General features: G+C 36.3%; 1 protein-coding gene across 1 annotated transcript; it reads right to left on the reverse strand.

The window, feature by feature from the left end:
• Positions 1 to 22,379: 22,379 nt before the first annotated feature.
• LOC150099815 (repulsive guidance molecule A-like) lies at positions 22,380 to 57,668 on the reverse strand. Its single transcript, XM_090403738.1, has 3 exons — positions 57,355 to 57,668; positions 53,087 to 53,574; positions 22,380 to 24,139 (listed from the first exon to the last, which is right to left on the reverse strand). The coding sequence occupies exons 1-3, from the start codon at positions 57,440 to 57,442 to the stop codon at positions 23,441 to 23,443; spliced, it is 1,275 nt and encodes a 424-aa protein (XP_090259864.1). The 5' UTR covers positions 57,443 to 57,668; the 3' UTR covers positions 22,380 to 23,440.
• Positions 57,669 to 72,089: the final 14,421 nt, after the last annotated feature.

Consider the following 72,089-nt stretch of genomic DNA (forward strand, 5'->3'; position numbering starts at 1 on the left):
ATCCTTCCAGGAATCTTTTATAAATGAAAGAATTACTTTTGCAACATGGGTTAGTCAGTGTCATCTTAAGGACACCAAGAACGCGAATCACACAAAATACATTCTCAAATTCAAAAACAAATAAAGCTGGCGTAGAATGATTTTCAGACTGTAATGATTCGGTGATTTTTATCTGTAGGGCGAGTTATGAGGTCAGAAATTATTACTAATGAAGACCTCTGGAAAAGAACAAATTAGCAAAAAGTCAACCTTGAAATCAGAAAACGAAAATTTAGATGGAATGAACATACACTTAGGAAAGATCATGAAGAAATTTGTCACGCAGCCCTGGAATGGAATCCATAAGGAAAGAGAAAGCGTGGCCGTCCTAAAACTACATGGAGGAGATCGACTTTAACTAAGACCAATAGCTAGAATAAGGTTCTTGGTACCCTTGATGTCCTTCCCGGTATTCCTGGTGGAATCTGAGGAAAAAGAAGAAGAAATATTTATATACAACTATATGCGTGGCGTATATTCAGGGAGTTGGTGTGAGGTGCACATCCACGGAATAAAAGTTTCATCGCTAATATATTTGTGCATTTATTCCTGTTAAAGACATCCCTAATTGTTTCCTGATTTCGCGTGATTCCTAAAATTTAACAAATATACTAATGCTTCATGAAGAGGACATTTTTCGATTCGTAAACATTGCATCACTTCGCGTTAATAGCCCGAGTGATGGGTCACAAATACGGACACCTTTGAGCCCTTTGAACAGACGGGCAGTTGGTCAAACTCTTATCATTCTAGTGGTTTTAAACCACCAAGAAGGCGAGGCAAGGTGTGCATTGAGACAAGAGCACCCAGAAATCAGTGGCTGTGATTGGTTATTGTGTGAACCAATCCAATTGAATGTTGTCATGCGTTACTGTTTTTGTTTTCGGAATTTCATCTGTTTTGCGTGCTTGAAGTGTGGACTGACGTGTTTAGAACACCCATATAGACAAGTTTTGAATATATAATTTTCTATAAATAGTTTATTTTATTTTATTTTTTTTGTTGCCCATTTTTACAATGGGAAACAGTGCTGACGATCTACTAAATGTCCCGCTAGAGCTTTTGCAGATTGTACGATGGTGAGCGGAGGAGGTACACCTCGTCTTCCTCTTCCAGATTTACTATTATATTTACATCTTTAAGTAATTCAAATATACCAACCAAATATAGCATTCTCCTTCATTATTTTTTCTAATATATCTTAAAACAAGCACATTGCCCTCCATTCTAAGCAAATTTGGTTACAATCAATCGATAAATTAAAGTATTCAAAGTCATCATATAATTAACTGCATTGGACCAATTAAGATGAGCTCAGATGCGCTACGCACTCTTAAAAACTCATATATCGATAAAAATGCAATCGTATAGTCAATTGACGTGAATTTTGTAGCGCGGGTTGCATAAACCACACGACAGCACACCCAACCGAAATGGGCACGCGATGCCACTGATATATATATAGTTGACAAGGAAAAAGAGAATATATGATCTTTTATTTTCTTGGAAGGTAAAGTTTGAAGTCAAATCTCATAAATAATCAGAACGCGCAATTTGCTGACAATAATACTAGGGGTTGTGGGCGTTGGTGTAGATGATGATGGTAGTGGTGGTTCGGTTTAGTTGGCGGATTAAGTGATGAGTTGTTGACGGAGAGTTGTTGAGTAGGTGCCCTTCCTCGATGAGTCTTTGGACTCCTTGGAGGTGTCACGATATAATAATAATAATAATATAATATGCTAGTTTATCACAAAGTCCGTTAAACGATTTACTTCTCTTTCAAGTTTCTGAGACAACCGTGAGAATATAGTACATTCTCGAAATTCCAAAATTTTTTTCGAATGTCATATCCGTAATTTGCTTTTGGATGCTACTGCAGAATATTTCGCGGGTTAAATAGCAGCCGATATTATGAAAACATAAGAATAAATACTGGGTGAGATAACAGCTAAAGATTCGGTAAGTCAGTAAAGTTTCATCAGGGATATTGTTATTATTTTGTGACACCTCCAAGTAGTCCAAAGACTCATCCACATGCCCAGGGCGGGATTCGAACCTTCAGCCTTTGGGCTGGAGAGCGGATACGCTAACCACTCGGCCAACCAGGCCTGCTTTGAAGAGAATAGTTTTATACTATCATACCAAATGTGTGCCTCTATAAGTCGTCAATTCGCGTTGAAGAATTACGCGGGTTTTGGTTTTCACGGTACATTGCAACTAACTTTGGTATAATACCAAAGAAATTAAAATTGTTTGCATTCATGCTTTGGTTTCCCTCCCCTCACTTTTTTTTTGACCCGTTGGTTATAGTATCGAAAATCTTCATGTACATTGAAAATTAAAACGTATGTTTAAGTATTAGTCGATCCATTTAAAACACGTTTGCAGTATAAATTTTGCAGAGCTGTTGTTAAAAGTGTTCCATTTTAGTAGATAGAGGAAATACACTCCCGTTAATCTTTTTTTTTTCTTTTCTTGTTATAATAATTAATGCTCATTTACTGAATAAACTGAAAGCATTTCGTCTCAAATAGCGAATTCCGAAAAATTATAAACGATGTACAATTAAAATACGAACGACTCTTCCGAAATCCGTGAATCTTCGTTTGTCGTATGGCAACACATGCATACTGACGTCACACCAATTCGCATCACGTGATTTAGCGATAACCGTGAGGAAATTATTAATACAAACTCATCGCTATTATTACTGTTTGTAAAAAAGCACTTTCGCCATCACGAAGAAACTCCAAGTTAGTGGAAGCAATAATTACTTTTCAAAGCCTTCTTTTCATTCAACCTGTGTGGGTGTTTATAGACGGGAATTAGCTTCCCAGAAACAAGGGAAGAGAAAATAAAAATTAAAAGTCACCTCGTATGACTGCACTGTTCTCGACTCGTACCTCTGACTGTAATAGCAGCAATTTGGTGGTAATGACAGTGTTTCCGTTACGGAAGCGGTCATTTCTGACTTTCTTCAGCAACTAGAGAGAGTAGTACCCGTTTGGGGCCATTGACGGTTAACAAAAGCAAGTGGCAATTGAAAGGTGAAAAAAAAAAAAAAAAAGCCCTCTGGTGCACAGTAAGTGCTAAGGGTGGAACCCCAGCGGGCTTAGATCGTTCCTCTTATTTACTAAGAATTGGTCTTCTCTTTGGATGTAAAAGTTAATTTGTGTATACTTGTAACTACACTTTGACTTCTTAAACTGATTTACACTTTTTTTTGTCTATTCGTAAGTTCAATAAATATAAATAAATGAATAAACTTTAATTTAGACTCTTTTAGAATTTTTTCGATCGCTTATAACTTATTTAGTATGTTTTTTACCAACAATGGAATGTATTCTTTATAACAGTAGTTGACTGCTGCATTTATAAATTAGTTTTTACACTCAGTAATTATTATTTTACATTCTTCCAAATCCAATAGTGTTTTCAACCATTTAAAGTTCTTGTGGTCAGCCACCTTTTCTTTACAGGAATTTTTTTTTGTTGTTGTTGTTGTTGTGTGTGTGTGTGTGTGTGTGTGTGTGTGTGTGTGTGTGTATTTCAAATTTGGTTTTGAGGTGGGACGGTGGGAGAGGGAGGGAGGGAGAGTGCACGGAGTATAAAACTACAATTAAAACTGCTAACCATTTAAGAAAATCCACGCTACGTACTGTACATCACCCAGATCCAACTATAAATGATACAATTCCTGTTTTGTTTTGTTCTTTTACATGGCAATTGCGTTAAATAATTTGTTTACTAATTTTCATATTAATAGTTGTCAAGGATTAAAATATATCAGGGGCGAATGCTGATCTTGAAATTCACGCTTGCTCTTGTTATCATTAGGGAGTGAGAGGTGTGATTGAAGTCTAATTAGCAGAATATTTAGAAATTTATGTACATTTAATCATACAAATACAACATTTATTTTACAAATGATATTCTTTCTTTTTCAATTTAGCTACTTGAATACAAATTCTACCCTACGGTTCTTCTTTATGAACTGGTCAATAACATCGTCATAAAAAAGTTGGTTGTAACTTAATTTTCCCAAGCAACACGCACACTCGTAAAGGCTGGCTGAAGCTCACTATCTAGAGCTACGTTGACTGCGTATGTTTAAGACGACGTGAAGGGAGCGGAAATGATGCGCGCGCGCGCATGAAATCAGAGTGCTGCAGCGAGGACCTGGAAGCTCCTACAACCGAGCAAGCCAAGGTAGCTTTGACTAGACGAGCAAGCATCGGCCTTCGATACACAATGCAAAGCTCAATTATTGCCGCGCAAGCTTAAGACGTCTGTCTACAAAAATAAAACCTAAATGGAATACATTTATTAACAAATAAATATTACTTCTTTCTCAATTAATGAGCTTGCGCAGCAAGCATAGAGAATTCGCCTCTGAAATATATTTATTGCCATTCACATAAACTCCGCTGTTGTGAGGTGAAATTAATCTGAAATGCCAAAGAGCTTCTTAAAACGGGACTTAAATGTAAGCACAATCTATTTGCCGAGTCAAAAATCAAACGGCTAATGCCAATCTTAAAATTTCCATATTTTATTTGAGAAATTTTCACACTCAACATAAGGTGTCATTGCCTTATAATTTCTGGTCAAAGAAAGCTGATAAAAAATTACTGTGGCGACAGAAGCATGTTCATATAAACTGGTCATTTTCTTTTGGCATTTATAATCCTTCTCATACTTTCGAAACAGTATAACCTGCTTGTGTTATTAATTTATTCATTATTTCTGAATTCGGCACACCAAAATCGCCGTATGTGTGTATTTAGTGCATCACACATACACACACGATAGTTTCAGTGAACCCAGTTAAAAAAAAGTTTGTGATTATTATCAAACTTATTCCGGAAAAAAAAAAAAATTTGTTTCGTCAGTATAGCTTATTTTTATGATATCTTTGTATCGTATCACTTTGATAATATTGCTAATAGTTGAGAAAGAAATAAACGAGGACTAGCTTCTTTTTTTTTTTTTTTCTTCCCCATTCACTCTTTCTATCACCCCTATTTCAAATACCCGATGCAATGCATCATCCACTACGGAACATTTAGTAAGTTTCATTTTGCTTCTGAAGTTTGTTTCGTGCAGTTGCAGTAAAATTAGCGTAGGTATTTACTAGCATCTTTAATTTGCTGTATATTATATTATTGAAAATTCAATGAGAATACATTTAAGTAGTATTTATGATTTGAGTGATTTAGTGTAGAGCTCAGGGAAAATTTTAGCCACGCAAAATAAAGCTTAGCGTTCTCAAATATTTGATGTCGTTTGGATTTTGATACCAACTATCATGTTATGTTCTCGATAACAAGCTACTTATTAGCAAGATCATTCCTGATTGTACTGTGAGTATTATTGCTTTCCATGTTTTAACTTAATTTTTGGTTTTTCTGAATTATAAATAATCTGTATTTATATTATATTTATAAAAATCAGAGAATAACTGCTTACCAGAAACATGTTTGCAAGGTTTCGCGATCCTGTTGTTAGATATAAAAATAATATTAATAAATATTTCAGATATGACCCACACTCATTTAAAATTGTTGCTGGACTCAGTATTCTTAAAATGCCGATGACGCCGTAAACTCGTACAATTTGAATTTTTTACTATTGCTTCGCACAGTTCTAACTTTTACTAACACAGATCCCAAATCCATAATGATTACCTGTATTTTTGTTCCGCTCAAAATCCGTAGGTCACCACTCATTTGATGAACTTCTATGAGGAAGAGAGGGGGGGGATGAAAAGTTCTGATAAACACCTAGAACAAAAATTATATTGAAGCAACTGATATAAACAGAAGTAAGAACATACCTTAAACCCCCACGTTTCATCCAATTGTAATTTTTTTTTTTTAAGAATATATAAGAAGATATTGTCAGAGGTTTTGAAGAAATCCGAAGACAGAGGTGTGAGCCATCAAGTTTTTCATGCTACAAGAAACGTCCACAACTGAGATTCACTAAACTTTGTGTGAGTGACTTTAGGGGACTTTGCGCCAGCATATCGAACAGTTGTAAGATGGGTAGTCAAAATTAAAACTGGGCATCCTGTTTTAATTTTGACTACTGGGCATCATCAATATTGAAATATCCCTGAGACAACAGATGCTCCCAGATCAGGAAGACCTTCCACAGCGATCACACCTAAAAACATCGATGCAGTGCATGCCATGATGATAGACGAATAGCAGCCAAAAACATTGCATAGACTCTGAGGATATCCAGGGAACGAGTTGGGATCATTATCACCAACATCTGGACATGCAGAAGCTCTCAGCGAAGTGGGTCTCCCAAATATTTGAATGCTGACTAAAAGAGAGAACGTGTGCTGTCATCTCTAGGGATTTTGGGTCATTTTGAGAAATCAGGTGCACATGCAAATATTTTAGCTCATATTGTGACTGTTGATGAAACATGGCTTCATCACTATGACCCAGAAACCAAACAACAGTCAATGGAGTGGAGATACAAAGGTTCTTCACGGCCAAAGAAGTTCCGAACCCCAAAAGTCAGCAGGGAAGTTCTTGTCATGGTCTTTTGGGACATGGATGGTGTAATCCTTAACGAGGACCTCAGAAAAGTTGCAACTGTTACAGCAGAAGTTTATTCAACAGCTCTGAAGGAGGTACTAAAGGAAAAATGACGCAGCAAACTGAGCAGAGGTGTTTTTATTTTATTTTTTTTTTTGCAGGACAACGCACCTGCTTGCACTGCTCATGAAACCCAGACAATACGTAACTTCGGCTTTCAATGTCTGTCTTACCCACGCTGTTCCCCAGACCTGGCCCTATCTGACTGTTTCCTATTTCCATATTTAAAGAAAAACTTGAAAGGAACAAAATTACCACAGATGATGAAGTCATATCTGCAGCTAAGGACTGGTTTGTGGAACATGGGAAAGGCTTTTTTTCTCAGAGGATTGTAAATGATGCAGCAACGTTGTAACAAGTGTATAACACTTCGTGGGGAATATGTAGAATAATGTACAAATTACGTGGTTCTACCTCAATTCTTTCACGGTGATTCTCAGCACACTCTCGTAACGGAGAATCATTCTTCCAAACATAAAGGGACTTGTATTAAAGTGTGGGAGATGAAAATAAGCTCTCCGCATTTCTGCAAGCAGGTCACGCAGCATTTTAGTTTACTGCAGGCGTTTCTTCTTTATGGCAACCATCAATAATAGCATCTTTTTTTTTTTTTGTTTTCTTGCCTCAAATCTCCCTTGCTTAGTTTGCATTCTCAGTGCAGTTTTTTAGCCTGAACACCTGTTGATGTCTGCCACTTATCATTAACTATTGAAATATCCCCTTTCCATAGGCGAAGACGATGTTATTTGTATGTTTATAATTTACGTTTGTTGGATGTAACCGAAATTTACAACTTTAGACTGAAGCACGCATTTTGCAATACTAATTCTACTCCTAATATAGGGTAGCAGGTTGATCAAGTGCTTTCTATCCTTCCCCTCCCTTCAATAACCGGATGTTCATTTTTAATATAAATCCATTTCCCTTACCCACGGTTTCTTTTATGGAGTGGAGACTGCAAATGAATAGCATAAGCGGGAACCTGCCCACCTGCGCAACTTAATTCGTTCCCTATTTGTCTCCTCCCCCCTTCTACCACGCTATATATAAGTTAAAGAAAGGAAAATATGTTTGAGAATTTTAATAAGCTACTCAGTTCACTTCATTCGGGTCAATATCACAGGCGTAATCAACACTTTCCAGCAAGTAAATAGATTCTATCTAAACATCCCACGAGTTTTTATAGCTAAATTCCCGGGGGCTATGCAGGTGTGACATTCAACAACAAACACACACACATCGTTGTTCCTTACCAAACTGCAGCAGTTAAAACACCTTGACCCTCTTCACTGCTGTCATTACGATACCATCTTTGATTTCAGGTTATTTATTGACTTTCGTTGCACCTGTTCAATTTACCACCCATAAGACCGGTCCACAGTTTTAAAAATAACTGCATTATGCACGTATACGATTAGAGTTGCGAATTAACGATTTTCAACACGAGATGGCAGTAGTAGTAGCAATAGGATGTGAACAATTTCAGTGTTGCAATTGCAGTCAGAGAAATCAGGTACATATTATTTAGCAGTTTTACTCTCGTGGAGGATTAAAACTGTTAACTAAATTCTGTTTAGTTATCAAGTTTTTCAGTTATCACTTACAATCCTTGGTTCTAATATTGAGCTACTATATTAAATATTCAAAACCAGTTAAATATATAAAAACCGGGGCTTCACTAACTCATCCTCGTCTGCAAAGGCATAGAATAACTGCCCTTCCGAATTGGATTAGGATAAATAAATAATTATTCTAAACTCTTTTTTGCTGTTGTTATTAAGTTGATCATTTATTTATAACTGTTCACCGAGATGTAGGAGTATATTTTATGTATGTATTTATTTTTCATAATGAATGAGAAGTGTATTGCATTCGCAGATTGTACCTGAGCTTGATTCTCCTTGTTCGCTATCTGCTTGATTAACAGACAAGAACTGGTGCAGGCAGATGAATTAGCAATAATGATATTATTGAGATCATTGGCATTTCAGGTCACGTAATTGTTCATTATTGATTTTGTTTATTATAAAGTGAACATACTCTTCACACTGGCGTTTAAAGACTGTTCAATATCAAACATATGACGGTATTTTATCCTGGAAAAGATATTTTTGGTATGCAGGGATGTTGATTGGTTGCAGAATGCAAGACTGGTGGTTTGATAAGTGCGAATATTTGCTCCAGCAGAAAATAAATAAGAAATTTGAACCTTTTAATGAGTTATGTTTTTTTTTTTTTTTTTTTTTGCTTATCATAATAGCGATATTTAGCTATTTTGTCTTTTTCTGAACTCGGGAAAAACACGTCATTCTGTTTACACACAGACTAATGCAATATCGCTTGTTATGCAAGTAGTAAATATTTGTGTTCAGAAACAATATAAATCGAATTAAACGTGTGTAATTTACGCCAATAAAGGTCTAATTCTTTATACTTGTTCTTAGCTTAAGCATCAGACATTATATTGCTCCTCAAAAGCCTACTGCAAAACCAATTTTGACCAATGAGAATCTTTCCGACTTGTGATGTATGCTTATGTTAACAACTGGCTGTTTAAAATTATTTCGCTATTTTTTCTTAATTCTTAGTCATACCCATTTTTTAAACCGACTTGGATTATTTATTTTTTCTCTGGAGTTTTTTTCCCCCTTGTTTCCGTGCTTTTGATTGTTAGTTAAGAAATAGTGAAAGGGGGTAATGCAGGTGATAGTCGATTCTGGATTTATAAAAGAAATTTTAGAAGCTCTTAGTTTCGCTGCATTGTTTTCTCCTATTTTATTTCGTTTCCCTTATTCATTCCCACATCGTTTTAAAAGTCGCGCCAAACAGTACCATATACACGAGTGCTCGCGTCATCCCACGTCTGTTCCATTCCTTTCTCAGGCGTGGCACTTACAATTCCATTTTTTTTCAATGCCGTGGAAAAAAAGACCACTAATTGCGGCCAACGTCTCTGATCGTGTCTTGCATTCGAAATCAGACGCCATTCAGTTCTACATTATTGCTAGTTGCGTGCGTATACTACTTTTTTGGGGCTGGCTCATTTTTTTTTCTGTTGTCATAGCAACCGTTGCCATATTAACAGGCACCTTTAATCCAAACATTCGCTGAGAAATACGGCGTGGCAGCTGGTACACAAGTGCAGAGTTCGTTTATTTACACATCCTACGTTTAGAAGTGCCACAATACGCCGGTCTGGCCGCGCTTCCTCATGATGCTTTCCAAATTCTCTCCTTCCTTCACCCTTACCCCCCCCCCCCTTCGTTTGTACCTCTCATCGCACCTGGGAACACTTACTGGCAAGGTCGGCGGTGGCTGACGAAACTGGTGTTGACATTATCTGACCTTGGTTTTTGACGTTGCTACTTCTCACGTCCGCATTTTGTACAGACAGTTTCCGATCGACAAAATTTAAAGCGAGCCTCGTAATACTCTTTCTTCTTTAGTCCCCCCCCCCTTACCGCTTGCTCACTAGCTCGATGCGCACGTAATCTCATGAAAGGTTAGAGGGCGCGATGACTGTTAACGCATCCCACGTTCAAAGAAAAATATTGCTTTCAGAATATCAGGAAAAGCAGTGACATACAGTTTCTTTTTTTTCATGGGAACGTTTGAAAAGAATATTTTGATTTATATTTCTAGACTGTTTACTTAGCATTGCAATGACAGAGCGCGTTTTTAGCGAACTACCTTTTCAGTTCTGCTAAAAATGAAAACTGCTTTAAATAATTCGCATGAAAATCACTCTTGAGAAGGCAGACGAAGAACTGTTTGCGCATATAGCTTAGAAATATATATATTAGAATTTCTTGGAAAATACCCATTATATGTTAATTTTTATATACATTAATGCGATATGATTTTTGATACCGACAGACCTACAAAGTAGACTACCTTCAAATAATTCAAGTAAAAAAGATAAAAAGAGAAATAACACGACCGGAATGCAATAATGCTTGTGATACTAATTATTTTATATGGTTAGCAATATGCAAATATGGCTTAACCATATTAAAGAGTGTTGGGAGAAAGAGATGAAATCAAAATATAAATTGAAAGGTCGAAAGATCGTACAAGATTACATAAAATAAGTAAATAATGCGTGCGCATTAGAAATGGATTATGAATAAGTAAAATAAACGACAAAATTAAGCCAGAAAGAAAGAGCATGTGGTATTTACAATAGATGAAAGACTCTAAAATAAATATAAACCGAAAACAAGTATAGGAGGGCATAGATAAAATGCTTTAAAACCTCAACTGTTGAAATAGTTTCGTCCAATACTTTTCAAGATTTACTTATCATTATTTCTGTATGGGATCGTGCAATGGGAGAAAATAATCAAGTGAACGCATTGAACGTAACGAACCTCCGTAGCTCAGTTGTTGGTTGGAAAAACTTCTCGTCTAGGACGCGAAGAATCTTTGTAAGGGCTTTCAATCTAAAGGTGAATTAGTCCGTCTCATACGGCGGTTGAAAGGGTTTTCATCCTTCAAATCAGCCAGAGAATACGTGCAATTTACAGGAAAATTAAACGGCATTATATTGGTTTCATAAGATGGTGCCGTATGGGTTCTTATGACCAGTAAGACCATACACTAAATAGATTATTTATTTAGCGTATGATTATACAAGTTAAAAGAAACATTTTATTTAACATATTAAAAGAAAGACAAATACCAAATAATATCCTAAAAGCTATCACAAGTATATATGAAAATAATCAAATACAAATAAGATTGAACCACGAGCTATCGTATACGAAAGAGATAAACCAAGGGATGTCCCCTCTCAGCAACTCTTTTTAATACTTACCTAAATGAAATAATAATAAAATTGAATAAAAATTTCCATCAAGGTATTCAACTTTCTCCTACTGTGAACACTCTCCTTTTTGCCGACGACCAAATAATAATTACAAATTCTGACGATAACTTACAGAAGGCTATTTTAGAACTAAATGAGATATCTAAAGATTGTGGTATGATAATGTCAACAGAAAAATCAAAAACTATGGCCTTTAAAGGACAAGATCCAGTAAGAACTAAAATAGTAATAGATAACAAGATCTTAGAACAGGTGAATTCGTTTAACTACCTAGGATGTATGATCACATATGAAAAAGATATAAACGTAAAAATTGCAAAATATTTAAAAATAACAGGTGTAATTAACTCTATATTTAAACCAAACCTAGTTCATAAACAAACCAGACTAAAAGTATACAATACATTAGCCCTACCAGTCTTAATGTGTGGAAGCAAAATCTGGACAATAAAACAAAAAGACAAAGATTAATAAGAGCAGAAATGAAGTTTATGAGAAAAACTGCAAGGTATACTCAATTTGATCACAAAAGAAACGAAGAAATTATGAAATAATTAAACCAAGAATCAGTAATAGAAAAAATTAAAAAATATAAACATAAATGGATGGAAGACGTTCAAAGAATGAAAATAGAAAGATTTCCAAAACAAGCCTTAAAGTACAAGACATTAGGAAAAAGAAAACCAGGACGTCCTCTTAAAAGATTCAACGATGACTTCTAAAGCTGGAACAGGCCACCGAGGCCTAAATGCTTGATATGCATGATGATGATGATAATCGTCATCATCATCATATAAAAGGGCATTCCGCACCAGCATACATCTGCCAGGCATTCCGCACCATCTTATGAAACTAATGTATTATTATTATTGGTTGTACGATTAGATGAGTTTTTAAGAACGAATAATACACCTGCTTAGGAACAAAAGACTTTCTTGATGCGTATGTGACTGATTTTAAGTTAGAAAAGTGTATGCATATACAGGTTTCGACCTTTATTGAGGTCTCGTCAGTGGGAGCCAGACCCATAAATGCCAAAGATACATTGTGGCAACTTGTTTAAGTAAAATCTGTAAGCTCTGCATCACTTTAACCTTGGCATTTATGTGTCTGGCTCCCACTGACGAGACCTCAGTAAAGGTCGAAACCGGTCGGGGTAATGGTCCTTGCCTTTAATGCATAGCATCATACATCTTCGCAAGGAGATGTGCTTTGCATTAGGGGGAAATACTAAGGAAAGTGATCGGAACTTACTCCACCTTTACTACGAGTTACCTCAAACTTGACTTATTTGTCTGTTTGCTCCACTTGGGAAAAAGGATTAAAACCTAGCTTATAAAATTGCTTGGAATCTTTAAACTTTCTACATAATTATTGGTATTCAACCAGTGATGAAGTTAGTACAAGTAAAGGACAAAAAAACGTAAATTAACGCAATGACCAATTCTTTTATTTATATATATATATATATATATATATATATATATATACTGTATTTTATTTTAAGTAGCAGAGTGCGGTTTTTGTTGTTAAGTTCCAGTTTTGCAGACCGCATTAACCATTTTGTAGTCGAAATAGAACAAACGTCATGTCCAATTAGTGAGCCTATTTTTAACCTGAATTTGCTGCATAATTCAGGATTCATGTTATACAACAACGAGCTTCACGGAAAGATACTGTAGTCCGCTGAAATAATGCCTATTTCGTTTTTTTTTTTTTTCACCCAAAAGAATTGTAATTTCTGAGGGATTCAGTATGTTTTCACCAATCGTGTTTATAACGAAGCTAGCAGGCTGAGAGCGTAATCCACATGTTTGTGACATAAGCTGGATCTAAACCTACGAAAGTAGTAGCGATGATCTTACTCGAACTATGGGCAGCGCTCGCCATTTTTCTTTGATGACTTAACATGCGCTACCGGCAGTGAACACTAACTACGCCGGTTCGTTCCACCTAACATCACGCAAGCATTACCCTTTCATGAAAATTAGAACAGCAAAACGTTACGTTCATCCATTTTGGCCAGTCAATCGATCAAACAAACGAAACTTATTGTGGGAGGGATAGGTGATTGACAGCTACGGGAATATAACCCGTTGAAAGCGATCATTGTGTTCTCGCCATTTCTCGAATCTTTCATTGAACAATTGCACCGTGTTGAGATATACAAACACATGTTTGTAAGGTGCAACTCGTTCCACGAAATTGATGTCGATACTGACCCTCTACATGCGAATGATTCGTATGCTGTTTATCTTTTCGAAGTTCTGTAGCTCGATTGGTAGTGACGCTTTTATTTGGACACGAAGAACTTTCATAAGGGCATTTTATCAGAAGGTAAGTTAGTGGGGTCATTCGGAAGTCGAAGAGTTCCCCTTCCCGGAAAGTCAGATTTTCATCCCACAGACCAGGCAAATCGGCAATGGCCTCACAGTAATTGATTCGACCCTAATTCAAGAATAATTCAACCAGCAAAATCTTTTACTGTATGCTCCTCTGATATGTTTTTTTGAACATGTGAGTTTAGGCCTCTTTGTTATTACATGTAGATATTTACGTGTATCTTATATAGAAGTACTTGCAATGAAGTTCGTGATTCGATATTAGAATGGCCTTTTGCCGTATGACGTTTTGTGCAGTCGCCTTTGGGAAGTTGACCAAGCGCATGCAGAAATCACTGGCTTTCCTTCTGGAACATAGTACGCAATGAAGAGATATGATATACTTGTTTCATAGCTTGAGCTGCCTTTTTACATATTCCTAAACTACAACCAACCAATCACTTTCTGAAAAGAATCATGGTCCTGGATCCTTGTTAACTTTGCTGGAATAAACTTTTGATAATAGGATTGCAAAACTTAATTTCATATCGACAGAGATGCTATAAATTCCCGGAAAGGATAGTGGGTTTAGTAGTTTTTGATCTACAGTGTCTGTGTAGCGGTTTGTTTGTTCTCTACAGGAATTTAATAAGTTTTTCTTCTTTTAGGTCGAAAATTCTGAAACCGATTTCAGATGCGTTGCTATTCTGGAGGCCAAAATTTTTAAAATGGCTAACTTTTTGAGCACAGCGAAGTGGTATTCAAGTATGAGTTACGCTAAACCGAAACTAGAGGGCTTCAGAATGCCTTTTGACAACAATATTGTTTGGCCGAGTTGCGAGCGTATTCATACTTCAACCAAAAGACTGTGGGTTCGAATCCCACCGTGGACATCACATGTTTTGTGATGCATTTCGATGGATGTGAATTTTATCGACTAGTGTCCTGCTTATTGGAGGCCTCAAATGGCTTGAAAAAGGGTTTACATTTGATCTCTGGAGCAGAGTTTTCGGATAACATAACCGTTATCCCGCCCACAGTACAAGGCTGATATGATATAGAATAATTAGGCATTCGTGGGTGGATTAATATATATACATACACACAAAAATATATATATATATAAAAAGAAAGAGTCCCTCCCTTCTGTCCATTTCTAATGTCTTCTGAAACGTTATAAAATTAGGTCTAAAAACTTCTGCTTATCAAAAACCGCCGAGGACTCTGTTAACCATGAAAGTTGGTTGTATGGAACCCAGTATTTTAGAATAACTGGAATGACTTACATGGTTCGAAAAGGACATAAATATCTGCGACATTTTAAAATTTTGAGATAGCTACTTTAAAAAGTAGCTATCTCAACGTATCCTGTAAAATTATCATTTCATCAGTTGGAAGTAAACACAGTTATTTCATGAATCAAGTTTTAAATCAATTACTCTTGGAAGCTGCTCAACATCTTTTGAAATTTCAATCTCTTTCAATTGCGACCAACAAATCGATTAATTGCAGATAAATTTTGGCGCACTGCCTGTGCTTTTCTTCAGCTCAAAGTTATTAATTAGAGAAGATTCTGTGGAGTGCACGCAATTTTTTTTTCTTCTATTTCTGAATGTGTTCTGTTAAGCTCCAGATAATGCTGCTTTGAAGCTATCACAACGTTGGTCAGTAAATAATTAATAAAATTAAGTTTTACAATCCTAGTGTTATTTAGCGTATTCCAGAAAAGTTTGACACGAATGCTATTATTAATCACGGGTTTTAATATTTTATTTAATGATTTTGTGTGCAGAGTTTCAAGATTTGTGTTGAATTTATTCATCAAGGATCATTGGATCTATCGAACACATCACCGACCTACTGTACATATAAGTGGGAAACTGGCTGCTACTCTCACCAAATCTTTCATTATTACAGTTTCATGTCTAACTCAGTGTGCTTCTGAAATATATGTAATTCGAGACCTGGCAACCAAAATTAAATTATTACCATACTGAAGCTGTACCTGATTATTTTGAATATTGATTTATGGAAAACTTATGCATTATAAGTTATATTAATGTGAGCACTGTCAGTTTGCACGTAGCTTTAACAACTGATGCTGAAGGTTAATTTGAAAACTAGGGAAATGGGAGAAGGAAGGTTCAGTTTAATGGAGGTAGAAGTTAAGACTTCGCAAGTATAAAATAAGAATTAAAGGTGGGGTATAGATTGGGGAAGATGGCTTAGCTGAAGGAATATTATAAAAGTAAGAACTACTCTTTCATTCATGTGACTGCATCGCCAGACGTGAGGGAGAAAGGGAGGTACCACATCGCCCTTCCCACGTCACCGTGCATTTTTATCACCACTTCGTAGAAGTTTTTTGCGATTAACAGTCACGTATATTCCAAAAAATTTGTTTTTTCACGTGCACATTGTCATAGCAAGACTCGCTGAGAAGGTAACTCGTACCATCCTCTGTACGAACTTTCTTATTAGAATTTCGAGTGCGTTATGTAGTTTGTATAAATTGAGACTTGGGAACGAAGTTATATTATTAAAAGCTGGAATACTTTCTTTCAAGCAAGAGTTAATATTTCAATAATTAAAGTATTCCAAAATATAATTTCCATCGACTTCTTGATAATATTAAATCAGTTTTGCATCATATTGTTTCTTACAGTTAACTGAACATAGATCAGCGCTGTGTTTTATCATTGCGAAGAGAGGAAGAGTTCTTTCTGTTACTGGCTTGTCTCCATAATGGGGAAGATTGAAGTCCCCTCTGTCGCTTGTCGGAAGGAATTATACGGTGACAGTGTTAGCTTTCTCCTTTTGGTCTGTAGATCAGCGCTTCCCACAAACTGTGGGCCGTAGGTTTTGTTGAGAGAGGGAGAGCGTAAAATAATGAAAACAAATTGAAAATGTTTTAAGACTAAGTAGATTTTTTTTATCTTAAAAGAAACGTATTTAATTTTTATTATTTCTTTTTTTGTTATTTTTTATATTTTAATGGAAAAAAATTTCGCTTCCTGCGTATTTCTTCCGCCACTTAATGAATAATAGTAAATATATGCTTATTCGTACAAGTTTCATTTCAAAGCAGAAATCTAAGAATTGCAGTTTCAAATATTTCACCTGATATTGACTTTTTGTGTAGCAGTATCGAAACACATCCATCACATTATATTGTTATTAAACTTGTTTTATGTTTTTAATTCTTTCTTTATTACTAATCGTTTTACGTTTCATGTGCTTGTACTGCAAATGTACAATAAATCTATCTATATAAAATATGAGATACTGCGCCATGTCACATGTGTATGTAAGATGCTAAAAATGTAATATTTGCATTTGATTTTTGCAATATTCGCTGTGTATGTTTTGTATTGAATATAAATACAATAAATATTATAATAATATATCTCTATATTAAGATTTTTTTATGAGGGGGGGGGGCGTGAAATATTTTAATTTTTCCAAAGGGAGCCATGATATCCAGAAGTTTGGGGAGCACTGCTGTAGATGACGTGTGTTTTCTGACCAGTTTGCATTCTCCGCGAGATTAAGAATCCCGAGAGCACATCTTCTCATTCCCTCATGAGACTCGCCTTCATTTGAAAAGCTTCAAATGGATGCGAAAGTACATCGTTTCAACCGAAAAGCAAAAATCGCCAGGTCCTCACGACTGAAGCGCTCCCTCTATTGTGAAACTAAGATATACTGGTATCTTCAAACGGGAGATATGCACTTTTAAGTGCAAAATTGCTCAAGAAACAAAATGCAGATACTACAAAGACTGGATTTGTAAGCTGCTAATCATTTTGAAAATTCTCTGCTCCTTGACGAAACGGCGTAGAACTTCGAAATGTCGATGTGTTCGAAAAGTCCTAGAGAATGAAACCAGCTTTTTTTTTTTTTTTGGTTTGCTTGTTTTCTTTAGAAATATAAACTGGAGGGTCTATAGAATAGACCGAAAAAAAGTTTGAGGATCCGTTGCTTGCTATCCGAAAACCAAAGGGACAGGTTTAGTGTTTTCAGCTACTTTGCAAACACCGTTAGTTGTTTAACTTTTACTCAGTTCATTACTAAGGGATTCGGAAGTGTCACTGATTTCACGCACTGTTTTAAGCTGCATTCAGACCGCCTTCGTTGACAAAAGATTATCGCGAAAAAGGGCATAGGTAATGTTCCGTCCTGTTTCTTCCCGCTGAACAGTGCGGGAGTTTTCTTCACCACCCTTCTACTTCCTCTCCTCCTGTCACCGCAATGATCCACTCCTTACCGCAGATGGTGTGCAGACGCTCGCGGCTTGGAGCAGCGGGCTAGTTGTTGGGCGGAAAACACATCGTGCTGCCGCATGAATCATGGTACACGGGGGTCATGCCCCTACAGGAATACTAGCTCATCGTTCAAGTAGTTGATCCGTCCGCATGCTTTCTCGCGCTTCTTTTCTTACTTTGCTCGACCAGACCCGTGTTTATCCACGGGGGGAATGGTGCAGAAGGTTTAGGGAGCATCTACTTGACGAATTTAAGGTCAAAGAGGGGTCAGAGCGTGTGCGTAGGGGTGATGAGGACGATAATGGAGGGAACGGGACTTGAAGAGCTATTTGTAGGACTGATGTGTTTGATGGGGTGGTTGAGAATCATGGAAGTTCGAGTCTTTTAACGCTCGGAGAGTTATGGGAGCGCAGCACTGAATGGAAACAACATTTGTTTCCGAAACATTGGGGCCGAAACGACGGAGTAGAGATTAAGATGGCTTTGCACGAAAATAAAAAAATAATAATAAAAGAACTTGGTTTCTTAGTTGTAAAAGCGTATTACACCAAGTTGCCAGTTTTCGATTTTTAATTTATTCTCGACATTAAATTTGAACATCTTTCTGTGATTACCGAAAAGAAATTGCATAAAAGAGTGGTGGCGACATTTTGAGTTCTCTCAAAAGGAAAATTGGCGATATAATTGAAATTCAAGTTAAAAATCAGGAACAATAATTATTTCCCATTCCACATATACAGACTAAGAAATTATTGCGAAAATCTCATTACCAGAAAGCCGATAAAATTTTCATTGAACATGTATTTTTAAGGCTTTCCACTGAGTAGTGATAACCGTAGTTTGCAAATAATTCTTATTGGAGTGAACAAGAGAGAACTGGAGGAGAATTTGATTTATATTAGCGAAAGACAGCTCGGTATTTGGTGCTGGTGTACTCTATCTGTTAAGTGCATCTTCCAAAGGTTCATTTCTCCATTACTTTTAGAAAGGGAGCCAAACGTTCGTGCACCCTCACCCTCCTGTGCTCCTCCCCTCTCATTTTTTGGTTCGAAAAACCGAATTTTCGAACATTAAAGAAAATGCTTGTGTAGATTAACCTCCTCAACTCTCTCATCAATAGTTTCTTCTACATTTAGTCTCATTTGCTTGCGCTATTCAAGTACCAAGTTTATCCTACTGTAAAACCTTGTGCTTTAGCATACAAACACTTTATTAATGAGCTTCGATTCTGTGCGGTGGTCTTGAAAAAAACTTTTAAAATAAGATCGCATAAATACGTCTATCTCTCACCTTCGGTTTTTTTTTTCCACCAGATAATAAGTGATGATTCCCCGGGGGCACACAAATTGAAGTACGTTACGAGAGGAATGGGGGAGGGGTTGGAAAGCGTGGATAAACAGAAAAATTAATCACTAAGCCCTTCTCATTTCTTCATTACTTGACGCGCCATTATGCACCACTTCCAACTACAAAACGGCGGGCCCTCCGACGAGCAAGACTTAAGGTCAAAGAAGGGAGGGGTTCTGACTTCCCCTCCAGTTTTTTTCCTTATTGCTCCGAGCTGAAAGCTTTGAAGAACGCAGCCGCTCCTTTCTCCCTTTCACGCCTGGTCGCCCCACCCCTGGAAGGGCTCCCCATGGTGACGCTGAGGAACGCTGGACTGTGGTAATATGCACTGTTCTTAGTCCCTATCCACTCCCCCCCCCCTCTCTCTCCGTTGCAGTTGCATCCCGTATCCCCGCTAGCTCTTGTCGGTCCTCCCGATCGGATTTAGTTTTGGCGTCTCTTAGAAAGGGAGGCAAACAAGCGTTCTTACACCTTCCCCCTCCTGTGCTCCCTCCTGACAAAAGTGGCCCACGGGTGTAAGGGGGCCGTCTGCATGGCTCCACATTTGGCAGTTAACAAAGAGCGCTTCTGAGAAATGATTGCTTTTCCACTACACCCCGACAAAAGACGGCTAGGCAGCTGCAGTAAGCACATCCCGCTTGTCAGAGATCTTTTCGGAAGTTCCTATATTATCTTCTATTTGCCGAGAGAAATCGACCCAAGATCTTTTGTCCGCTTACTCTTTTCTTGTTTTCTGAAGTGCACTTCCAAACCACCTTTAAGATTTGGTCTTTAAACCAAAGTAGATGTGAATGGAAACAGTGACAGCACAAAAGCTCTTCGGTGCCTCTACTGCGCATGCCTAGCAGATTTTTCTGAGGTTCTTTTGTACTGAAAGCCCAACTTCTATAATGCTGGACATGAAAAGTCCAGTTTCTGAACGTAGGCTAAACGCTAGACAGAAAACTTGTTTCTAGATGAACAGAACAGCTGTTTCAGGACATAGAAACGATGTTGTTAACCCCAAGAATTAAAATTCATTATTAATTATATTCAAAAGATAAACATTTGCATTTTTTATTAACGTTAATATGTATTTGGTATTTAGCAAATGTTATTTGGACTCTTAAGGTTGTGTTGAGAGGTAAAAATGATATATTAAGTATACCGAAGTTTATTTTGCACTTGGTTGGACTATAATAAATTTAGTTTAATCCTTTATCCAAGTGTGAGCAGACAAAGTTTGCGCCTGAAAATATCTTCAGGACTGAGGCAAGGTGGTGCATCTGTTGGCAACTCGTGGCAAAGGTTGGCAACTAGTGGCCCTCCCCTTAATGCATAGCATTATACATGTCCGCAATAGATGTGCTTTGCATGGTGGGAGATGCTGAGACAAGGAGTGATGAGAACTTGGTCCACCTTTGCTACGAGTTGCCAACAGATGCATCACCTTGCCTCAGTCCTGAAGATATTTTCAGGCGCAAACTTTGTTTGCTCACACTTGGATGAAGGATTAAACTAAATTTATTATCATCAAGTATACCGAAAGTTTATTTTTTCACTTGGTTAGAGTATAATGTTTTTTTTTTTTGCTCACACTTGGATGAAGGATTAAACTAAATTTATTATCATCAAGTATACCGAAAGTTTATTTTTTCACTTGGTTAGAGTATAATGTTTTTCTTTGCTACGAGTTGCCAACAGATGCATCACCTTGCCTCAGTCCTGAAGATATTTTCAGGCGCAAACTTTGTTTGCTCACACTTGGATGAAGGATTAAACTAATTTTATTATACATCAAGTATACCGTTGATTTAAAGTAGTTCAGAAATCACGTTATTTCTACATTTGTATGGTGAAAAAGATTCATTTGTATAGTACTAAAAGTATTTTTAAGTATAATTCTGGCTACTGTTTTTTCGTCCAACAATTGGCATGCTGTATTGTTTTTTTGACCATTGTTAATCCTTGCTGTATCTTATGTTTGTAAATGAGCGTTCTCGGGTCGTGTTTTTCTTTTTTCGAATGGGAAAATCGTGCCATCTTCATCAATACTTCGATTCATTCCGCACAACAGACAGACCAACCAACGGATATAATACACTGGCTTCACCTTAGTCGTTTCGAATGTAATTCCATACTAAGCATCACTTAACTGCTTGCAAAAAGCCTAGGAACTTACTCGTATTCTTCGCAAAACTTCAGCTCTGATATCTTACATCTGAAATCCCTTTCCACCACCTCTCATGGGGATTTCTTGGTGTTTTCGTGTCTTCTTTTTTACTGATTCTTGTTTTTTTCGGAAAGATGTCTTTCGTATTTGCTTATTTAGACTTCTATGCTAATTTTTGGGTTATTAGAAATTAAACTGGATTAATTTATAGTAAGTTCAGATTTATAAAACGTTTGTCGAATTGCATGGAATGACTTTCTTTATCTTTAAATGTATGGTATTGGGTTGGTTGCTTTCGAGATCTGTTTGCTCTTGAGTAAGTTAAGCTGTACAAACTAAGAAAAAATTTCCCCTCAGTTTAATCTGCTTCATTGGTACGGATGCTGGCGCTTGCAGTAATATGTCTAGAAGTTGGTATATTGATTATTCTTAACTGAAATAAACGTGTAGAAATAAGGTATTGCACATGTCATAAGTCATTACCAAGCACCGAAGAAGAAAAAAGTATTTGAAAAAAAAAAAAAAACAGTTTTGATAGCCATTCCGATTTTTATGTGTATTTCGTTTTAATGTGGCTCGCACGTGGTTGCACATACAACACGTTTTAAAAGTGGAGAGATCACAAAATGTTCAATAAACTTTAATCGTAGTTACTGTAATTGATTTTAACGATAATTACTGTTAATTAATGGACTTGTAGAATTCAGAAGTTGTTGTTAAAGCTCGAATGATTAATTGATGACCAATTAATCATTCGACTCCATTTAAATGGAGAAATTACCTATTTTAATAAACAAGAAAGAAAACAGGTAATTTAGATTGATAAATTAAATTTACTACAATTCATTTTCCTCAAACACGTCACTTTTTTTTTTTTATCAACAATGGCTTACACAATCGCACGATAATTTGCAGACAGTCCATTGTTTGACAGATCGTTGCACAGAATTATAATACATTTTGCAGGAAGGCAGATTTAAACGTGCTAAGGTCTTAAATATCAAAGTTTTGTTTGTTACAACTTCCATAATTTACGCTAATTTTCATTATATCTATTTATGTACATTAACGACTTTTTTTTCACTTAACAAAAATCACTATTAGCTTTCGATCTGTAGTGACAAGTCAAAATAATGGATTTGTTATCGTTTTTCTTGCCATTGTGGCAGCTGTACACGTTTTTCACAGGTCACCCAAGCCGTTCACGTTTCTATGTCCGAGTTATCCACATTAATATTTAGTTGTTGAAGTCGGATGTCTTGAATGCTTCTTTGAAACATTTATCCCATTCCCTGATGAACAGCACTGTGATTTTTCTTGCATATATTCAAAATATGGCGTCCTAGAATTATTTTCAACCAGCCGCTAAGGGCGCATAACGATATGCACCCTTTGTATGACCGTTTTAGACTGCTAGAATTTTTAGCGTTGAAAATCCCTGATTGCATTTTATGTACAAGATTCTTTTGGCCTGCATAAAAATGACTTGTCATTCAAGATGATCTGTTTGAATGAACATTGCTTTACATCTGTTGGAGACTATAAAACGCTGCTTACTTACAGCTAGCTATTTATATTCAGCTTCGCCATTTAAATTTCACTGCAGCCATGCACTAATAAATAAGATCTTGCGAAAGAATTGAAACGGAAGCTTTATGTTAAGCCTAAGATTTCATCTTCTGACTTCGCCGATGTCGTAGACGGTAACCTTCATGCGAGGAAGGAATAAATCCCTTTCGACACATAAGCCAGCAGCTGTAATCGGGGTGTTGTCCATTTGAGACTGTACAAAGTTGTACGAGGCATTAGCTGCGTCAGTGTTCAAGACCTCGATATGGTTCCTGAGATGTGACGAGGATGTGCTAATTCTTCGGCTACTGATGAAGATTTGCCGCTGCACATACCACAAGCACCGCTAACACTGCTAATATGACAAAGGGTCTACCGGGGGCGCTGTTTTCGGGTAAAGATACCTTCTCCACGTGAATGTGAGTTGGTGGGAGAGACGTCCTGTTTTCCTGCGTCCCGGCAGCAGCAGGATATAGAGTCAGCACGTCACGCATGGCTTCGCGCGCCGCCATACTAAACGTGCTATCACCCGTCGTTAGTAGATCGAACACGCATGCGTCGAAATAGAAATCGGTGACGTTATACTGCTTGCAAGTTGCTACGGCTTCCTTTACTGGTACAGCAACGTGACCCCTGCTCGTCACCATGGAGATCCATTGGTCCGGATGGGTCAAGATTTGGGTGTAGTCGATTCTCTCGCTCTTTGGACACCCTTTCACACACAGTTCCCAAGTGTCAGACTGAGCGCCTTGGATAGCTAACTCTTGGGGCATTCGTATAGCGAAGGTCAAATATCGACCAACTTGTCGGACGATGATGCGTGTACCGATGTGGCGAACGATAATCTCAATGTGATGGCCCGGATCTTCCTCCCGTATACGGACCGTGCGTTCGGGTCCACTGCTCTTGGAACCGTCAACAAACATCCCTGGCAAATAGTCCGTTTGGGCTTCGTATGTTTTCTCCGCTGTGCAAGGACCGTGGTCTCGGATGATCACTGTCACCTGGAAAAGAGAAAACAAAAAAGTCATTAATTATGGTAAAGAAGGCGATTTCAATACTCAAACTCATTATGACGAATATTGAGTAATAACCAAATTAATTGATACTTTTAACAATGGTTGTTATTCTTCCGCCATTGAATCTATACGGTAATATTTATTTTGTGATTTTAACATAGTCACGATGAGGGGAGTGGTGCAAATCCCAGATGTTAATAGTGTTTCTTAAATGGACAGATATATATAAATGCATTCCTAACTTGTGGGAAATTTTTGCTTTACTTGCTATTTTGATACAGTGCATGTTATCATGAAAGTATTTTAATCGTAAAAATGTGGGAGGGGGGGAGTTAACAGCAACATGAGTAATTTGAAACACAAAAGCTGTACTGAAATTTTTTAAAGTTTGTCTCCTCTAAACATAATGCATTATTAAATCAAACCAATATCAACAATATAATTATGAGCAACAATAAAAGTACTTTTGCTAACCTAAACACAATTTAAGAAGAATATTCTGATTCTTGCAGCCTCATTGAACCAGAAACATAATTATGAAGAGTGAAATCACGTAATGTAACATGACGTCCTTGAGGGAGATTCAACAAAATTTTCAAGGAGCCATCGAATGCTTATTTGCCTAATGGGAGGGGAACAAGAATCGCAGGTTTGCCAGCGCATTAAACAGTGGCAAATGACCATTTCTTCACAGAAATAGTCATTTGCACTTAGCGCTATAAGTTTACCTTTACAATTGCTGTTTGCTAAAGGAGTTGTGAGAAGAACATAAACTACATTGTGATGTGGTTTTAGTTTAATCTGTAATGATTTTAAACAGTTTGGGCTAATCTTTACTGATTTGTATGAGCATTCCACTTATTGCAACAACTGTTCGGATATAGGAACAAGAAGTTTTGGATTAGAGTTTGAAATAAATCCAACCCATTTCATTAACCCTCACGCACAATGAAGTTGTGAGATCCTGGTTTTCACATTAACGTCTTCTTCTTCCTAATACGGAATTTAAGCCAAGCGGCCTGTTACAGTCTCCTGCCATCTTTTCCGATTCTTCTTTTCCCAACTTATTTTGTATCTGTATAACATTTTCGGTAGTCTGCTGTTGTCCATTCGATTTAAATGTTCTATCCATTTTTCTTTATATCTTTTGTAGTACTTAATTGGTTTTATTTTCAGGGATTGTAAGATTTCTTCATTTGTTTTATGGCCCCACTTGGTATATCCAGCTGTTTTTCTGAGGAACTTCATTTCTGCTGTTTGAATTCGTTCTTCATCTTTCCTTTTCATGGTCCATGTTTCGCTTCCGTATAGTAGAGTTGGTTTTGACAAGAAACAGTCTGATTCTAGTGTGTTTTTGTACTAGGGATGGTTTAAATATATTATTTATTATGCCATTTACTTCGACAAAGTTTCATATTTTGGTGTCTGTCTTTTTCTTCTTCCTATGATAGATCACATCCCAAGTATCTGAAAGTATTTACTTGTTCTAATATTTTATTATCTATCACTACATTATGTCTTATTGGGTTTTCTCCTTGGAATGCCATTATTTTTGTTTTTTCTTTAGATATTGTCATATTATATTGTTTTGAGATATCATTTAATAATTTTAATGATGTTTGTAAATCATCTTCTGATATAGCTAATACTATTTGATCATCTGCAAATATTAATTTCATTATATTAACGTATGATTACAATTTTTGTGAAGCAGCAACCCCAAAAATTTTTATCTCATCTGAAGTCTTTGGGAATTGATAAGTACCTCCATTGATTTGATTGCGACATACGGAAACTTGAATAATTCTTTATTCAGATAATTAGAAAGAGTAAAGGGAAGGCCATTAAATTGTGTGCGAGTTTGTGTTAAACAAAACTTATCTTTCCACTTGGGTAATTTTATTTTATTTATTTGTTTTTTTTTGTTTTATATGGGTTATCATTATATGTATATCTTTGAAAAAAAAAAAGGACAATATTTTAGTTGAAGGAAGTTTTAGTTGTTAATTTTTAACAATATGAAATATTGTTAAAAATTAAAACTAAATATCGATGCTAGCGTATTATTCACGAGGTATGCGTTGTATACAGAGTATATATTCATCCGCGCTCCCATCTCTAGTTCACTGCTCATGTAGTGGATACGAGTGGCACAACCACTTGTCACCAAAGTAATCCTGTGTAAAGACCCCCCCCCCCCCACACACACACCACACTAACTAGGCTACCATTTCCTTCACCTTTTCCCGTTTGTGATTACTACATAAAGGATAGACATAAACGAAACTTGTAATTATATTGCTTTAAGAATATCATAATGCTTCAGTTATCCCAACTTTTATGGCGAAAAGTATTCGCAAAGAATATTTTTTTCGTATTCTGTTATGTTACAGGCTTTTCCGAGTCATTTTATACGAGTGGCGTAGGAAAAGTGGCAATTTAGTTCCGGTATTGTTGGTCAAGTAGTATGACAAACAAATAATACGGGACGAAGGGGCACCTCCAACAGTCCACAATACGTAACCGTTGCAATACAATACTCATTTTGCTACGAGCACGCGCAGGTTGCTCGGCAAGTTTTTTTATCACTGACAAATACACGGGTGAATCACGTGGTCAATTCCGTCTCTCGCTCATTACGCACTACAAGTATCCTCCCGCCTATTAGGGCTATAATTCCACCCTATCTACCTCCATTTTTTTTTCCTTCTTTTTTTGAAGCAGAAGACAAAAGAAAAACACCGAGGAATGCGGATAAACAAAAGATACGGTCATCGACAACAATCGGCCAGCAGCCAGCTGTTGCCATAACTACGCATGACGTCAAACTGCTGCATGCAGACAGCCTGGTGACACCAGGTAAAAGTGTGCAAGTTCAGCACAATTTAGCTGAACAGATAAGAGCCCAGGAAACAATATCTTCAGAGCGAAAAAAAAAAAAAAAAAAAAAAAGACAGCCAAGGTCGTTTTCAGGTACGGGTTACAAGGTAATCAAGAAACAGTTGAAATCGTCACATGAATATTATTTACTAAATCTTCCATGGTGGAAATATATATATGGCAACCCGAAGAGCAAAACGTCATGGTTCTGTTCTTTTGTCAGTGCACCGAGGTTAGCCTTTTCCTTGAATTTTCGGAATGGGAGAATAGATTATTCCTACCCCCCCCCCCCCCCCAAAATCAGAAAATGACGCTCTCTCACTAGAATAGTATTTTGAAAATATATGAGAAACAGCTGACACAGTTCCAACGAACAGCCACCTTTTTTTTTTAACAGTTTTAACCATCAACAAAGGCTCAAAAAGGGCCAGCGAATGAAGCAACAATAGACGACTACAAGTCTACTCAGACCTTAGGGACTTTTGCCAGATGTTGGTAAAGAGATTACAGCGTCAAGATGGCACAAAATCGCCATGTGCATGCAGAGAGAAAGAGGAGGGAAGAAAAAAGAATATAGCATTCAGGTGTGTGAACCAGAGCTTATCTCAAAGCTTACCCTTCGAACATGGTTTCATTTTTATCTGCTTTCTAGAGATGATTAATAAAGATGTGAATCGTGGCGTGGGACTTGGAACAGCCTGAAATCCCCTGCCATAAAGTGCAAATGATAACTAAAGAAAAAAATTCTAATCAATTGCGAAGTAGTGCATCAGTATATAACCAACAGATATTTTCTAGCTTCACATGTAAGAACGAAAAACGATGTTCTGTTCTGTGGATGTATTTGTAAAGAAAGATTTGTCAACTCATAACTTCAAATCACAAATTAAAACGTTTTTATATGTTTCTTAGTACTTTTACTAAATTTAATTCAATTTATTTACATTTATTTCGCACGACGTTATAAGAGATTTGCCTGTAGTTAAACAGAGGTATTAAAGATGATATAGTTTTTAATTTATCATGCAATTAAACATACAGTGCTATTATTTTTGACAAGAAGTAAAAAATTAACATTTTATAATCGTTAAGTTACTTTGGGGGCAAAAAGTTAAATTAAATTAAAAATTAAAAAATCAATTATAATTTAGCAACATTTACCAAGTGCTTTACCAAGCACTTAGTAAATATTGCTAAATTTTAATTGATAAAAAAAAATCATCTTAGTTAACACAAATCAGTGTTCATTCTATGTTGACATATACACTCAATATACACTATTAATAGGGTTAGTTTTATGATTGCGAGAGAACTCGGAACACTTGAATCAAAACTCCTATCTACAGTTCAAGACTGGCTGAATCAATACTGGAGAAAGAAAGAAAAATTTCGATTATGCTTGTGCAATATATACATGCTCATAGCTTAACTCATCTCTTTACTGTTTTTACATAATATTTAACACACAAGCGTACACAAAGCGGGGAAAACTATTAGATACCTTAGGTACGCCTTGTTCTGAATGGATTTCACCAGTCATGCATGCTACAAACCAAAGCAGTATTAAGTGTGTATGTGATAAGACAAAGGTTGTGACATCAGTTACATCAAACGGAGAATGATAGTGGGAATTAGACGAGCTGGTAAGACTGTCTCGTAAAGTATTGTTTCACGATCTCAAATATAATATAAATGGCCTAATAAAACAAAAATCATACCAGTATCGCGCTGGTGACATCTGAAACAGCTAATTGATAAAAAAACTAGGACTGGAGAAAGGCTGTATGGGTAATGAACTTCAGTTCGTGTTACTTTAGGGAGTTGAAAGACAAGGAACAATAACAGGGAGCCATGAACTCGTGCAAGGTGGTGATGTGACTGCGACCACCTAGGTTTTGTTTTCTTCGCAATCGTTATGTCACGTGATATCATCTGAGAAAGGGCTGAATAGTTAGTATCTAAATTGCTCCTCAACAAACTGATTGAAGCGACTGAAGGATTTTCTCCTTCAGTCGCTGGGTCTCAGTCCTATTGAGATCTTCGGAATGCTCAGTAGGATTAAATTTTCATAACATAGACGCTGCCAGAATATCTGACTGAATTCAACATATACCCCCAGCGGTAGGATACTTCCACTGTATATCGTGACTGTTCTGAAAGCTCGCTAGTTGTTCAGCATGTACATAAATAATATCAATATATTCAGCAGCGCTAATTACATGTAATCATTTTATGGGGATGACAATTATAGTTTTAATAAAGATAACTAAATTTACTGTTTCTGTAATTCATTACTCAAGATCGGTGGTGGGCGGTAGAGTGTTGATAGAGATGATTGGTAGTAGGTGTCCTCCCGCTATGAGTCTTCGGACTCCTTGGAGGTGTCACGAATAATAATAATATATTGTCGAACTTAGCAGTAAGCACGTTACGTATTTGTTGTCTTTCTGTTGTATTGTATATTACCTTTTATTCTACTAATCTTGTTAATGGTTAAATTCAGTGGTACGGAACTCGAGTCCGGCAAATTGATTCCTTAAGTTGTAAAATTTTATTTTCAAGTACATACAAACAGTGGAATTAATTTAGTTATATAATTCGAAAGTTAGTTTTCTGCGAGATAATCTAGTTCTTACAAACACATTAGAGAGAAACAGAATATTTAATTTTTTCCCCTAAAACTTGACTGATTTTTAAAGCTTTTATTGCACCGCATAGGATCCAAATAAAAATTCACGTATTAACCCAACATAAGGGGAATCTATTCTGATATTTAGGGAGTTGAAAGACAAGTAACAATAACAGGGAGCCCTCGTGCAAGGTGGTGTGACTGCGACCACCTAGGTTTTGTTATCTTTGGAATCGTTATGTCACGTGATATCATCTGAAAAAGAGCTGAATAGTTAGTATCTGAATTGCTCCTCAACAAACTGAAATTATCTGAAAAGAAATTAATTTATCTTGTTTTTAAATTTTATGCGAAACTTTGCAGAATCAATTATTATGGTGTATAAGTAGGAAAAGAGTAAATATAAAGAAGCGGTATAGGTTATGCAGCGAGGAATAGAATTGAAAATGTATTGCACAAATAGTGTTGTTTACTAACAGAGGAGTGTTGCGCCATTTCCATTCTTCAGTCAGCACTTTTTTTTTTCTTACATGCAAAAAACATTCATACAAATACGATATGTTTTTCACGCCACGTATAAATTCCCATTCGCTCAGATACCCGCCTGTCTGAGTCATAATTATCTTATCGAAATTTGGCGTGTTAAAATAACGCACCACTAGTGAACCCTGACCCGGGCGGAGTTGCAGTCGGCTAAAAAGTTTGATAAGGTTCCGAATTCCTGCGACTTCGAAATGCTAGTCTTATCGCTGGACAACGTTATCAGTTGAGGTCACACTTGTTCCATGACGGTCATTATCAGCGCTGAACGGTACAAACAGCTTTGTTTGCAGCGTTCTGACACCTCCTATCAGTCGTCAAATTGAACGACCTCTTGACATTTAAGCTGTACATGACACAGGTGCGAAAGAGAAATTGCACAGGAAGTGATTAGCTGTTTTGTAACGTGTTCAACTTAGGTTGGAAGATAGAGGGATTGCAAAGCTGGAAGAGGACTCATTCTCGTAGAAGAATATGGAAAAGTATACACTAGTTAGAAATATATGTTGAAGGTGGAAGTTTCAGCTTTATTTACTGTAAAAATGAATAAATATTTAACAATAACCTTAAATGAGTACCATTGAACTTAGGAGCCCGCTGACTAACCTTTATATATGTCCCCCCAGCCCACCTTTACTGATAGCTAACCCTTGAATATTGGACATTTTTGTAAACTTTTTGTGCTAAATGAAAATAGTAATCCTCGTTGAACACGAAATTTTTCTTCTACGAGTCTGATAGGTCGGTGAAGTTGCGTTTCGTAATGTTCTCTCTTGACGTAAAATGTCTGATATAATCTGCATAATGTTTTTATAGTTTTTCTTTGCCACAGGCGTAGTCAATGAACCTACATTGCCACCCACCCAGGTAGAGTAACTTGGCAAAGAGCAACGCTATACCTTGAAAGGTGTCAAGTGTTCCAAGAGTTCTGGGCAGTTTCACTTCACCAGACTGCTTGTAGCTTGCTATTGGACGCCCTAATCACACTTTTAAAGCTATGAACAACAGTCCACCCAACCATCTAGAAGCCACGGCAGTAAAGTAGGGAGTATTCGGTGTCGGGGGGGGGGAGAATGGAAGGAAGAAGACGAGACGCTCGTGCTCCAAACATGATCCAACCCTGCACTTGCAGGTGGGCGCGTGACTTACATGTACTCCACGTAGACACCATGATGAAGGTAGACATGTTGGAAGCCGGACAATGTTTATTGTATTAGTACACGCACACCTCACACTGATATGTCCCTCTAACACGCTACTATAAAGTTGTGGTATGTTTGTTTGAAAACCGAACTGAAGTATTATCTTAACATGTATCAATCTACCCTTTCATTATCAAATCGAATCATTAGCTTTTACTTAGAACAGCGAATCTGCATTTCAAGTCAAATACTTCATTACCGTCTGTTTTGTATGCGATTCTAATTAAACAGTGAAGTTTGACAAACCAAAAATGCTTTCACATTATCCAATAGTATTCTAGACATGGAACCCAAGAACGATGTAGGGATGCTAATTGCACACCAATTCTGATCCTAGAAAATAAAAAGTTTGGGAATGGAGATTATATAGGTTATTGGGCTGTTAAACTGGGTTGCCAAATGGCCTCCATTTGGGAGGTCAGTCTTTACATAATATCCTGTCTTAAAATAATAAATTCTCTTAATCACATTTGATTTTCGGAAGTTTGGATTTTTTTTTTTTTTTTTTTAGAAAATTATTGGGGAATTGATACATATTTCAAAAATCGAAGCAGACAAATTATACAACAAATATGTGACAAATATGTTACCAAAATACTTGAGCATAGAATTGTGAAACGAAGTTTACTTTATCCGGTACAGTTTGGCAATGGGATATACGCGATGAAACGCTTTCCCGTTTATTTTTTTTTTTTGTTTACTTTTTTAAAATTATTTTTCACTTTGGATTACATTCTGATTTGTTTATTTTATATAATTACTCATTTTCTGTGTGATAATTATGTTCTTTGATTATTTATACCAATCGCAGAATCAATTGCGTATCGTGTAAAAAAAAAAAGAAAAAAAAAGTACGCATAAATTGGACCTGCCAAAGTTTATTTTGCTTTATAGGTTTAACAAGTATTCATGTTGGTAAAATGTTGCAATATATTATCACATATAAAACAGTATATACATCAAGGTATATACAGTACATATTTCTCCATCACAAGTTCTGGTTTTGTGACTGAAGGGTAGGGATGCACAGACCGCGGGCCGCATGCGGCCCTCCGTTGATTTGCTGGCGCGCCTTACCGTGTATTATTTTAATTTTAACAAGTTACACGATAGGTAATTTTTAAAAATGGTACATGTGCAAAGCAAAGTAGCTGTGACGTCACGATTGCCTGTCTACTTACGATAATCGGTTAGTAATAATGTTAACAAATTTTATAATTCGTCTATTTGTCATATGAGTATTTTAGTTTCGTAGGTGCGGTTGCTACAATTAATTATCAGCCCTAGGAAACGGTAAAAATTAAATTCTACAATGGATAAAGCAGGGCCAAGTAGGAAACGCAAACTATAGGATGAAAACCGGCAGTTTCAGGATAGCTGGACCGAAAAATATGGTTTTGTGCAGTCGTTTAATAATATCGTGTTCTTGATTTGCAAAAGTGATGTAGCCATACCAAAAGAATACAATATAAGGAGACACTATGAAAGTCTGCATTCTACATTTTCAAATTACCCGAAGACCCACGTAAACAAAAGATTTCATTCATCATGAAAAGTGCCCTGAAGATGCCAACAGTTAAAGTGTGGCGAAACTAGTTGGTTCAGTTTAATAAAAATTGATCAACACTTGATCTGGAAACCAAATATTATTATTATAAAAAGATTTCATTTTTGAAACGAGAATTGACAGGTCAGCAAGTGATGTTTACAAAACCTATTGAAGATTCGGAAATCGCAACAGAAATAAGTTTTGAAATATCTCGCCTTATAGCAAAAAGGTGCCGACCATTTACAGACGGAGATTTCGTTAAAGATTGCCTTGAGATAGCTGCTAAAAACATTTGTCCTAAATCAGCCAAAAATGTTGAGGAAAATTCAGTTAAACAGAATGACTGTGCAAAGAAGAATTACTGCAATGTCGAAAAATGTAAAGGACCAATTAACATCTTATTCAAAGAAATTTGCCTATTTTTCATTAGCTATTGATGAATCAACTGACATTACTTCCACAGCCCAGGAGAGCTTGTGCCCTAAGAAACTTGGATTTGAACATGTCATGAAATTTGTGGTTTCAACGATTAATTAATTTTATAAAATCCCGTGGCCTTAATCACCGACAATTTAAAAAGTTTCTTGAAGACATTGAAAGTGAATATGGTGACTTAAAATTTTTTACACAGAATTGAGGTGACTAAGTTGTGGACAAACAATGAAGCGGTTCCTAAATTTAATTGATGAAATTGAAATCTTCGTGACTGAAAAAAACAAAAACGTCACTGACATAAAAAATCCGGATTGGTTATGTGACTTAGCCTTTCTGGTTGACATTACTAATCATTTAAATGCGCGACTTCAGGGCAAAGATCAATTGGTTACTCAACTTTACGGCCACATTTTGTCTTTTCAGCGCAAGTTAAATCTATTTCAAATCCAACTGAAGTCAGGGAATTACATCCATTTTCCTAATTATAAGAAAGTTTCTGAAAAGTTCAATGTCAACTTCAAAACTGTGTATGTTGAAAAGATTGATAACTTGATATCAGCCTTCAAGGATCGATTTTCTGATTTTAAAAACGTGAAACCGTTGCTAGATTTATTTAGCAATCCTTTTGCCATTTTGCCCGAAAATGCACCCGAATCAGCACAGCTTGAACTCATCGACATTCAAAACGATGAGAGCCTGCAAATCGATAAAAACAATTATAAATGGTTGCTAGATAATGCATTAAAATATGCAAGTCTCTTTGGCTCAACATATATTTGTGAACAAACTTTTTCAGTCATGAATATTAACAAATAGAAAAATAGGAACCGCTTGACTGATGAAAATTTAGAATCAATTTTGCGGTTGGCTACTACAAAACTCGAACCAAATATCAAAACAATTGTCAAATCAATGCAATGTCACACATAAAATTAAATTCACTTACTTTTTATTACCTTTTTTGTAACAATTATGATAGGTATAAATAAAATAAACAATATATGGTAGATAACTTTCAAGTTTTTTTTTTGGCGTCCCTCCCATAAGTATCAGTGGAATTAACTATGCGGCCTTAAGAAGTTTATGCATCCCTGCTGTAAGGCCTGTCTCTAAGAATGTTACGTAACTCAGTTTTTTTTCCCCTAGTTTTTCGAAAACTATTTCCCGAATTTTCTTCTCCCAGTATAATTCATCTTAACGCATTAGAGAAACATCAATTTATTCGACGAATGTCTCTTCAGTTTTTTTTTTTTTGGTAATAATAATGAATTTTCCTTTTTATATGAACATTATCCCTTGAAAACATTGATCAGAATTTAAATTAACATCAATTTTTAAGTTGAAGGCTTGCAGATCCTCTCCCGTTTAAGCAGGATTTGTCCTGCTTATAGGTTCACCCACACTTTTTCTAACATGAATCCCTAAAACATGTCCACACGTATCACCACTATATTAGATTTATTGACTAATTACCTAATTCATGCAATGTATAATAAACTAAAGATATTTGAATTATTATAATTCAAATATCTTTAGTTTATTTTAGTTTATTCAAATGTCGTATTATTAATAATAATTTAATCTATAACTAATACTTTTATTATTAAATGTATTAATAACTGGACTTCTGTTATTAAAATTTACTTTTGCAGTTTCCATTTATGTCATATCTATAAAACTGCATAAATACAACCACTTTTAACTCCATTTTTAGCAGTGACATTGCCATTGCTGATCTTCGGTTTTATTCTGAAAGCTAATAGATGATGATGTGTTGCTTAAAATTAGTGATCCTTCCACGCCTATGGTGAAGGCAGTGAAGCACAAAATTTAAAATTGAGGGATATTGTAGCATACATATCTACCTATCGCAAAATTCCACAACGCATTAGAGAGAACTTAAGCTTTCTCAGTGAATGAATGCTCTGAGCAGTGGAAGAAATCCAATGCTCAGAACCTTCATTCACTGAGCAAATGAAGGGTTCTTTGTTTCAAGGGCCGAATTCAAACTTTCTTTTTTATCGACAAGAAAGCAGAACCCCTCACTATGTACAAGCACATACGTCTAACATAAAATGAAAAAAGAGAATAATAATACCGTAATTTGGTATTAAGAACGGACTTAAAGAAACTCATGTATTAAGTGGTAATAACGTGGGAATGTTTTGTTTACCGGCTCATTATTTATGTGCAGCATAATTTTTATACAAATTTTTTATTATGAATATCCACTAATTTAGTACTTATGTGAGAATTAAAAAATGGATAATTATTTTTCTCTGCACACAGTAGAGAGAAAAGATGAGAGATATATGCAGCGTGATTAAATAATGTATAAGGAAGTCACGAGGCCGGAAAATCTTTAGTTGAGAAGAGAGGGAGGAGGCACTGTTTGTAGACCTACCACTTTTCTCAATATAGGGTTCCCCCCCCCCTCTATCTGAAGTAGGATTATTACTAAAGCAAGCTTCACAGGAATGATGGGGAAATTTTGAACGATAGACTGCCAGGTAAACAGTTGAAAATGGCAGTGTTCTGGTGGAGGTCGTGACTCACGACAAATTATGTACTCTGCGCGTGTGCACGACTTACTATGTTAACCAAGTTCGTTTGTGATTAACTGACTCTTCGTGCAAGAATCTTATGTACTTTACCAAAATGCTTCCGACACACTTCATGCAATCACGTGAACAAGCACCCATGGTAACCAGTCGCAGTTCGTTGAGATAGAGGTTAGCATCGATAAATGCCAAACATGAACTCGCATGCAAAATGATTAATACGTGTTCTAACTTCGATATCAAAGTTTCAATATTTTTTGTGGACGAAAGCAAATAATATTGAAATTTTATATTTATAAACGTCATTTGCTTTATAATACATTAAATACACCTTCACGGACAATTTAGTGGGCAAAGAACATAATTTCGGTGTCCGAGTACGGACATTGACGAAGTTAGATGAAATGGTGATGTTGGTGATGAAATAGAAGATATAAGCAATTCACGTATTTTATGCGTCAAAAGTTATTTGTACCTGCCTACGGCTCGATTGCAGGCGCCAGGAAGGAAGGCATAAATTTTCTTTTTCAATCATTAGAAAGGTTTACTTAGATAAAGAGAGCGGGGGGGGGAGTTACTCTTGGAGACAGAATAAAAATTAGGGTACGAGTCTGACTTGTGGAAATGCCATAGGAAAGTTGGAGAAAGGAGCAGAGCATAGCACAGCACCAGTTAAAGCTTCATAGCACATTCCTCCATAAGATTGATAAATTCACTTGCTATAAGAAACACGAAAGTCTTATTATGTTATTGAATAGTGATGACCGCACACACTACTCGAGATTTAGGTTTTGAGCAGCTCAATGAGCACTGTGAAAAGAAAAATATGCAAGAGTTAAAAAAAAATTAAAAAAAACTTTCGAACACAAAGCACAAACTGAAATATACAAGGAACAGTTCTTAAAATATGAACTAAACTTAACAGAAACTGAAACCTGAAGAGGATATTATTCATCAAACGACACGTGGTTAAGTTGTTTGCAAAGATAAGAGGAAAACTGATCCCAGGAGTCTCTCTTTAGCAAAAACTGTTGTATGCCAAACTGGGCGAAATTGTAACTAAACTACAGAAAAGTAGAGATGGAGTTAAAGGCACAGTGACGACGGTGTCCTAAATTAGAACATATACTCTGTGTTTTTTTAATTTTTTTTTTAAAACGAGGTATATTCCTCCATACACTGATATAAACAGTTATTAGTAAAGTAAAGATCGAAGAGCTGAGAAATGAATTGATTGTGCTGATAGGAAGATGAACTGTATGTTGTCGGATTGATTGCTACTATCATTGATAATAAATGGGTAGCATCTTTCGAGTGGCTAGCATCTTTCCAACTGACAAATGGTGAGTTCAGATTCTCCTGTGTTGTTGAAAGTGTTTATCTTTCTATCCGAAAGTCAAATTTTAGTTTAGCTTTCCTGGCAGCATAAAACAATGGACATTATTATAATTATGCGCCACCTTCATTTATCTTCTTTGCGGATTTAATTATTTTATTTATTTTTTCGACAAATCTATTCCTTTTAAGTTTGTTTACATAAGAGTCCTAGAAATGCAGTATCCATCACTGGAATCGGATGCTACTGGACCAAATCATCTTTCTCTACTTAGTTTTTACGTGAAGAAATCCCGTATTGAAAACCAGCGCGTAGTACTCTGCTAAATAATTCTCACAGCTATAGGCGTTTACTAACCGCTAAATTCTAAGTGACATGTGCTAACGAAACTACAAGTTTCTGTGTGTGTGTGGAACCGACGTGATGTGACCAAACGACAAGGTTAGAGGCGGAGTAACGTGTCCTTGACATTCACTGACCTTGTGTTGTCGTTTTCCTGCAAGCGAAGGAATGAATCGACAGTAAAAGCAGCTGTTGAATGTCAGGATTAAGATTGTCAATTTTATGTAAGACATATATATGGTCACTGGGAAGTGCCGAAGGATGCTATCTGGCCAGAGGTGGATCTCCAGTTATTCTAATGAACGCACTCTGCTCATAATGTCAGATTATCCATTAAATTTGAGTAAGCAAAGATTGGCTGTATTGAGGGATGGACGGACCAGGATAAGCACATTTCTTCTGAGAAATACTATGACTGGTTAACCAAGGCATTTTAATTTATATTTGCAGTGATTCATTGGATGAGCAAAATTAATCCTTAACCATTGTTATTGAGACCTTTGTGGCTAATTCGAAAATGCCTGTTACTTGAGAAAATTTAGTTCGGATCCCATTAGAGATAGGAGTGATACACTTTCTAGGCTTTTCCCAACATCCATTTTTAAAAGGAGGATTTTCTTGAGAAACTGGAAATATCTGGTAGACGAACATATGCAATTGTTGAGACAATACTCACTACATGGCCTTATTTTAATGCATATACTAAAATAAATATAATTTTAAACTAGCATTAGATTCAACTACTTTCTTTATTTGGTCAAACAAGGCTTGAAATGTTTTCTGTCCTAAGAAGCAAATATTTTTAAAATCAAATTTTACACTAAAGAGCTTTCCTTTTTAAATTGGTCGTTAGCTTCACATTGTGAGATGAATTATACTGTTCACAAAATTTTATTCGTCCTTATTAGGTGAGTACTTTGAAATTTATAAATTTCAAAGTACAGTTAAACCAGTTGAAAGAATTTCTGAAGACATTTCTGTGGTAATTACCTCGCCTTTTATTGTGAAATGCACTCTTCACTAAGTGAAGTGATGAGAGAGGGTGATAAGCTGATGTGAAGGATGAGGTTTTTGACAGACCACGGTCATGACTGTCACTGCTAGTTAATGTTAGCTGGCTGTGATATGGCATTACTGCGTTGAACCTCATCTGAATGACTTCACGAACGTTTAATTCGTAGGATGTGATCGCGATTTTTTTTTTTTTTTTATTTTAACATAAGAATGAATTCAGGCTACGAATGAAAAATTCTATGGAAACATTACATATTCCTGCTTTAGATTTCACAAAATGTCGTTGGTAATACTGTGGTTTGGCCTTTTTCCTAGGATTATATCTAAGGATTATTTATATCTTGTTAAAAACATAATGAGTCACTTGCTGCCGACAGTACATGCGAAACTAACCAGCTATACTTCTACACTACCGCGGAAGTCAATGCCAGCAACACTCTTAATGGAGAAACCTGTCACTTTCCTATTCATTAACGTTAATTCGGTACGCATTAAGGTAATTGCTACTTAAACTAATTGGCATGATATTCTCCTAAGTTCACTTACGTTGTTATTCGAGTTCTTTTGACTCTAGAAAACAAGTCTCTGGATTTTAATTAACACGTCTTTTAAGGAGAGGTCAGTTGGACAACAGTTTCTAACAAGTGGTCTGCAACCTTGAGGCAACGAAGGCAATTAAATCTTCGACATAAAACTTGAAACGAATGAAACTTAGTATTTAATGCTATGGAAATGGTTCAAAATAGGATCTCGCATACTTTAGCTCAGTCCACAAGAACGCTTATTACCATGATAGACTATACGATAACTAGTTGGCAAAAGCAGTAACTTAATAATGATGCGGTATATGTTATTAAGAGTCATGCCTTTTTAGTTAGCCTACTTGCCATTTCGATTTTTCTGTTGTCAGGTGCGAAACCAGACTTCGGTTTGAGGCGAGGTCGCGATTGAGATCTTGGGGGAAACGAATGACAAATGCATATTGTTGCTATTATTTGTTATTTTATGTTTTTATGATAATTCTATAGTCAACCTACTATAGAACATTTACATTATAATTAGTTTAAATGTTCTATAATAGGACAAGCAGAGTGATAGCCTCACACCGGTCATTGCACAAATGACGGCCTTAAAATATTCGCAAAGTCACAGTAGAATTCGAACTCGCAGCCACTGTTGAGGTTATTAGAGACGCTATCCAGTCGTCCAATTAGACCTGACAAATTTATGATATACTTTACTTCAATTTTTCACTTAATGTTTATTTCTAATTTTTAACTTTCTCATTTTTTAATTCGAAATTTATACAGAGATGGGGTTTTTCTTATTCAACTTTAAAATTCTTTTTTTTTTTATTTATGTTAGTGGGGGGAATGATTACCTCTTTCTTGGCTGATCTTACATATACCAGCCACCGAATTAGAAACTTTTGTTCATCAGTGGTTTCCGTATAGGCATGCGACTGCCAGTATTGATCCTCTTCAACCCCCTCCGGAACAACCTTCATTAAATGATTCGGTCAGTTGCAGTACGCAGGAAGTTCTGTTTGTCCATACAAGCTTTCTTGTATGTCAGTGTGCATGTCAGCAAGTGTCTGTCAGGAACGATCTCGTTCCTGACAGACACTTAGGACCACAGTTGGATAAGCAATACAGGTTATTTTTTCACTGATTAAATACCCGGGATATCTCATCTTTTGAGAAACCAGTCAGCCCTGCTGTTTTCAAAATCGTGGCTCCAATCAGACAGGCATCCACAATAAGCCCTTTATTGAACTCCGAAAGATCATTTTTTTTTTTTTTTCATTTGTGATCAACACAATTGATGGTTACTGACCAGCACCATTCTTAAGTAGTCTGGTCATACTTTTATGACCAGATATCCTTAACAGATAAATATTCCGAATCGTGGAAATAATGCAATCTTAGAATGGGATTAAATGGTTCAAAAATGAGAAAATCTCACTTCCAACATTCGGATGACATTCGATTTGAGAAAGTTCTGTTACTTTAATGTCTTGCAAAAGCTTAATTTCTAAAAATTTACATTGTTTTTCACATAATTTGTGAAAAGGGAACTGAATTGTGCAGAGATTGTTAAAAATCGAAACTTCCAGATTCTTTTACTTTTCCCTTCTCTATATAAGACGTATGAAATCTCAAGATACATTTTGCGAGGTGCATAATTTTCTTTCTAGTCCTAAAAATCAAGATTGATTTTTGTGTATTGATGTGCATACTCGTAAGCTTGATTATTTTCCCCTGCTATTCACGTTCTTTATACGATATTGCACGTATCCTCGTGAGAGTTAAAACAGCATGTTGAAAGGAACCAAATAATGTGGCATTAATGGTTTAAGTCCGGTATAAATTCAATAGGGAGACATTTTTATCGAGTTTAAACCTCCACTAGTTTCGCGTATTATACAGTATATACCTCATCAGGAGAATGAAATTAAAAAAAAAAAAATGCAACAAGCATCGCGAAACTAATAGAGGTTTAAACTCAATAAAAAAATGTGATCAACAAATAGTCTGTGAATTTATACTGGACTTAAACCTTTACAAACTAATATGATAATTATGTTGTTTAAGCAGGTGTATACGTGCTCGCGTAAGCAAAAATAAATAAATAAATAAATAAAAATGTACACAGCCATTTATAGAATAATCAGTTTTCAGATGAATCTGATTGCGTGACCGAAACATGAAGCATCCATTTCTTCCTTTTTTTTTTCTTTTTTTTAACCTAGACAAGATTTTCAACTTCTGTAAGCTTGGATCAAAATACTGGCATTTGTAACCTTTTAAGAATGCACGGTTCCATTTTATAGTTTATACCGCTTGCAGGGGGAGTGTTTTGAAGTCACCAGGTCAGAGAAGTTTATAATAATAATCATAATGCAAATAACAAACAACATAGTAGTGGCTTGTTTAAGAAACCTTCTCTCTCTCTTGCTTTCGCTCCATTCTGTTAGGCCAGGTGTTACGGTAGGATTCAACTTGATGACCCCGATGCAACTAATTTAGAACTTTAATCAGTGGGGCAAAAATTTCGAAGGAAAACAAACACCAGGCGTAATTCTTGAATCAATGCCAAAACGGCATTTCTCGAATTTCTCATTTCCAACAACAGAAGGTGCTACCCCTGAATGTTAAGGCGAAACCAGCTCGTTTCACGTTCCACCTCTGTGCACTTCTAAAGCACGCAAGCGCATACTGCATTAAACCGGGTTAACGAGGTGGCGATCAAAGCAATACTCCCTCGGGGTTTGAGAGGTAGGAACCCACGTGACTGTCTCAGATGCTGTCGGAATAAAAATTCTCGATGCATTTTTTTTTTTTTCACAGTAACAACAAATGAAAAAGGCGTTTTGTGTGATACCTGTCTTATTTTCCACTTAGCGGTTTTTATCGCAATGCATTACGTTCACTTACGTCATCGGACACGATTCGTACACATGACTTTGACCAATGGGAAAAACAGCGGCTTCGTGATTCTTACGAAAATGAACACAACACGTAGAAATAAACATGTAATTAATCTCAATACATTAGCAGACCAGTAATTATTCTAAGCGAAAGACAACTGTCAGTTTTTAGGGGGGAGATATTTCCAATATCCCTCGCATGTTCATTGGTTGTAGCTCATTTCTTTTTCCCGAATCATATTACTAATGATTAAGTAGCGAAGTCGAGTATGTTATGAATAGCAAATGAATACACTAAATCAAAATGCAGGAAACATGAATATGTAATCGCTACTGTCAACCCCGATAACCCCATTCAATTGTTTCGTATCTTATCAACAAACTAAACAGGAAATACTTTGCGACTGAATGTTAATTATATGTTATGCGATTGCAGATATTGATTAGAAATGATTGAAACGCCATAATGTATATGGAAAAAATACTCCACTTTCGCAGTTCATTAACAATAATAAAAAATAATAATAAAAAAAGCTTTATATTCCTCTGTAACAGTTTCTGCTGAACAGACCCTTTCAGATGTCTATCATTTAATGATAGGCATTGGAGCAATATTGTATTAAGAAAGAGGACAAAAAACATTGCTGGGTGCAGATCATATGCTTAACTTCCTTCAGAAAGAACCTATCCTTTTGCAGTGGCAACGCCTAAGATTTTTACAAGCAAGCAGACAGAGACAAACAACACCTCGCAGCTGACTCCGACTGAACATAGTTTACATTATCTCTGGCACGCAGCTCTCTGTTAGTATACTTTCCCGGGCAAGAGATATCTAAGAATAGCACAAACTTTCCAAACAGTAGTTCACCTGGTGTGAGGAAGTTGCCCCTTAAAACCACTACCAACCGTGTTTCCCACATCACATGCGACATACAAAAAGTAAGCGCATTCTTTGAAGTCGGATTGTGCGGTTTCCAGCTAAAAACATCCTTAACTATCTCATGCAGGCAAACTCGACATTATTTACCGAAAGATCACGAACTATGGCATTTGTATCTCTTGCAAAATATGCCATGGTGTTGATTACAAGGGTTAAAAAAAAAGTAGCCGAATTAGTCATGAGCAGTCTCACTGAAATTGCTAACTCAGTGTGATACATTTATCTTAAGCTGTCCGTTTACATAACAGTAAATGTAATAATGGACGCATCATGTTATTAACACCGTCTTGAAGTTCATAAGGTCTCCACCATAAATTACATGACTAATTTCTGTAAAACGTAAAATTTTCCCCCTAACTGATTGGGGAAAGTTAATTAACCTATAAGTAATAAGAGTTCCAACATAATAGTTTCCTTACATATTATCCACTTTGATCTGCCAAATCAGCAGTCCTTGATGCTCTTCAGGCATTTATGCAAATATTTCTATATAAATTTCAACATTAGAGGGAGATTTCACTAGCTTGTTCGAATTGACCAGATTATTGTAATAGATTTCACTATTTCGTCTTTATTTCACTCTTTCTTGTCATCTTCGAAAATTCTTGAAAATTGTACCATGTTTACTCTTGGGTTTGCCAGCTTCTGTAATTCGATTATTCCGTTTATTTAACAATTCTGATTCATGTCGAAGTTGTATTCAGAGTGTAGCACGTAGCTTGAACAGAAATTCAAGTTATGACATACTGTACTTCGCTTTCTGAATTGGAATGTTCGAAACTTGTATAGTTGGCTTAGAATAAATTCTTGTAGCACTGTTCATTATTAGTTTATTATTAGTTGGGAAACTTGTACTATTCTTATTTCCAACGTTTGTATCTTGGATGTAAATTTTCCTTGGTAATCTAAGAAAGAACACAAGCATTTTAGCAGATATAATACACTGGCCTCATAGTCTTAATTGCTTAGGCCGTAATTTCAAACAATCAGGGGAAAAAATTACATCCAAGGTACAAATAATGGAGATAAAAATAGTACAAGTTTTTCAGCCCATAAACTCGGCATCCGTCTTTCGGTTGGAAGGACCTGGGTTCAAACCCTTCTATTGCCCTTTTATAAGAGTTTTTGCCACTACAATAACGTAGCCTAACTCATACGGAAATGACAAAGAACATATACCAGTTATAGACAGTTAAATCAATTCTTTTTTGGGATATTTCTTTTTGCATAATGCAATAGCAATTGAAATTGCAAAGGACGTGTTATGTCAGTAAGCTATGATGATACCATCGCTTTGAGAAATTTCTTTAGCACAAGCTTCACTTGTCGTTTATCCGAGTACCAAGTTTGTTTTGAAAACTAAGTCTGCTTGAGGGGAAATAAAATGGATATCTTGCTTCAAGAACCAGGAAAGTCTGATTAGCCACGTGCTTTCCTGATTCATAAGCTTGCTGTACTGGAGTAACTCAAATCACATTGATCGTATAAAATAATTGTGGAAAAAAGCTGAAGTAGGTGTACTTTGCAAATGTTGTTACTGTACGTTCAAAAACAGTTAGGACAGCCACACTGACATATTATGAGGATAGTTATTTTTTTTAACGTGAGCTGGCAATGTATTTATTACTACGTATTAAATTTCTGCCCCAAAATAAAAATAATAATAAAAAAATCACCAGTAAACTACTTAGGTTGTATAATTACAAGTTTTCTAATTCCAGTCAGTAACCGTCAGCCCAAACTGCATGTCCCATCATTTAACCTCACTTACCCCCTTGAGATAACAATGGAATCGTCTGCGCCAGCCATCACAGACGTTATCTACGTCGGAGAATGAAAGGCCAGCCGGAGTTTTGTGGCATCGACTAGAGTTCAGGTGTGCATACTGCGTCAACTACAAGGTCTTGACGTCAAGACGGGGCCTCGAGTGGCAACGCGAGCGTTTGCTGGAAATCCCGATCATTCACACACATGCGCGCGCACGCACGCGCACACACACATACAGTTTCCTTAGCATCTGGAAGTTCTCCTAGCACAGCATCCAGTTTTCGAAAGGTCCGAGTTTTGTAAGCAAGCCTAGGGTGAACCACAAATCCTCAACTCACAGAAATGACTCCACCTCTTTCTGTCACACACACACACATGAAGCACACGAGTTAGAGTTTAGTGTCATTCGGTATTTTTAAAACTTCATAATTCCCTCTTTTTTTAGCACGTCAAGAATATTTAGAGTATTGATTCTGCATATGGCATGAAACGCCCTGTTTTAATGATGTTGGTTTGTTTTATTCAACTTTATATAATGCGCGTATATTAAGGTACAAAAAACTCATTTTATAAACTCTTTTATAAACCTTCCTTTAACAGCATATGAAGACACATCACCGGAATGAGAAGACAGAAAACAACATCGAAAAAAGTATGTCCAATTTTTCTCCTATTTCTATTCTTCATATGTTAGCTTTATAATACTTCAGTAATGCTCTAGAATTTGGGGAAAGAGCCAATGGCATTGTAAAAAAAAAAAAAAAAAAAAAAAGTAGTCTAAACGAAAGTAGGCTATATTTAACCATTAAAATTACGTTAGATTTTTTTTTTTACATTACACTATAATTTTATTACAGTTTAATGTAAAACAAACCATAATTAATTTTACATTAATTATGTTACATTAGTTTACATTAAACTAACGTAACATAATTACGTTAGTTTAATGTAAACTAACGTAACATTTTTGTGTTTTATATTGAAAAAACAACCCATAATTGAAAGGAGGAACAATATGTTGGGAATTTAATCTCAGGGTCCATTGTGACTAGAGCCCTTTACGTTCCTTTGACTACTTAGTCACCTACCATTTTTGTATAATATGTAATATAAATATATTACAAGCATTGCTGTTTGATATTTTACAGAATTTTAAATAAGAGGAAGGTTTTACTGTTTTTTTTTTTTCATTAGGAATATTGTTAACTGATATAGTTATGCAGCAAACATACTGAACTCTCGATATTAATTAATGCTTTATATTATTATTATAACGGGTGTTTCCATGGAGTCAGAAGACTCCTCGGTAGAACCAACATTGACACACTAACCATTATTCAACAATACCCATCATACTCCACCTTAAACTCATTCACAGACGAAGCACTCATAACCACCTCTGCAACGCATTCCACACATTCACCACCCTCAGCAAAAAATCTAGTCCCAACATCCTTGTTAACCACACTGTGATTAACAAGCTTATTCACCATTTCTTCATCAAGGAATCCAGGTGACCACATTTGTGCGCAGTACTTCAGATGTGGCCTTATTGCCCTATAAAGTGGAACAATCCCTTAATTGCTTAATCCCTTAATCAGTGTATTATTCAACAAGCATGTAATTTCATATATGATATTTTGGCCACCTTTGCATATGACTTCTCAACTTCCGTTCTAGGTCCACAATCACCTCCAAGTCCTTTGCCTCGTAAACTTCTGCGCTGCAATTCAGTTCCATCAATATAGTACACAGCATGTGATCTCATCCTCCCAAAGTGTATCACCTTAGCTACGTTAAACTGATAACTATTTAACTTTGCCCATACCGCCAACATATTTAAGTAATCCTGCAAGATATCACTTTCTCTGACTATTATATACAATATTAATTCTACCCTACTATCTGTAGGGTATGCATGATACTAATTATTATTAGTACCCTGCAAAATTAATATTTTGCCGGGTACTGAGTAAAATACGACTGATTATATTAAATGTGGTGAGAGAATATGTGTGATCCTTTCTTTTGGTGACCTGGGTTGTAAGGTATGTAAGAATGCAGTATTCAAAAGCAGTGCGGAGAATAAACAACAATTCATGTCAAGGAATTGATACCAATGTAATGCTCAGCTTCCACATTACGAGTCTGACACACACACACAAAGCGCGAATATTACCTTAGGGGAGGCAGGTGGTGTCCCCGCCTTGAACAGGTAGAGCTGTGCATGCTTGGAACGACCTTGCAAGTGTCCATGTACCGAGAATTAACCAAGTAGTTCCGCGTCAGCAAAACGATGGGAAAATAAACGGAATTCCCGTGAACTCTGTATATGCACGATCTTTATTTTTCTGTATTTTAAACTCTAATCTGCTTTCCTTTTTCCTCTTTACGAACTTCTGATATTTTATATCGAAAGTCTCCTTGGCAAATATTTAACCAAAAATAAAAAATAAAAATTCTATTGATTTTCCCCAAAACTAATAAAAAAATGCAGATCCACTTCTAAATAAACTGCTTTTCAATTAAAGGCCGTTTTCAAGCCTGCTTAATCACGCTTAGGTCGATAAGCATACGGCCTGATCTCGGGGTCTGTGACCTTCAAAAACTTAACTTACTGAATGTCTTCTTTACCGCTCTCTCAGCGTGGAAGCATTGCCGCTTTTATTGTACACGAGAAGAGGTTGTTAAAAGGAGGGGTCAAGGGAAGAGACGATAGGACATAACGGGATCACAGGGCTCAATTACCGGGATGGAGTTTTAACAAGGAACCCTGACAAAGGTCATTTATGGACACGGAACGAAATGATTGTAAATACAGCTAGAAGATGAATTGACCACTGCGATAAAACAAAGCTTCGAATATCATAATCCCTGCCCTGCCGGGGAGACTGAGATTAACTTAACAGTTATTGAAACTTTTACAATATATCTGAGTAATGCTTAAACAGGTATTGAGTGAAGCATGCATCTTCCAGGTACAGAAATAAAACAATTAAAAAAAAAATAAGTTAGCTGCTTTCTTTATTAAACTATCAAATACGCTCAAAACATGCTTAATATAGAACACTTCTCTAGAACATTTTTGGAAGGAAAATAAGAATGGAAGGAAAAATTAATTCTTTAAATATACCGGTGTGAACAGTTGAGGCTGGCTGCATGGAAGAACGTTTTTATTTTATTTATTGCTTCGTGATATGAGTTGAACTCTCTTATTCCTCAAGTTTAAGGTTGGTGTGTTCTGATTAGTGTTTCGCAAATAACTGAGTCAACTCGGAAGAATTTTTGTCTGTTTACGATCGTTGCGAATTTAAACCTGAAGAAACTGTTCTTCATTTTTTTATATTCATTCTTACGAAGTTGGCTACCTGAACGCATATTATTAATATGACTATCAGATAATGAACTTGTTTCTCAGTGTTCAACGACTTAATGAATATTTCTGTGGTTCTTATAAAAGGCTACGATTTCGTGCCCAATTACAATTTAATATTTTCATTTCTTAAGCTTATAAATTAGCTTCTTGGAGCATTATTTTTTAATACTGATATGATTCCCTTTCTTCGTTACCTAATTGCACTTTTAGATAATATTCTGTTCATACTGTATTGATTGAAGACTTATGAAGAGAGTATCGCATTTCTTGTATTTGGCTGAAGAATTATGTTTCTCTCTCTTAAGTTAGATCGCTGTCTGGCATGATTGGTAAATAGATGGCTTTTCCAGGCTCCAGTGATTTTCCTTGGTTTCTAACCCTCCACTTCGAACCTTAGTGTTCATGAAAATCCTTAAGTGGTAGATAAATTTCTATCACCCTGCTTATTGGAGGCGAGAAGTGGCTTAAAAAAGTTCCATGCTTGACCTCTAGAGCAGGCTTTTGGATTTTCTGTCCATCCACGGTACTCAGGTGCGATTGGTTTACTACTTTCTGGTTCACTAATGCAAATATATTGCATTAGTGATTAATTATAAAAGGCAAACCATGAACCATCTGGTTCATGCTTTGCCTTTTGTAATTCGTGAACCGGACAAAATGTCTAAAAATATTAATATCTTCACCTTTTATCTCCCAAAATCAGTAGGAGAGGCTCATAAGTACTTTTACGACAAAACTGATTTAAACCTTAATTTAAGGATATGCTAATTTCCTTAAAGGGAAATTCTTATAATATAATTTATTTCTGGATTTTACGAAGAAATTTAACAATTCCTGAATGTTTTCCAGCAGGATTTGCAATGCTTTTCTTTTGATTGCATAGGTGATTATTGTTATTTTTTTTTAACTCGATCAAATGATTAAATTTCTACTGGGAATAAATAATTAGTGTTACAAAAAGCAGATTTTCTAAAATATAAATAAGCTTACATGTAGTAACAGCATTGAAATGAACGTACTATCTTCATGATATAATAAATGAGTTATTGGCTCGCTCTAAGAAAATCTCCTCAATATTAAGTCAGGTGTGACGTGCAGATTTGTCCTTATCCTCATCGGCTTTGAAGTAAAATGTATTAAAGGTACTAAAGAAGCTATTAATATTTTGAGAGCTTCTTTAGTCACTTTGTCTTATACTTTGAGAAGGCTACAAGTTAGCATTTCTCTCTTTCCGGTGGGCTGGGGTTCGTTGAATCCGAAACTGAAGAACAGAAAATTTTGACGTATTTTAATTTTGAGAGTTTCGTATCATGACTTAATGTATAAGATATAGCCAGCAGAAGCAGACAAAATATTTTAAAATTCTCGGTGGTAAAGCTTCTATTTAGCCATGTATGTATTCCTTCAAGAGACAAAATACGCTGTTATTGTTTATGTGCACACACATACCTAAGAAATGTACTGTAAAATATATTCTATAATAACACCAAAATAATAAAAACAAAAACCTGCCTTATATTATTTAGCGTCATGTGTCTGACATAACATTTTTCGAGTACCTCCTAGAAATACAGTTAATCGTATTTTTGAGAAACCCATCTTTCCGAGTACATGGAAGCCTGGATGAAAGATTTTGATGATTTTGGTCATGCAACAACAACTCAAACGGATTACTGCAGGTGAACACGTTAGTACCCCCCCCCCATTGATTGAGCTCACTCGTGCATATGAAATACAGATTACTTATATAACTAATAATCCAGTACAGCAGTGAACAATGAGAGTTACATTGGGGAGATGAATGACTGTCATCTGCAACTAGCAATTACTCTTTACTATTTAAGTTTTGTATTACAGAGTAACACAAAACCTTCAGCATGGAGTTACTTGGAAATTTCGAGTCATCATCTTCAAAGAATTTTTCGTTCCACGGGGAAAAAAAAAAAATGTAAAGAAAGAAACTCAGGTTTTGCTAAGTAGCCGAACCAAATCAAGCTTAAAAGTGGATGACTGTATGGCAAGCAGAGATGTTGGATTCAGATGTTTTTGCAGGGAACAAAATGCAGATTTTTCACGTAGCGAAAAGGGCATGGGAAGGTGATCGCAGCACTCGAAAGCTTCGAAAGCGGGGGAAAAACAGGCAAACGGCAGACGCTATAAAAGAAGGATGTGTCGGCCACATACGCGGAGAGGGGTGTCGTTTATCATCTCGTGACAGCCCCACAACTAACGAGCTTTGAGCGATCTCCCGTGCCTCTGCGACTGCTTTCTCCTTTTATTTCTCCAGATGGTCACACCCCGGGGCCACTCGCGGGTTCCAAAGTCGTGTGTATAGAGAAAGCAAGCTCTCTCTCTCTCGTAAAGAACAAGAAAATGGAGTTGGGGGAGGAGTTGGTCGAATGCTGATGGTATCGTTGCTGTTATTAAGCTTCTATTGAAATACCAATCACTACAGAACCAATACATTGGTACAATGTATTTAAAATAAGCAGTTTTGTTGAACAACAATTAATTGTCGCCCATGTGCATTGCGAAATGCGACAGTGATGATGGAGCATACAGTATGGTTTTTTTGACTCCAAAAATAAATAAATGAAGATGAATAATAATTACTTACTCTTCTTATAAAAAATCCGAATTTATGTTTATATACTTAATTGTTTGGTTTTTATCAAATCAAATTTTTACTACTCGATTTTACTTTTTCGCTCTAATATTTTTACTTATTTCTGCATTCTGTCCTATTCTTATCCAGTTTACAGGGATCCAAAATACCGAACGTGCGTCCCTAATTTTATGAATTTTATTAGGCAATTCTTTTCAATACCTCGTAACATCAGAAGCATACTTAAGCGTGTAGTTTTCCTGTTTTCAGTTTCGAAAATAACAACCGCTTAAAAATTATAAGCAAGTTTGTCTTCTCGTAACATACCTAAAAATTGGTTAATTTGAAGATAAGTGGTCGGGAAAGAGTCATTCAGCTAAGAAAGTGGTTTAGAATGGGAAGAAAGTAAGAAGTGCGGATGTAGTCCATAAGCGTTAGCAGTGCTCATCGGGGATCACCAGGGATTCTCATAACATCCTTCCCACTCGGTTTTCATTACAACTGTGGAGTGCCCTTGGGCTATTTTTAGCCGTCTACTGCCAGGTACGCGGAGGGATCGGTGCTTTTTACAGATTAAACTTACTGTGACTTTGCCATTTCCCCTGTATAATCATTTCATGTTTTATTACATTCAGTAAGGATTGAATGTTTCAGACAAATAAAAAAAAAAAAAAAATCACACGATATTGGAAAATATTGATTAAAATTTATGAAATAGAATTTTATTTTTGGACAATTTTAATTAGCTAGACTTTTTCGCGCGCGCGCGCACACACAAAAGCATGACTATTTTTCCTGATGACAGTATGATCGAATTAAATATTTCGGATAAATCGTGTAGGCATCTTATGTTACAGCTTTTGACGCTTTACAAAGGGGATATTTGTTGCCCTTTTTTGGGACAAGGGGTCAGGGAAGAAAGACTGATAAAAAAAAAAAGGAAATTGGAATGATGTCATCAAGTCCATGCATTTTCTTAGTTCTAATTTCTCAGTTCAGAAACAGTAAAGTAGCATATTTAAACGAAAAAAAAATGCTAATTATAAACAGAATTCAGTTATATCATCAATCATTACTGAAGTTAGAAAAATAGAAATAATTTATCTAGAAATTTTAAACGTAACATTATGTGTTAATTTTTTTTAATGCAAACTTGGATCCTGTACCAGGATAAGAGCGTTTGTAATGGCATACTTTTGGTTAGTTTATGGTTGAACCAACAGTTTGTGATTTTAAAATAAGAATTACGGTAATACGAATCGTCTACTTTAATTTGAAAGTTAGTCGTGGCTCTTGCCATGCGCTTCACATTCATATCTTGGTTTGTAATTCAGGTGATAGATCGAATAATGAAGTCAGACATTCCTTTCTTTTTTCACCTCAGTTTTTGACAAGATTCGAGATACTTACTTTCGATTAGGACTTCTAAGTCAATCTTAGATTTTGATTGTTTGCTAACCTCCAATTAAGACTGGATAATGGATGTAATGCACGCAAGAGAGAGAAAATAAAATGACACCGAAGAGGTAGATGGAAATAAATTTCGGCAATAAGAATTAGGAAAAGAAGCAAACAAAGAAAACAGGAAGAAATAAAAATTGAACAAATGAAAGGAAGAAAATAAGTGGAATGAAAACAAATATGAAAAAGAAATTTCAGAAAAAATTGTCAAGAGAATGGAGAGAAAAGAGAAAATGAGATGAAAAGATGCAGTGATAAAAGTGACGGAGGGAACAAGTGTTATTGCAAATAACTATACCTTATGTATGGAAGTTGTAAGAAAGATGGGTCAAGGATACAAGTCTTTTTTACTCCCCCACAATAAACAACAGAACACAAGCTTCGAAAATAGCCAGCAGGCCTTGCTATGCATCACACGAACAGACTGCTCCCAGAGATGAGTCAGGACTTGATGTTTTATAGCGACGTATTGTAGAGATTTTACGACTAGCAACGCACAACAGATCTGCGATAGTAAAAGCAACTCTTCTTCCCTGTTTCGCTTTGAAGGATATTTTAACAGCTCTAAAAATATACACATAATTATCGCTACATAACATACCAAAGCACGGGAAGCTCTTTTCTTTATCGCTAAAGAAAAACAAAATACTGAAGATTCGCTGATTGATTTCTAACGTGATATTACCACGTCTGCCTTAAAGTATTTACCTGTCCACTGAAATTCAATTTTTATAGGTTTCATAACTGAAGTTAGTTACCAATTTTCACAATGGACAATGATGACAGCGTACACGAGAGATTTATCACATTCGTTTCACATCAGGAATAAAGTTACTAATAGAAACCAAAACTGAGAATTGCTTACCTTGCTAGTTGCTGTTGCACTTGATCCCTTCATAACGGCATCATTGGTAACCTGTACAGCCAAATAAGGATTGTCTATGAGTGGCCACGCCCCTAATACTCGGCATGTTTGTAATTCATTGTAGAAAGTACGTAGATGAGGATCACCGAACAATCCGCAGTGACTATACACTATCGGCCTGGGTCCACGTGACCTGAAAGTACACTCTCCAGAAGCAGTAGGACGAACTCGAGGTCCTGTGCTAACAGGAAAATAGTCTGGACCTTGCGCAATGATGTAAGAACAGTTAAACTCTCCGTTCCACTGCATTACCAACGAGAAGATGGTATGATATTCAAGATTGCCTCGGCAACTGCGAGCTGTCGCACGTACACATTCTAAGTAACTTCGAAGGACCGTACAGAAACGATAGGTAGGACTGCGTGCAATTGCATCGACCTCGATGGCTTGGGCATATTGTCTGGAACACAACTCCACCTTGCAGTCAGCTGAAAATAAAAATCAGACTTTCTGGAATTTCTCTCTCTTTGACATTTAGTTATTAAGATCAAGGCTTAAATGTAGTTTTATTGGTTGCATTATGACCGAGACAAGTATTGGCTAGAGTTAGTTGAGTTGTTTTGGGAAAAGTAGCTAAGGCTATGAGGCTAGTGTGTTATGCCTGTTAATTTTTCTGGCTGGTTTACTCGTTTATATCTATTTTATGGAGCGAAATACCTGAGTTTGGAGAGAAAGGATCATCAAAGGTTCGTCTTAAAATAGAATTAAATGTAGAGTCTAGTTTTCAATCCAGGAGGACAAACGTTTATGTTAGATATTATCCAGCTGTGGATAAGATTTTTTTTTTTTTTCAAGTTTTACTCTTCTGATATTGAACTAAATTATCTTTTTAGCTCACTGGAAACTTGTTATCCGTTAAACTAAAGGCTAAGAGTCTATCGCAGTTAATGCTATCAGTTAGTAATTAATAGTTTAACAACTGTTTAATTACTCGTTCATAAATTCAAGTGGCCTCAGAGCTGCAGTTTCACTACTCCGTGGGGTGGTTAGTAGTGGATGGTGCAGGTAATACACAGAGACTGCCGCTCAAAAAGATGGTATTTTCCTACATTTAGTAATAGTTCAAGGGGGGGGGGGTACACTGTACTAAGCTTATCTACAATAAGAAGATTACCTTATATTTAAAATAGCCTCAATGTGTTCTTTTAAATATCGTAAACTCCGTTTAAAATTTTTTTAAAATTAATTTTATGCTTTTCCAAAGCACGTCAGTGTTTGGGAAGCCCTCACGTCAATTCCCATTGCAGTACAATAGCTGATCTCATTCGGTGGATGGCTTTTGCTTCCGGTGTCTCGGGTTTTTCGTTCCAAAAAATAGGCAAACCAGTCTTGATGACACATGTAGTTAACAGACGTAATATACTATACTTACTTATCTTCTAACCTTGGTTATTTTAGAAGAATTTAAACTTCATCAACAGTGCCTCAAAAGACCACTGCTCGTCTCTCTAATTATTTATTCAGTTTTTTTTTTCTTTGAACAGTAACTTTTTTTTTTTGTATCTGAGAGATGGTTGCTAACCATTAAAACAATACTGATACTCCTAAACAAGAAGGAAGAATTTTTCTATGATCTAAAGTCTTAGAATCTCATTTTCCCACAATGTTAATCGATTTTTGATTATCACCCAGAATATTTCCAATACAACTTTCCTCTTAGCAGGTCAGCTTCCTTGAAGACATCTCCAATATTCATAAATCCAGCCAATTTTTTGGGTTGCACTTACTAGATAGAAATATCAGTCTTTACTATGACTAAGGATATATGTAACGCAATCCATTCACTTGAAATTTTTCTCACTAATTTATGCATAATACAGACGTTCTATTCATATTAAGTATACAAATATTTGTCTCAATAAGAAGGAAACGTCTCATACTACAACTGATTTGTATTAAAATTCCTTTTCCTGTCTGCCTATAGTACTCTAAAATTCATTTAGAAAACTTGACAATATTCTCGTCATTCCCAAATCTAGTGCACTTAATTTCTTCTAGCCTTTCTTGTTAATCCATATTTTAACTTTTCCAGATTATCCAGTTCAGTATCTACATTTCCTCGAACTCTGCACTTCAGCAGCCTTAGAAAAATTTCCTTCTGCAATACCAAACACATTATACTCGGCTCCTCTTTTGATATTTTGCCCTTATGAAATCAGAATTCTAACCAATTTTCATAACAATCAGGGCATCGTGATTGTTTTTTAAAATCTGTGACCCCAAAATTTTCATGTCTTGATGTTAAAATCAGTGATCCTTAAATGTTATTTGTTTTAATTTTAATATTCAGCAAAAGTGCACTACAGTAACAATCAATTAAACAATTTATTATTATTATTATTGACAATAGTCTAATTGTATATTTATGACATTACATTGTTATTTTGTAAATTATTGTTGTCGTAATTGAAAATGCTTGCACACTGCATTTAAATCTAAGAATGAAAGTTTTCTCTGGATTTCTCTGTTTTTACGCGATAGGGGCGTGACTCGTGCCACTTCTTTCTGCTTCATTGTTTGTCTCGCGTGATACGTGACAGTTCATTTATGTTACTCTTGCGTGACAGGTAGAGGGTTCGTGCAAACGAATCGCGTGCCATTTTTGCAAGAGTTCATTGGAGAAGAAGAGTTGATGGAAGAGATCGAAGATTAAAAGTATCGTACATCTAATTCCGAGGACAGGTCGTTAATTCGAATGTCAGTGGCTTGTTTCACAACTGTTTGCAAATAACTGTTATTCACTTTCACATTAGTTAGTGAAAGGCATTTTTTTTTCTTTTGATTAAGTTTTTTTTTTTTTTTTTTTTCATTTATAAAAGGATGTACTCAACGTTTGATTTTCTTGGGTTTTAGTTGGGGGTGGGTGGGAACGTAAGTGATCATTAATAGTCTGAGGACATTTATTTCAATAACATTTAGTAGAACTCATAGTGAATGGTGTAAGTACTAATTTTTTATTTGAAAATTATCACGACCGCGGTTTGCATTTTCTTTACTGCCGTTCAAAGTTGAGTCAAGTGATTCTTATGAATTAAGAACAACTATAAAGGATGAGTCCCTTAACTGCTGTTTAGGATCCATAGGCTTCCTTGCTGTGACCGTACCTCCTTAGCGCCTTGGGAGGAATCGACCTGTCCTGTGTCTGCTTCTTATGAGCTTTTCTAATGAAGATTGCTTTCCAGTCTAACATGGGGATTTTTTTTCCCTTCGCAAAATCAAAAAGCCGACTGGAGATCCAACGCAATTGACAAGCCTAATACTTAGCTTATGACAACCATCTTAGTCGTCGGTTATTAACGCCATTCTGCTTTTATTGGGGGCTTGTTACAATTTAAAGAGGCATGAAATACTCTGTAATTTGCTTGATATTCGGTAAAGAGCTAAAAATATTTTTTTCTTGAGATGAAAAACGGGTATTTCTTTTATTCCAGAACTAGTCGAAGCGCATAATAAAAAGGCAGAAATATGAAGATCACAATATATTTTGACTCAAGTATTAAAACCGTACAGCTATCAAGGAGTTCAACGATGCTAAAATTCCTGATGCTGTTTGTTTTTGCCTCGCAGACAGGACTAAAAATGCTTTTAGAATAATATGGTTGTGTAAGTCTGCCTGTTTGAGAACTGAAATCATGTTGAATCGACAAGTTAGAATGCTCTATTTATTTTATTTCATTTATTTATGTATTTTTAAATTATTTTGAGGATGACCAAAAATAGTTGTCATTCTAATCTCACGTTAAGTGATCAGTTCTTGCTCAAGTTTCAGTAGCTGCTGCCTGATTAACCTGCCCCAGGTGATCGCGTTAATCAGACAGAATTCAGCTTTAGCCCTAACTTTAATGTTTTCGTAGAAAGGTTTATCCGTTTAGGAGACTACACCGCTCTTCCATACTCCAGTCGGCACACAGAACTGCTCCATTAACAGTCCATTTCCGATCTGACATATTATTCTATACTCCACGTGGATTCTAACAACAGCAATACTATAGAGATAAGAAGTACATCGCCGCGAATGTGTATCCGGTTCTGAACGCGCTAATTTCTGTGTGGCTCTGTATCGATCGTCAGGCGGCTGCAGCACGTACATTCACCTGCGGCACGTATACACTTGCGCGCAGTGACCAACAGTGTAAAGTTATACTCGTGAGTGTGAATACATTACTAGTATGATTACACATAAAAATATACAAATAAAACATACGTACATTCACCTGAGGTACGAAGAAATACGGCAACAAGAAACAAGATTCGGAGCATGCACCGCACACTGCCACCGGCACGCCTGGGTTCCATCACAGCCCATCTATCAGGGCTGCGGTAGCGTCTGGCTTCCTCCGCCGGCAGTCCAGGCGTCCTGGTAGAGAAACAAGACAGAAGCCATTACTCCATGGTGACCGTGTCACAGAAAAGCAATGCACGCACACACACACATATTACCGCAAACAACATGAAAATGTCGAACTTCGTCACCAAACATCCAACTTCCTCTTACACTCATTCCACTCTAAGGACTCGCAAACCGATGCGCATGCTCAACGCCTTTTCCACAGAGGTGAATTGTGAGCATGCGCACAAGCCAGGTACTTTCGATTTCTTTCCCCTTCTCTCCCTCCCTCTCTCTCCTCTGTTCGTTCCCTCCCGCGTTTTATCTGGAGATTTTGCAGATGCTGCGTGCGATTGGCCGTCGAAAGAACTGCATGTCGGGCGAGAGGGCGCCACTGTCGACGGTGATATCCTACAGCTAGGAGAGGACTCGTAGAAGCCACGAGCAATGCCTGAAAGGCCGAGGCGCGCTAATTTCACTGCTAATGCCCGCAGCGCGTTTCAGATGCTGCTTTTTCACTGACCGTCAACTGCGGTACACAGCGGAAAGAAGAACAACTTAGATCATGACGCTTCTACCACACGGCCCGAAGCGTTTGCGGCACATCTGAAGGCTTTTCCCGTCGCTTGCCAACAATACTAAGGAGGCGTCAAAGAACAAAGTGAAAGGTTAAGTGTATGAGTTCATACAGTCCACCCACCTTCAAGGACATCATCAAAGTTTTTATGACACTGTAAGCTTTGTCGCCGGTAAGAAATTACCTCTGGGACCGCAGCTTACAGCGTTGATAGATCAACGAGGTTTTTTTTTTTTTCCCTATTGTAATCATTATGATGTACGCCATTGAAGCGTAGGAACTAAATACAATTAATTATGAATGAGCGAAACTTGTCATGTAATCACTTATAGCTTTTAGATCTATCGTTCATGTGCACACATATTAACTCTCTCCAAAAATCACCATTCTAACCATAGTAATACTTTCTTTAATCGGAGGCGCACTTCCAGTTAATTTGCATTAATTTTATGTCGAATTTTGGAATTCCTTCCATCTCGTCTGTATTACGAGAAGTTCCTCACTCTTCGAAGAGATGAAGCACAAAAACGCGTCCTGAACAGTGATTCATCATAGAGACAGGTTTACATCTCACACAGAAAAACTTAATTGATTTCGGTTACCTTTCAACTGACAGAATCCTCGAGGTACCGTTTGAAATTTTCGTTCAGCATTCACACTCGTAATTCGCATTTCGCGTTTAATGTTCTGTCATGAGATTGTCACATCAAAGTGTAATGTTCTTTTGAAACTATCCTCTTTTTTTTTTTTTTTTTAGAGTTTTATTAATACTACATTCAAGTAATAAATTATTTATATTTTTTTTTTAGATTTATATTAGAGAATAAATGATTTATTTATGAAATTCTCAGAGCTTTGAATATGGTTGTGCTAAAATATGTTAGCACATGCTACGCGCATGTGGACAATCTGGATACATTTTTTTAAAATTTAATTATCAAAATGTAATTAAAGTAATGAATCTCACATAAAATTACTGAAAATTACTGCAGAGAAGGCATTCAAATTCTTTTGAGTATACGCTCATGTTTCTTTTTTCCGGGATTGTTTGGTAAATGAATATTGAATTACATTTAAAGTCCGATTAAAGTTAACATTAGCAGAACCGAAGTTTATTTTTAATGCTGATTATATTTTTAGTATTTCAGTACAGATTTCTGTTATTAAACTGAAGTCAGAATTATTCAATATGAACTGGTGAGCGACCTCTATTAGCCAATACCGGACTGAACGCCAAGCCGAATGGAACATTTGTTCTAAGGTTTCCCCAAAATCTATAGCTAAAATGTGTCCATCCTACTACCGATAATAATATATTATTATTTCGGTTTTCGAGATTTGCTATTCAAAATGTTTTCATGATGCACTACGTGTTTGGGACTGTAAAGCAGATATGATTGTAAAGTCAAACTTCAGATATCCGCGTATCCCCCCCCCCTCTTAAATTTTCATTATTACAAGTACCCCCTTATGAAAATAATAATAAATAAGTATATTTCATTGTAAATGTCTATTTTATTTGAATTTATATGTTTGTAAACAAAAAATATGATTTATTTTTAATAGAACAAAATTTGGAAGTTCCTCTTCATTTCCCGTTCATGAAAATCCACATTTTAAGTAATTCATATAATATGAAGATTTTTCATAGTCTTCCTAGTTGGTCCTCTAGAGATGTCAGACGACACACCCTTATCAATTCCATTTGATCCAGATACAATATCAACGTTTCCTTGTTGCTTACGGCTACTTGTATTTGCCATATTGCTCTCTTTTGTGCGATTTATAAATCCAGTAGGAGAATTCATATATAATTTATTGAGAAATATACACATTTAAAATAATTCTTTTTTTTTTCTTAATAACGATTCCATGCATTAATGATGCATAGCCGAAAATTGCCACGTACCCCCTGAAGACCTTTCGCGTACCCCGGGGGTACGCGTACCACACTTTGAGAAACACTGCTGTAAAGTATTGGAAAGAAAGAAAGAAAGTGGGTAACTGAATAAGTGAACATTATATTAAATATATTATATCATTATTTTTTCTGTTTTTCATGAGGAGGCCCTCTTCCAAAAAGTGTTCTAAGATCATAAATCCGACACACACACACACACACACACACACACACACACACACAGTAGCAGTAACTCAATTTATATGGAATAGTCGGTATGCTGATTTTGAAATAGCTTAATACGAACGTTGAAGGTATATTTGTGCTGCTAATTAGCAGCTCCAACGTAATTTTGATTCCTGTAAATGCAGTTATCAATGCGAAAACTTTCATCTCATTCAGATTCGGTAAATCGAAATCTACTTCAGCTTAAACAACAATTCGCAATATGTTTCTCGCAGTTTAACAATTCTTGAGGTTCGATCAGAGAATATGGAGTTAATAATACTGAGAAAATTAAATTTTTCTCTTTGACCACGTAATATTTAAGTAAGAAGCTAAATTGCATCTGAAGAGGCAATGCTATATTTTTTCTAGGAAAGAATTGTGATGAAATAAACGTGTTGTGTGGGCCTGAATGAGAAATTAATTGGAGTCTTTTCGCTGAACCAGCTGTTAATGATACTAGTGACCTTGATTAGCGCATTATACACTGTGCAATAATAAACCTAAGAATGCCCCTGCTTTTTAGTAAGATGAAATATCCGTTGTACATAATTAGAGATGTACCATTGTTTTTAAGTGACATGGTTTGAATCGATAGATTGTAAAATGCTCGTGTACGTTCGAGATTTTCGTGAAGTGGGGAATGTTCCAATTAATCTTCGAATTTTTGCCGACTTGCAAAACGAACAGGCTTTACACGTAAGGTCATTTTAGCGGCATTTATAGATTTCAAGGTCACCATTGTTGTTGCCTCTGACAGTCAGTTCAGTGGGAAATCCATAGGAAAGACGATAGAGTACCCTCTTTCCTTATAAAATAATATTCTGAATTTTTGTTAATTAAAAGGAAACTCATGTACTTGCTTCTAATGAATAGTATAAATGAAAAGTTTGGAAAAAAATATTATGATCATAACGCAAAACAAGAAATGTTAAAAAAATATTTTCAGTAATCTCTTCCAAAATTCAACTTTGGATCTTGGCCTTAATATCCTCTGGGTCATATGTTTTACAAATATTTTATTACAGATTTTTTTTTTTTTTTTTTTTTTTTTGCGTGGGGGGGGGGGACCTATCGACACATTTCAGTGTCTGTAGGTTTTAAATATTAGGCGAAATATAAGAAGTGATGTCGTTCCAAGGGAGATGAACAAAGAGAGAAATTAATTTGCCATAATTTAGACCTCGAATAATAGTTTTTGCTTGCCTGTGAAAGTAATGGAATTAAGAATGTTAATGTAGATTAAAGTAGTCCATGTAAATATCTGTAGAAAAGATATGCAGTAAAAGCCTCAGGTTTATGAATGCATGGAGGAAATCAGAGCGTCCGTAGCTCAGTCAGTAAAGATGGAAGTCCTTCGGTCGGAAAGACCTGGGTTCGATTCCCGTCCATGACGTGACTTTATCTGGTCTCTTCCGACTAAAGGTGAGTTAACCGGTCTCATTCGAGTTTTTCATCCCTCAAAACAGACAAACCGTGAACACACACCGCTACAGTCATAAATACATAGGATTAGAAGGGGATCAGTGAACAAGATTCTTGAAAAATTTGATTGCTTTCCCATTTCTGGACATAATCGACTCTTTTTAAGGGCTCTCCTTTGAGTATGTATTGCGAACGCTTTTCTCTATTGGAAGGGTGACCTAGATATGCATAGTTAGTAGTTTTCAGGAAAAATCAAATCCAAAACGAAAGAAAGATCCGATTTTATTTTACGTATTGTGAGTTTATTTTTTGGTATCCGGAGAGTTCATCGAATGACAATTCGTCGCAAATGCAATTCATCGAAAAAACAGTTCACCGAAAATTTAAAATTTTCGAAAATGTTATGAGAAAATTGATCCATTTAAAACAAAACCTGAACCGTGAATAAGGAGATTACAATGCTACTTTCATAGGGAAATTATAGAACAATATGGTTCTTATAGTCTTTCTTGTCCGATAATTGTTTCATGTCTGTTCATGGGACTGATTTGCCTGTTTCCGGAAGAAAAGCCCACCCGTATCTATATTATGCCTGCTAACTTACCTTTAGCAAAACAGGACTGATAAAAAGTATGCGTAAATGGGATTCCAACTACCCAGGTCTTTCTAACTAAACGGCTTCGTTTTTACCGACTGAACTATGCGGGCTTCATTATTATTATTGTTGCTAATAGTAATATGAGACTTCAATACAGCAATTATTATGGGATGAATTTTACTCAGATTCGCTATTTGAAACTTACAAGAAAATGCCAAACCGTTCCAGTTTTCAGTTCAGCTATATTCGGGGCGACAAAGAAATAATGTGTCCAAATTATGTACTGTATTTAAAAAACTCTCTGACTTAAATGACTTAGTAGAAGTTGTTGGTACAAAAAGCTGTTTGCATGGTTAAGTTTTTGTTCCAAATGGATCACTTTTATCGTAACCTTATCGAAAATTTAAAAATTTCGATGAATTGCATTTTCGACGAATTGTCTTTCGATGAATTGCCTTTTCGATGAATTCGCTTTTCGATGAATTTTCATGTAACCTATTTTTTAATACGAAAATAAGTTATAATATTCGTATTAAGAAACGCATTTCTCTCTCTCTCTCTGTGTGTGTGATGACACATCTCTCTCTCTCACTCTGATGAGAGATAGATCAGAACTTGCCTAGAGATAATTAAACTTAAGTACAAGTCAAAAAGATTGTTTAAGTTTCCCAGAATTCGAGATCTTTCATAAATTGCGTAAGACCTTTTTTCCCGATTTAAAGCCATCCTTTCATCTTTCGATAAACACACCTCAAAAGCTACATAACAAATTGGCAACTTTGCCCTGTCAACCACAAGTACCACAAGAAACGAATATTAATATCTTAGTTTTTTAATTCTGTTAATTTCTTTCATAATAAAAGCATTAGTGACTGATATAATTACATTATAATTTTATACTATATTAATATATAGTATAATATATACTACTAAGATATTATTGCTACTCCCATATATATATATATATATATATATATATTTCTTTGATACCCTTGAACACCTACTGATTCGCCCACAGAACCTCTCAAACTTCATCCAGAGAGCATACCCATGCTATTCTTTCTGCTATGTTGTCATAGTTCTAAGCTCCAAGTTATTCTAGTGATACCACGTTTTTTTTCTCTTCATTTTCTCATGACATTGATTAGCATCTTTTCTTTACATCTTCTGTCAGTGAGATGTGCGTGCATAATGTTTTGGGATTCTCTAAACTGTCATTTAGATAAGAGTCTGAAAGCCCACAAATGAAATTCAGAATAAATTTCATTCAGTTTTGTTCAGAGACCAACGACAATCAGTGAAAGAGGAGCAAGCTTCAGTGGTTATTATTGCACCAAGTCTGTTGTGTTTATTGCATATACATAGGTTTAGTTATATTAGAGCAACGAATGTGAATATTTTCTGTTACTTAACGTATTGTTCCTATATTCTCTTAATGTTACACCCTATCACAGTCTCCCCCCCCCCCCCACACACACACCGGTGTGATTGCCTTCCTGGCAATCATTTTCCAAAAAAGTCCTTTTCAACACTGTCGTCATAATGCTCCGATCGTCCCAAAGAAATTCAAAACGAGATTCTTTCAATGATTTTTTTTCCCCACAGGAAAAACGTAAAATCATGAGAAGAGTTGGTGAGTTGACAAATGAGAGCAAAACGACCAGTTTTTGAACGTTCATTTTTCATGATATACGAGGGTGGCCTTAAAAGTTCTCGGCCTAACAATGAAAAAACGAATTTATAATTTCAAAATTATTTTTATATTTCAACATAATCTCCCTTAACACTAATACATTTATTCCAGAGATGCTCAAGTGCCATTATACCGCCCCTGTACTGGTTCTCAGTGAGATCTGCAAAATAAACTAACAGCTGCAATCACCTCTTGATTTGAAGAAAAACGCTGATCAGAGAGGAAGAGTTCTAGTTTTAGGAAGAGAAGTCAGAGAGAGACAAATCTGGGGAATAGGGGTGAATGTTCCAACAATTCATAGTGCAGATCCCTTAATTTTCCTATTGCTAAAACACCTTTGTGGGCAGGTGCATGAATGAAAGATGAAAGATTAATTTCCTGATGAAAGATTAATTTTTTCTTCTGCAAACCGGGTCTTTGCTCACGAATTTTTTCTTCTAGTCTGGTTAAAAGATCGGAATAATATTCCCCGGTTATTGTTTTACCTTTTTCAAGATAATTAATAAACAAAATGCCTTTAACATGCCAAAACACCGATGCCATGACCTTTCCTGCTGATGGAACCGACTTTGTCTTCTTCGCTGAACAACCCGCTTTTGTCCACTGTTTTGATTGCTGTTTGGATTTTGGTGTGTAATGGTGAATTCAAGTCTCATCCCTAGTAATAAATCGATGCACAAAATCAGTTTTATTCTTGTTAAAACGCTCCAAACACTGTTCAGAGATTTTCATGGGAGTGCGTTTTTGATCTTCTGTGAGCAAGCGGCACCCATCTTACGCAAAGCTTTTTCATTTGCAATTCTTCATGCAGAATATATCCTACGTTCTTTTGAAAGGGCCATAATCTCAGCAGTTTCACGCACTTTGACTTGCCGGTCATCCAATACTATATGATGCACTTGATCAATGATTTCTGGTGTTGTACACTTTTTTGGACGTCCTTCACGTGGATCATCTTCAAGGCTGGTACGGCCACATTTAAACTTGGTAGACCATTTCTTAATTGTCGAAAACGAAGGAGAAGAGCCCATAAACTTATATGAACTTCGAATGAATTTCTTTTTGTTTTAAACCTTCTTTTACATAGACGTTTATAACCGCGCGATACTCAATTTTATCCATTTCAAGGAATACAGACAACACGTTTGCTTCAGACAGCTGTATAAAACAAACTACTTGATAGAACGACTTGCAATTTCACATGGATGCTTATGACAGATATACCAACTTATAAAATCTATAGTCGAGGCCGAGAACTTTTCAGACCACCTTCGTAATTTCCTTGTACAGCCAACGAGCTCATTGCATCTGTGCGCCTGACGTAACCATTTTGAAAGTGAAGGTGGATAGGATGCTTGAGTTACAAAACACAGTTAAAGGAACGAACAGTTCCTTTAATTTTTAATTTAATATTGATTCCATGTTCAATTTATTATCGGTGTTGTGACAAAGGAATGAAATATTATTGCAATGAAAAAAAAAAAAAAACACTGATTGAAAAAACAAAAGTGACATCCAAATAATATTTGGTACCCAATGATTGTGCCTCGTGCATTGCGAACAAAATTGTTTCATTAGTCTTCATATATTAGCAATAATGAACTGAGATTGAAGGTTTCAAAGCAGTTTTAGAATGGAATTGGTTTTCTCCGTTACATTGAAACAATTGAATAAGCTCTTTTTCTCCATCACTACACATCAGCTAGACGTGATGCGGAAGTTTTTGCTAAAGCAATGATCTGACGCAAATCATGTCGCTGTCTATCCGAATTCCACATAATCCTCTCCCACTACCCTTAATCTTTTTTTAACTAGTTCTCCTTCCAGACACACTGTAGAAGTTATCTTTTCTCTCGGCGACTCAGACCACAATCTAGTGCAAGTTTTCAGTCTCACAGAACGCTCCTCCTCTGATCACCCAACCTCGTGTCCTCTGGCACTACAACGGTAAAAAGTGGGATGATCTTCGGAACTACTATTCTTCTTTCCCATGGCATGACTATTGCTTCCACTCTTCTAACTCGACACCTGTACTGAGCAAGTCATAGAAATCATCCTCAGTGACATGAAGGCATTCATTCCATCCAAAATTCCAGTACTCTTTCCAAGCCTTGGTTCTTCAACAGAAGATGTATGCAAGCAGTAGAAAAAAAAAAAAAATCAGCTTACCGCAGTTGGCTTGCAGCAAGATCCCAAGCGTCATTCTCAGTTTATGCAGAAGCACGCAGTAAATGCAAATCAGCTATTAGCAAATCCATATCTAACTTAATAAAAGTCACTAGCAGAAACTCATCTCTTATCCAAACGATAGCCGTGCCTTCTGGTCCCTTGCAAAACCCATCGGACGTAAATTCTGCTCACCTGTGCTTCTACCTCTCACCCATCCAGATGGCATCACTGTTACAGCATCCAATGAAAAAAAAATTCACATCCTAGCATCACTCTTTTCCTCTAACTCCTGCTTAGACGACGAAGGCAAATCACCTCCCATACAAATGAGCACCATATGCCTCCTGTGGCCTTTCTCCGAAAAGACATAAGAAGAATATTAAAGAACCTGAACATTACAAAGTCGTCTTTTCCCCATGGCATCTCTCCTATTGTACTCAAACCTTGTGCTGCATAGCTTACATCTATCCTCTATTGTCTTCTACACTCGGCTAGCACCTTTCCCTTCTCACGGAAATTAACATATATCCAACCCATTTCAAGAAAGTGAGACAAAAGCCTACCGTCCTATCCAAAATAATGGTGAAAGTTATCAATGGTCAACTTCTTCACTAATCAGAAGCTCACCAGTTAATTAGCGATCACCAGTATGGCTGATATCTTAGTCTACTCACTCACCACTGGACAGGTGCCGTGGAAAGGTTCGGAGAAACATGTGCTGTTTGCCCTTGACATGTCCAAGGCTTTCGATCGGGTTTGGCATCAAGACCTGCTTTGCAAATTTCCTTCCTTCTCTGGTCGTTCGCTGCGTGTCATGGTGGACGGCAGCCTCTCTCTTTGAGCTTTGCCACCAATGCAGGTGAACCTCAGGACGCCATTCTCTCACCTACCCTCCTTCACTTCTATATAAATGATCTACTCTCGCTCACTACAAATCCTATCCATAGCTTTGGACGATAGCACTCTCCACTCATCCTACTCCTTTGACAAACCATGTAGTTTCCAGACATCCCTTACATCAAGATATAACCACTGCCTTAAAGAGATACAGAACACTGGTCTCTATACCATCCCTCAGTAGGATAATCTAGAAACCTTCAATGTCGCCAAAACGCAGTCCTACCTTTTCTCCTCCAAAAGGGATTTCAACTCATCTTTCCTCATCCTCAGTAATACACATATCACTAGATAGGATGAACTCTCTCTCCTTTGACTTACATTTACCTCCAACCTCTCTCTCTCGCACGAACACATCACATTATTGCCTTCCTAAGCTTTTAAAAAACTAGGAATTCTTTTCCACTCAAGAAGCTATTTTACACCCACCCAGCTATTATTCCTATATACTCGTAAATCCCAAATCCGCCCATCCTTAAATCCTGTCCACACATTCAGGATGGCGCACCTACAACCTCCTTAAAATTGATGCTCTCCAGATGAGAGCAATAGGGCTCACGGGCTTCCCTCACAGGCTCATTTCAACCTCTATCTCGCAGACGCAATGTTTCAGCTCTTTGTCTCTTCGACAGGTACTTCCATGGTTGCTGTAAACAACATCATTCCTCTACTTGCTGTTAGGCCTGTTCAAACAAGTGCAGCTGCTGTCCAACATCCATTTACAGTAGAACTGCAAACTCATCGAACCTGCTTCTTCTCTGTCCTGTGGAACAGCCTTTCTTATGATGTGTTTTCCAACACTTTTAACCTACAGCTCTTTAAGGAGAAGGTCAATAGGTTTCTGCTTTCTCAACCCTCATCTACACCTCACACACGGCACTGATATGCTATAGTTTCTTGTACCTCTCGTGTGTGGGATAAAAAAAAAACACACATACAATAAGCTATCACTGGTTGGTATTTTAATGTATTTTGAAGAACAATGAGACTGTTATAAAGAAAACGCTAGACCTGCTCATTTGTCCAACAATGCATGTCTACTACAACAAAATACTAAAACAAAAATGCTTTGTCAAACCACATTATTTTTTTACCTGAGCTTTCGTTCATTCTTTCTAAAAAATCAATTAGATTTTTGACGACTAACATGCGTCTATGTTTATTAGGTGCCGAATAGTTAAATATATTTCCTCTGTTATCCAAAAAGTGTGAATATATTATCGACTAACAGTATTAGCAATCATTGCATGAAGGTTACCTCAGCTTTTACAAACTTTAGATCAGCAAATATGTTTAGAATTTTGTTGGCAAATTTCAAGAAACCACACTACATTGCCTTCCAAAGAAGCTTGTTCTGCATAAATGACGTCGCTTCTTGTTCTACTTTCTTGTATTTGTTTCAAGTCCCCCTTTTTTTTAATGGCTTTTTTTTAATCCCAAGATTATTTCACTAGAATATTACTTTGTCACCTCCAAAACTTCAGTCGTAAACATGAGAAACTCATATTAAAGTTTCAGTGTTGAATATCGAAATGCGAGTTATATTTCATTTCACGAACATGAACTAAGTATGAGAGAGAGAAAAACTTTTGAGTGTCTTGGCGCGAGTTGCACTAAATAATGCCTTTTTTTTTTGTCCAATTTAAAGAATTACCAATGTTGTCAATTGGCTTCAAACGAATCGCTAGATAGACACAGACCAAACTTATTGCTGACATAACAAAGAAGAGTGAAATTTAATAAATTTAGTTTAATCCTTTATCCAAGTGTGAGCAAACAAAGTTTGCGCCTGAGAGTATCTTCAGGACTGGGGTAAGGTAGTACAACACCGGGAAACTCGTTGCAAAGGCGGAGCAAGCTTACATCACTCCTATCTCAGTATCCTCCCATAATGCAAAACACATCTCCTTGCGGATATGTATAATGCTATGCATTAAGGGAAGGGCTAGTTTCGACCTTTATTGAGGTGGGAGCCAGGCCCAGAAGTGGAGATACCAGGCAGAAACAATGGTGAGGTCATCTTTACCTATAGGAGTTGCCAAAAGGTGTGCCACTTTTTTATTAAATTACTCTGGATTTAGAGAAAGATGTTGAAAGTTTATTTTTCACTTGGTTAGACTATAATAAATTTAGTTTAATCTTTTATTCAAGTGTACTTGGATAAAAGATTAAACTAAATTTATTGTAGTCTAACCAAGTGAAAAATAAACTTTCCAGAATGAAATTTATATTAAACCAATAACTGAACAAAATAATTTTACTTTATATATTAAGACTATGAGATGAATATTTATCCCAGAAATATATGCAGCTAACAAACAATTCTAATAAACACATAATTTCTTTGATATTTTACATTAACTAAAACTATTTCTTAATTACAGTACAAGCAATGCTGTAATTCCTCAAATTTACATGGAAGCACAGAACTGATAGAAATTGATTTGGTGCATAAAACTGAGAAATGCCGAAACACTTGCCCTTATTTCTTTTTGACGAAAATACAGAAGTTGACTTAATTACTTTGCACAAGTTCTAGGAAATACTAGGACCAGTGGTTTTGTTGAGGAATCCAAGAACGACAGCTTTGGCTCTATCGTAGGATTTATCATAGGCAAAAATGAAGCTTATATAAGTATATTTGCGTACGAAAGATTGCAAAGCATATAATACATCAGTGCCATGTGTAAACAGTAGATTAAAGAGAAATAAAGTAACTTTTGACATGTTTTTTGAACAGATGAAGATAACTTTTGGGGAAGATGAAGTTGATAAGGCTTTTCCAGACGAGGTCAGTTCTTTTAGCTGGGAGCTGAAATGTGCATGGATGTTGAACAATCGCTGCTCATATTCTCACGTGATTCGAGGAAAGCGAAAGAATTATGGAGATTAATTCAGTGGAGTCCATGATAATACGTATAGAAAAGAAATGGAAATGAGAGAGCGGTTGGAGTGAATTTGTGAAAGAGGGGAAGGATTATTGGTTATTTGGATTTCTCTTTTCTGGGACAGCATCAAGCATTCTTAGGGAGTTCATCCGCGCTGTATTACAGGGTTGAACATAATGAGAAGTAAATTCTTGACCGGAAAAGAATACGTAGTGTTTTGTTTGCTGAGATGTTGTTGTACGATGAAAGGCTAGAGGTATACCTCAACTCAAAAGAAATCTGATCATGCTTTGAAGATTCCAGTATTATCAAGAATAAGGAAAAGTGAAGTGATCTTGCGAGAAACAAGCCAAGCTTTTGTTTTGGTAGTATTGAAATTCACTAGGTTACACTCGATCCACTGAAGAATAGCAAGGCGATCATAGTTCAAGAGTGCAGGGAAGGTCTTGAAGCTCTTCATGATAGTGAATTGCGAGGCGTGTCGAAGAAAGAGACATGTAGTACTCGACCAGTGAGGAAACTGGCGACCTAGTTGACAAAGGGTGGAAGGTAGACCATAAGACTGTGGTTCAGTTTTTCCGTGTTGCACGGTGAAAACCAGAGATTCCAATAATGAAAAGCCTTACTTGCTTGAACTAAGACAGCACTGAGTAAGCTTCTGTGCAGTTTTGTGAGAAAACAAAGATTAAATAAAGGAAATACAAAATGAGGGATTTTCCTGGAGTGATTAGTCCTATTAACTGGCTGCCTACTGAGTAAACCTACAATAAAGCTAACTTAATTTGAAATATATTTAAACTTATATTTAGAAATGTATTAATTAGTGAGGTGATAAAGATCGTTGGAAGAGTATTTAGCGTCTTTTTTTCCTTTTTTTTTTTTTGTACTTGAGAATAACGTTTTTTCACTTCCCAGAAGAATTAGGCGGAACTCTTCTAGCCCAAGTTTTAGAGATCGATAAGCAGTGGTGTCCACACTTCGTCCTTCTGAATTCATTTCTACCAACGATATGTGGACTTACGGATGACGAGAATATAACGGACAGCTATATTCTTCACTTGGTCCTGATCTTAATGGATATGCTTGCAGTTGTATTAAGTTCTGTTTTTTTAGTTGTATTGAGAAAACTCAAGTTTATGACAGTGAAAATCCTGACTTGTTTGAACCTAGGATCGATTTGGAAACTGCAAAAAATGCGTGGAAAAGTTTCTTCAGTCAGTGACTGGAATCCGACCTAAAACTTTTTTTTTCTGTCGGTCTACAGAAAAGTCCCCAAGTTTTGGATTCGTCGTTCATACACTTCCAAATTCAGTTTCTGATTTCACTTTTTCATCCCGTTTGTTCCAGTGTGCAGGCTCTACCTCTGAGCAAACCCTTAAGACCCAAGTCCCCGTTACTCAGACCACAACAATTTTCACGAAAAAAAAGTGTTGAAACAAATTTCAACACTTTTTTTTTTTTTTTTTTTTGCGGGCTTATTGTAATTGCGATATTTATGACTGCACTCATAGTATGTTTATATTGTCTGTTTACGGGATATGAAATGTGATTTTACAGGAGCAAAATTCCTTGCCTTCAAATTGAGTCCTGCTAACTTAATTCATCTTTAGTTTCAAAGCCCTTTTAGATCGCATAAGTTTTCATCATATTTTTTTTTTAACAATAATCGAACTACACAGTGGAGGTGCTAGTCAAAGGTCAGAGCGAATTTTGGAAGTTAGCGAATGATGGAGATAACAAAATGCTATATGACAGAATGGGATAAACAAGTCTGTAGATAAAGACCGTCATAAAGAGGAGACTTTGAGGAGCATCCTCTTACATGGGAGGATAATGATTTGGCAAATATACGAATGGTGGCATATTGCAAGAAGGATCATGCTATCAGGGATAGATCCAGATTTCAGTTTCGTTAGAGAAACGATTTGGAATTGTTCAGATTCTTTTTAAACATTTCTTGTTTGTTTTAATTTACTTCAAGTTTTCTCTAATAACATTTATACAATAAAACTGAATTGAACCACTCGATCTCCGTAAATCAATACTTAATATTAATTTTAATCAATATTAATTATTCAGAAAAAAAATGAAACTAAACATGACGCAAGTTAATGTTGAACATTTAATGCAAAATTCGCGAATATAACAACATACAATCATAGGTGCAGATGATCATCTGGAAGTGATAATACGAATATCTATAATTAACCGAACACAAGATTTGAAGGATCATGAGGAAAATAA

The sequence above is a fragment of the Typopeltis vanoorti genome, chromosome 14 (genome assembly GCF_054136105.1).
Source record: "Typopeltis vanoorti isolate ZY-2024b chromosome 14, IOZ_Tvanoo_1.0, whole genome shotgun sequence".
NCBI classification, from domain to species: Eukaryota; Metazoa; Arthropoda; class Arachnida; order Uropygi; family Thelyphonidae; genus Typopeltis; species Typopeltis vanoorti.

What these genes read in the sequence shown, in the direction of transcription:
- LOC150099815 (XM_090403738.1), bottom strand. Translation starts at nt 57,442, where the DNA reads ATGGAACCCAGGCGTGCCGGTGGCAGTGTGCGGTGCATGCTCCGAATC. An exon ending in TCTTCGTACCTCAGGTGAAT is followed by an intron (nt 53,575 to 57,354) that starts GTACGTATGTTT and finishes TTTTATTTTCAG; the next exon opens with CTGACTGCAAGGTGGAGTTG. An exon ending in GTGCAACAGCAACTAGCAAG is followed by an intron (nt 24,140 to 53,086) that starts GTAAGCAATTCT and finishes TCTCTTTTCCAG; the next exon opens with GTGACAGTGATCATCCGAGA.